Source organism: Scomber scombrus, chromosome 2 (assembly GCF_963691925.1).
Source record: "Scomber scombrus chromosome 2, fScoSco1.1, whole genome shotgun sequence".
Classification (NCBI taxonomy): Eukaryota; Metazoa; Chordata; class Actinopteri; order Scombriformes; family Scombridae; genus Scomber; species Scomber scombrus.
This window is the reverse complement of record NC_084971.1, coordinates 21,236,868-21,304,809: the sequence shown is the minus strand read 5'-3', so window position 1 is coordinate 21,304,809 and position 67,942 is coordinate 21,236,868. Positions and strand designations below refer to the sequence as shown.

The 67,942-nt window shown below is 38.0% G+C and overlaps 8 protein-coding genes and 1 pseudogene across 9 annotated transcripts in view; 6 read left to right on the top strand and 3 right to left on the bottom strand.

Annotated features, from left to right (window-relative positions):
* Positions 1 to 2,221: 2,221 nt before the first annotated feature.
* LOC133997077 (solute carrier family 22 member 7-like) lies at positions 2,222 to 6,138 on the top strand. Its single transcript, XM_062436636.1, has 9 exons — positions 2,222 to 2,602; positions 2,923 to 3,026; positions 3,827 to 3,981; positions 4,134 to 4,302; positions 4,391 to 4,514; positions 4,625 to 4,734; positions 5,386 to 5,600; positions 5,708 to 5,813; positions 5,928 to 6,138. The coding sequence occupies exons 1-9, from the start codon at positions 2,222 to 2,224 to the stop codon at positions 6,136 to 6,138; spliced, it is 1,575 nt and encodes a 524-aa protein (XP_062292620.1).
* Positions 6,139 to 9,088: 2,950 nt separating this feature from the next.
* LOC133986202 (solute carrier family 22 member 7-like) lies at positions 9,089 to 13,413 on the top strand. Its single transcript, XM_062426010.1, has 10 exons — positions 9,089 to 9,475; positions 9,572 to 9,675; positions 10,266 to 10,420; positions 10,732 to 10,900; positions 11,132 to 11,255; positions 11,344 to 11,453; positions 11,877 to 12,091; positions 12,314 to 12,422; positions 12,636 to 12,849; positions 13,339 to 13,413. The coding sequence occupies exons 1-10, from the start codon at positions 9,089 to 9,091 to the stop codon at positions 13,411 to 13,413; spliced, it is 1,662 nt and encodes a 553-aa protein (XP_062281994.1).
* A 3,133-nt stretch (positions 13,414 to 16,546) lies between these two features.
* Positions 16,547 to 19,874, top strand: LOC133992024 (solute carrier family 22 member 7-like). Its single transcript, XM_062430676.1, has 9 exons — positions 16,547 to 16,927; positions 17,066 to 17,169; positions 17,263 to 17,417; positions 17,596 to 17,764; positions 18,195 to 18,318; positions 18,451 to 18,557; positions 18,650 to 18,864; positions 18,982 to 19,090; positions 19,610 to 19,874. Exons 1-9 carry the CDS (start codon positions 16,547 to 16,549, stop codon positions 19,824 to 19,826), a joined length of 1,581 nt encoding a protein of 526 aa, XP_062286660.1. The 3' UTR covers positions 19,827 to 19,874.
* Positions 19,875 to 20,708: 834 nt separating this feature from the next.
* LOC133992016 (ATP-dependent RNA helicase DHX15) lies at positions 20,709 to 28,714 on the bottom strand. The gene is made up of 14 exons (XM_062430664.1): positions 28,557 to 28,714; positions 26,761 to 27,103; positions 26,446 to 26,639; positions 26,167 to 26,326; positions 25,588 to 25,806; positions 25,323 to 25,490; positions 25,107 to 25,193; positions 24,277 to 24,426; positions 24,013 to 24,121; positions 23,733 to 23,924; positions 22,191 to 22,313; positions 21,541 to 21,731; positions 21,266 to 21,435; positions 20,709 to 21,174 (listed from the first exon to the last, which is right to left on the bottom strand). The coding sequence occupies exons 1-14, from the start codon at positions 28,619 to 28,621 to the stop codon at positions 21,057 to 21,059; spliced, it is 2,289 nt and encodes a 762-aa protein (XP_062286648.1). The 5' UTR covers positions 28,622 to 28,714; the 3' UTR covers positions 20,709 to 21,056.
* A 737-nt stretch (positions 28,715 to 29,451) lies between these two features.
* LOC134001109 (uncharacterized) lies at positions 29,452 to 31,470 on the top strand (annotated as a pseudogene).
* Positions 31,471 to 35,847: 4,377 nt separating this feature from the next.
* LOC133993903 (extracellular superoxide dismutase [Cu-Zn]-like) lies at positions 35,848 to 39,972 on the top strand. Its single transcript, XM_062433039.1, has 2 exons — positions 35,848 to 35,934; positions 39,122 to 39,972. The coding sequence occupies exons 1-2, from the start codon at positions 35,921 to 35,923 to the stop codon at positions 39,753 to 39,755; spliced, it is 648 nt and encodes a 215-aa protein (XP_062289023.1). The 5' UTR covers positions 35,848 to 35,920; the 3' UTR covers positions 39,756 to 39,972.
* A 2,505-nt stretch (positions 39,973 to 42,477) lies between these two features.
* On the bottom strand, positions 42,478 to 50,828 carry LOC133991499 (coiled-coil domain-containing protein 149-like). Of its 2 annotated transcripts, none has more exons than XM_062429934.1 (12): positions 50,638 to 50,828; positions 49,475 to 49,636; positions 49,301 to 49,339; positions 46,671 to 46,778; positions 46,249 to 46,365; positions 45,553 to 45,725; positions 45,161 to 45,233; positions 44,563 to 44,647; positions 44,289 to 44,436; positions 43,983 to 44,059; positions 43,128 to 43,193; positions 42,478 to 43,036 (listed from the first exon to the last, which is right to left on the bottom strand). In XM_062429934.1, exons 1-12 carry the CDS (start codon positions 50,686 to 50,688, stop codon positions 42,498 to 42,500), a joined length of 1,638 nt encoding a protein of 545 aa, XP_062285918.1. In that variant the 5' UTR covers positions 50,689 to 50,828; the 3' UTR covers positions 42,478 to 42,497. The 2 variants fall into 2 exon arrangements, with proteins under 2 accessions (XP_062285918.1, XP_062285927.1); XM_062429943.1 differs by having other exon boundaries at positions 44,289 to 44,412.
* Positions 50,829 to 53,642: 2,814 nt separating this feature from the next.
* Positions 53,643 to 58,120, bottom strand: LOC133996456 (leucine-rich repeat LGI family member 2-like). The gene is made up of 8 exons (XM_062436042.1): positions 57,945 to 58,120; positions 57,685 to 57,756; positions 57,415 to 57,486; positions 57,099 to 57,170; positions 56,884 to 56,955; positions 56,505 to 56,674; positions 55,657 to 55,821; positions 53,643 to 54,478 (listed from the first exon to the last, which is right to left on the bottom strand). The coding sequence occupies exons 1-8, from the start codon at positions 58,118 to 58,120 to the stop codon at positions 53,643 to 53,645; spliced, it is 1,635 nt and encodes a 544-aa protein (XP_062292026.1).
* An 8,253-nt stretch (positions 58,121 to 66,373) lies between these two features.
* LOC133986193 (uncharacterized protein C4orf54-like) overlaps positions 66,374 to 67,942 on the top strand; it is a 4,368-nt gene continuing 2,799 nt past the window's right edge. Inside the window, exon 1 of the mRNA XM_062425999.1 lies at positions 66,374 to 67,942. This exon is cut by the window's right edge and continues 2,799 nt beyond it. Within this exon, the coding sequence (XP_062281983.1) occupies positions 66,374 to 67,942 (1,569 nt within the window).

Here is a 67,942-nt window from a genome sequence, read left to right as displayed (position 1 = left end):
AATACTTTCACTTTTATTATCTACTGAGAGAAATACAAAAAACAAACTTTAATACAGATTAACTGTATGTTGTTTTTCAGCCTCTACAGAAGTTGCATAAGTAATTACATGCTCATTGCTGTCAAAATGGATTATTAAATAGGGTTAAACCAATTTTGGGTGAAATTAGATAAAGCTGCTGTACAGTAAATAGATGAGGTAAGACTCTTGTTCTCGTTGACAGGATGCCCGTACATGGAACTAAATCTGAGCTTGAAACCCTAGGTTGCAAAAGCAATATGGAGACGGACATTGATATTCACACAATTACTTCGTCCAAGACTTTAATTCACGGCTTAATAATGTATTCTTTTAACAGTTATTATTTTCTCTCTGCTAAATTATCCTTGGGGTTGAAGTATTTTTCTTTAATGAAAATATAAAATGTTTCTGTTGCTCCATCCTTGCATAAACTTTGTGTTTCAATCCTTTTTGCTAGTAAGGCTGCTACAAATATCAGTATCACATATGGCAACAACATAAAAGTGTTGGATTAAATCATACATGTTTAGTCTCAGTCCATTCACCACTTTGGGACTTAACTGTCTCAGTGTCGTACTGAACACAAACGACAAAATTACATTTCTTTAAAATTTTGTTTAAACACTATTTGCTGAGATTTGAGTAGATAAAAAAGTGTTGTATGTATTGTTGTCAGGTAATGCACAAAGCTCTTACACTCCAGAAAACAATTACAAAAACCTGACAAAATAAAGATACATGGTCAATAAAGCGAGTACAAGTGATCGATAGAGTACAGGTTTTTTTGGTCCTGTATTAAGATTGAAATCAGTCAGGTGTCACTTTAATCCCAGCTTTTTCTGGATAAGTTAGGATGGTTAGAAATATATGGCAACTCCATAATATATTTTGAAAATAAATGCTATTTTTGTAAGGTACTGTAAAGAGATGTATTAACATTCATGCCTGATAGGTTTGGTCCAGTTTATATTCTTTTCATTTTATTATTTCTAGTTTGTGATATTGTGAAGTAGGCTGACCAAAGTGGATTGGTGTTTAGTAGGAGGCAGACACAGAATTCTTGATCAGATGTCAAAAGGTGGTTTATTTACAAGAAAAAGGGCCACCATGTTACATGTGTAACCAAACATATGTACAAAACAAAAAGAAAGGAAAATTAAACAGTTAACTGGACTCACTAATCATAACTCATGCATGACTATGATTCAATTAAGTTAAAGTAACGTGAACACAGCTTCACTCTGATAACAGACTGACTGCTTTATAACAGACTCAACAATCTGGCGATAAGGTGTAGGCAGAACCAGTTTTGTATGCAGGACTACTGATGATGTATGGCAGCTGGTGGCTTGACTCCTGGACACCTGTCTTCGCTCCAGTAACTAAGCACATACACAAAGAAGGAAGGAGAGAGAGAAAGAAAGAGAGACAAAGGCTGCAAGTGGAGGGGCAAGCCAGCATACATTGCCAGCTACAGCGAACTCCATTTAATAAGTGGCCTTCTACAATATACGTGATTTGTTGCATAGCCTATTGTTATTATGACTATAAGCATTGTGCTGAAGTAATTGTGTGTGTGTGTGTGTGTGTGTGTGTGTGTGTGTGTGTGTGTGTGTGTGTGTGTGTGTGTGTGTGTGTGTGTGTGTGTGTGTGTGTGTGTGTGTGTGTGCGTGCAAGGATGCGTGTGTGAGTATGTTGGCTCATTTGCAAAAGTGAAATGCACATAGTTAATGGTACATACATTGGTACATACAATGGTACAAGTAAATGGTACAGACCCAAAGATGACCTTGTATTGAGTTTTTTTGGGCAAAATAGTGTGTCAACCACTTAGGGTTGGGGGGCTTATAAAGTCCTGTAGCGGGGTCGGGGGGCTCATAAAGTTCTGTAGCCCAGGGGCCTCCATTGATGTTAATGCGCCCCTGATCACCATACCCCTGTGAATATATATTTCTTCTCACCTGTGCTAATTTGGATGAAAAATGCAGGAAGTACTTGATGACCTTGTGCACGTTATGTATCAATGTGGGCCGTTTATCACAATAGAGCCACTTTACATAGACAAAGCATCAATTGGGTGCAACTAAAATGTAATGATTAACTTGGTGTGAGTAAATGTGTCTCTCTCAGTATTCTGTCACCTTACTACTCTTCACTGTTTCAACATTTAGCTTCCTGTCGACTCTGGAGTCACAGCAAAATGAAATTTGACGACATACTTTCAGAAATTAATGGATTTGGAAAATTCCAAATCCAGTTAGTTTTGATTCAGATGCTCTCTCGAATGACCTTGCCATGTCATTTCCTACTGAATAACTTCATGGCAGCAGTTCCCTCTCATCACTGCAACATCAGTGCTCTGGACGACGGAGGTGTCTTTGGGAATTTAACTCTGGAGCAGAAACTAGCTGTTGGTATTCCAGCAGAGCAGGATGGGACTCCAAGCTCCTGCCTGATGTTTTCTGAGCCACAATATCAATATCTGTCAGCCTCAAACAGTAGTGATGATCCATTCATTGTTCAGTGTCAGAATGGATGGGTGTATGACAACAGCACCTTTAAATCTACTTTGGCGACAGAGGTAAGAGTCATTCAATACATTTATCACATTTTATGTTCATCAGAGACATTTGGTCATCTGCATCTGCATTTTGTTAAAGAATAAATAATATTTTAATAATATAATTATTGTTATCAAACATTGCTTGCCATTCTTTGATCTTTAATTGTGACAAAAGTACATTTTATTTATGTATTTGTAAGGCACCATATACAATATTAAACATAAATGTTGCCATTTGATGTATTAGCTTAATACTGTAATTTTCATCTGCAGTAAATATGTGTGCAAAAGTAAGACATTTGTAAAATGTTATAATGTTTTCAACGTTTTCTTCACAGTGGGATCTCGTGTGCAGCAGGAAAGCGATGAACAAAGCAACAGTCACTGTCTTCTTTATTGGTATTATGCTTGGGGCCCCTTTATTTGGGTTTCTAAGTGACAGGTAGGAGAAGAAAATACATGTCCTCCATATTTCCAAAATGCCTGAAAATATTTGTATCAAATATTATGTAATATAGTCTGAATGTCTGTTTTTGTAACAGCACATACGTAACAGGATACAGCAGATATTATGTTTAGCAGGGATAATGTTTACAATGTTTAACATCCTGTAGTTTAGCAAGCATGCTAATTGGCTAATTAGCACTAAATGAACAGAAATTGTACAGACAGTGTTGAGACATTTCACTCAAGCTGAAACAATTAGTCAATTGTTTGGTCAATCAACAGAAAATAAATAGCCAACTATTTTGATAATTAAGTATTTAAGTCACGTTTTACATAAAAAATTTATTCCAGCCTCTCCAATATGAAAAGACTATTTGTATTTTTAGTCATCTATATCTGAATATGTATATGACAGTCATTAGGATTCATTATACATCATCTGGGAATGTTGCCAATCCAGAAAGCAGATGTTTGTCGACCTGGTGGTGATTCTGGGAGGGATGGTAAGGGGATCACAAACTCCAATTTTCACCCTATGGGAGCCAAGTATGTCATGTACAAAATTTTATAAAAACTCATGCAATAGCAGTTGAGATATTTTGGTCTGGACCAAAGTAGTAGACTCACCATCTGAAACAACAATGGCATCCCTGTTGGCATTCCCCATAAAATATTATACGTAAAATACATTTACAATATATGTCCAATGCTGTAATTTTTGAATATACATGCAGGATATATTACCCAAAGTTTTGAACACAAAAAAAGGCTAATTCGTATTCTTTTCCTGACCAGGTATGGTAGACGGCCGCTGCTGTTGGTGTCTTATCTGTCATCCCTGATATTTGCAGTCTTCAGTGCATTCTCCACATCCTATGTTATGTTTACTATCATGAGATTTTTTACTGGGATGACACTTGCAGGAATAAGTATCATCTCTATTGTTTTAAGTAAGTAGACTGATAATACAAAAATTGCTGACCTTTGATTGAGAGGGCATAAATATAATATTTTCGGGCTTTGTTCATATTAGTCTTACAGAAAAAAATTTAGTTTTACATTTTTTTAACTGACTTTTCATCTGTGCTGAACTTTTCTACAGATGTTGAATGGTTTAGCATTGAACACAGGACCTTCTCTGGTGTAATCATAAGCCTGGATTGGACACTTGGGAACTGGCTTCTCGTTGGATTTGCGTACTGGGTAAAAGACTGGAGGATGCTCATTGTGGTAGTGACCTCACCACTGATACTGTCTGTCTTCGCTTGGAGGTATTCACATTTCATATTTTACACTTTGTTACGTAAAATGGTGAATCCTGTGGGGTGTTGATGAGATGCTGAATGTTTGTGACTCCAGGTGGCTTCCAGAGTCTGCTCGGTGGCTTTTGGCAAACGGGAAGGCCGACGCTGCTCATCATTACATCATGAAATGTGCTGAGATGAACAACAGATCAAAGCATATGGCGACTATCACACCAGCGGTACATTTCAACATTATTTTTATATTGGATAACTGACAATCTCACAGCAATATAAAGAAGAAAATACTGTACAGTAAATACAGATATTAAACAGTTTGTTTCCTTTGCAGACGATATTTGAATTTACTGAAACTAAAACTGAAGGCAGGAAGTACACTATTTTAGATCTTTTCAGGACCCCAAATATGAGGACACTTGCCATAAACTCTGGGATAGTTTGGTAAGTGTCAATTTCATGGGATGCATCACAAGTCATATGCTTTTAATTTTGGAGGAATGGAATACAATTAACCTTACTCATTTGAATTAAAAAATACGCCTGCCCTCTCAACTCCCTCTCAAACCAAAATTGGATGGGTTTTTTTGGTTTGTTTATTGATTACATAAACCAGATACAATGTGTTAATTAGTAAGCTTCAGAAGTGTTGGTGGGTGGATTTTTGGACTTTAAACAGAGCCAGATGAGCGGATTTCACCTGTGTCCAGTCTTTTTGCTAAGATAATAATTACCTGACTTAGCATACAGACATGTGTGTTACACATCTGCTCATTTAACTCTCAGAAGAAAGATAATACTGTATGTGTATTTGTCAAACTGTTTAACTATTTCTCGAACATGCTGTAAATGATATCAATCAAGCACTAGGAAATACTGACTGTTTACAGAAAATATCTTTCTTTCTACAACACAATATGAATAAGTACATTTTAATACAATATTATAGTTTCATAAAATGCAGTTTATATTATATAAATTGATGCTACAAAATAGCTTTCAGTAACATTGCAGTATACTGCTGATGCTCACTCTTATTTATTATCAGTAATATCTTCATGTCATATTTTATGTATGTCCCCCCCAATTTTCTAGGTTTGGAGTTGCATTTACATATTATGGGATAAGTCTGAATATCACAGGGTTTGGACTAAACCCATACCTCACACAATTTATATTTGCATCCATTGAAATGCCAATGAAGATTGGTGTTTATTTCTTCCTGGTGAAAGTTGGCAGAAAGCCCGGCCAGGCAGGGACCTTGGTGTTGACGGGGGTCTGTCTCTTCATCAACATGTTTATTGCTAAAGGTAATTTTTGGTTTCTATTGAATATAATTGTGATTGTGTTTGACTTCATTTAATTTTGCTGCATTTTCAGTTGCTGAAAATGTTCTTGATCAAATATTTCCCCTTAGGTAACGTCATTCGTACTGTTGTGGCGGTCCTTGGAAAAGCCTTGTCAGAAGCATCATTCACCATTATATACCTCTTCACAACTGAACTCTATCCTACAGTCATACGGTTAGTCAGCAACAAATTGACAGTAACTGGTTTGCCTGCAGACAATGATCTTCTATTCTGTTCTGACTACATGTACAACAGGTTTTCATTAACCTCAGCGCTTTGATTTTTCAGGCAGAATGGGTTAGGCTACACATCATTTCTGGCACGGCTGGGAGTGTCCATATCGCCGCTCATCATGTTATTGGAGGACGTGTGGCATCTCCTCCCTGCACTGATTTACTGTGCAGTGGCAGTTGGATCTGGTTTAGTGGGTTTACTCCTGCCTGAAACGTCAAATGCCCAATTGCCAGAGCTCATTGAGGATATTGAGAAACCAAGGTGAGAGAACACTGGAAGATTAAATGAAATTTCACTATTAAGCAAGAGTAAATGATTAGCTACCTTACTAAACACCAAGAATAAAGAATAATCCAGTCAGCCCTAGGAAGGCTATTGAGTCATGTCTAACTACAATTGATACAGTTCACATGCCATCTTCATAAATACTTAACATGTTTTAGTCATTTGCCTAAAAAATAAAAATTGTTGTGTTTGTCTTTTACTGAACTCAGTAATCCATGCATGATAGAAGAACTAAAGTTTTGTCTATATTGCAGGGTACAATCAACAAGGAGAAAGGAGATCCAACAAAAAAATAACACTTATTGATGATGAGTGTGATACTGAGCCTGTCCACTGTTTGTACTGTGCATAAGAGGACAGAAGAAGCCAAGAAAAGTGTAACTGCAAATTTAACTGTAGTTGGCAATAAAGCACCAAATGAGAACTTGACTATTGTTTTTTATTGGAATTAAACATTTCATTGTGAAATGTTTATTAAAAGACAAGTGTGTAAGATTTTAGGGGGATCTATTGTCAGAAACTGAATACATTTTTGCATGTTTTGCAGCCCCCCTAGGTTCCCCCACACATTTGAAAGGGGATGGGGAGGGGGAGGGTGAGGGACAGGGACAGGGGAATGGCAAGGGCAAGGGGTTTCCAGTTGGTTGCAATCTGAAACCTCACCACTAAATATCACTAAAGCATACATACTGGGCCTTTAAAGTGTCAGCGTTTATTGTTTATTATGTCCTGCTGTCATGGTACAGGGTATATCAAGTGTCAGCCCAGTGACAAAAGTACAAAGGAAATTACTTGGGTGATGGTTGGCATTTACCTGCCTGTCTGTTTGTTGGTGTTGACACATTTTTCTCAATACAATAACTCGAGAGAAATACATGACAGGAAATGTATGGTCTGACAACATATACATATTCATTCTGACTGAATAATGAGATCAAAGCTACAGTATGTCAGTTTTTTGTATGTTTTTTGTTGATATATGCTCCAAAATATCTTTGGATCATATTTTAAAGGGGACATACTCTGAACATTTAGAGGTCTTTTTAGCCCCCCCCATGCCCTTACTCTAACCAATCAGAGGTGGTCAGTCAGGAGTGGGAGTCAATACATTAATGCACTTCAGGCCTACTACTCCTTGGGAGACTCTTGATGGACAACTCTGAAACGGTGATGGGAACAACACAAAACATTTATAAACAATGAAGACCAAACTAAACACATGTATCAGCTAATAGACCTTCTTACGAATTATGACAAATTATGAATACTCATGCAAACATGACACTGCAACTGACATGACGTGAGAACATTTTGAAAACCACATTTAACAATCCTTCCGTTTACTTTCCTGTTTCTGTATCATAGTTCAACAGAGTTTTAATTGGTGGATCTGTTTCACAGCAAAAGATTTCCATCAGAATGTCTGTTCATAGAAATATCAGGTACTAACAAGGACATACTGTAGCTCAATGCCAGGGAAGTAATAACACAACACACATTTTTAATGATGAATTCCTACTAAAATGATTCTGTTGTAACATTTTCCATTATAGTAGTATGTATCTTGGCAACACGTCTTCGAGCATGTGATCCTCTCCTTGCAGGTTCAAGTCTTGGGTAAATCCTATCTTATTTCAGCTACTCTATCATTGCTGTGATGTCCTTATGAATGAATAGATGGAGCAATCAGTCTCTGTCTTGAAAATAAATCTCAATTCACACACTATCCACATGGTCCTTATTTTAGATCAATGTTTGGAAAATAATAGAACGACAAAACGTACTTATGAGGAATTTATTTATTGAAACCAGATCAAGTTAACATTGTGTTTCCTAATAGGCAAACTGTCACTGTAAATGTTGTATTTGAAACTGTAGTCAAAGATATGCCAATTATTTTACAGCAGGTTAAAATCTTTTAATAGGCAAGGCAAGGCAAGGCAAATGTATTTGTATAGCACATTTCAGCAACAGGGCAACTCAAAGTGCTTTACATATAGTGCAAAAGGAGAACATAAAAAAACAGATTCAAACATACAATATTATTATTTATTTTTTTATTTTATTTTTTTAAACAAACCATCACCTGACACATGGGCTGCTTTTTTTCTTTCCTCCTTTATGGATGGGTTTACAATCCAAATCTGTCTTAAAACATTACTCAGGTGCCCAAATCATCAATCAACCAATCAATCAATCAATCAATCAATCAATCTTTATTTGTTTAGCGCCAAATCACAACAAAGTCATCTCAAGGCACTTTACACATAGAGCAGGTCTAAACCGTACTTCATGTTTAATTTTCAAGAGACCCAACATTCCCAAATGAACACAGAATTTTGCTGTATTCATGCCCCCTTTTCATAAAGGGCATTAAAATATTCCATCCAAATGTGCTATTAATGTAAGCAATAGGGGACAAAATCCCATAGTCCTCATTTTGTGCAAAAATTTATATACAAGTGCATATGAGTCGTCTGAGTCAAATCAAGTGAATATCTTCTAAAGTTAAGTCTTTTTAAAATAAAGTTCCTCCTTTGTATTTCTGGACAGCCTTCCCATGTTGAGTAGTGCTGGATACTAACAAAAATAGGAAATTTTGTATCTAAAAACTGACCATTTAATGGTGCTCCATCTAATAGCTAAGTGGAGTATTGCAATGAATACAGATATATCAGCTAACATGTATTTTTGTGTTATGAGGTAGTTAATGATTTATTCTTAAAAAATATGTTACTTGTCAGACTACTTTTATTCAACTGAGTGAGCACAGTGTGCCTGCTTGAATTATCTTTGGCACATTGACACATTGTCATACGGTAGCTGACCATTAACCAACAGCATTCAATATCAATAAGCACAAGGCTAGTGGCTCACTTTGAAGCTATCATCCAGTGTGCTTTGGGATAGAAACTTGGGCTTGTTTGAAGATGAAGTTTGAAAATGTGCTGGCAGAATTGGACGGCTTTGGGAGATACCAGTTAAGAATGATCTTGTTGGTGGTAATTCCTCGTATAACTTTGCCTTTTCACTTTCTGCTGAATAATTTTATTGCAGTTATTCCCTCTCACCACTGCGACATCAGCTCTTTGGATGATGGGGGTCTATTTAGAAATTTATCCCTGTCGGAGAGGCTTGCTATTAGTATCCCAGTCCAGGAGGATGGGACTCTGAGATCCTGTGAGATGTTTGCAGAGCCTCAGTATCAACTGTTGTCCAACTCCTCCAATGTTGCTGACCTAGCCTGGCCTACAGTGTCATGCCAGACTGGATGGGTGTATGATAATAGCACCTTCAAGTCTACTCTGGCCACAGAGGTGAGTTATATATCTATTCACAAAGCATCAAACATATACAAATACCAAATGAGCTACAACATCCTTCATTTATTGTCTCTGTTTTTTGCTCCATAGTGGGATCTGGTCTGTGAGAAGAGAAGAGTGAACAGAGCGACAGCCACTATCTTTTTCATGGGGGTTATGCTTGGAGCAGCAGTATTTGGCTATATTAGTGACAGGTGTTTAGCCCTTTAGCTCTGAAATTTGTGTTTAAATGACAGAGCTTTATCATGATTGTTCTTAGAACAAAAGAGAAATTCACTCATTGAATTTTCTTTTTCTTTTTCTGCTGTATAACTATTATTATAATTTTAGGTTGCATTAGCCTCTGTGCTGTTTTGTAAACAAAAGTCCAAACATAGTCATCATGCAACATTATGCATAAGATGGTCAGAAATATAGACAATGCAGCTGACCTTTGGCCCATGATCTGATGAGTCAACTCTCAAAAAAATGAATTAACAATGCAGACAGGGTGTTTATGGACAGTCTCCTCAAGACATAGATGCATCAAAGAAATAAGCAAATCTCATACTTCGTAATTAATACTTCACTATCAGCTAACAAAAAGTTGATGTACAGCATGTTGTCACTAAGTGCATCTCTACAGAGTAAAAATATTATTATTGTTATTAACGACACAATAAACATCTGTATTCAATTTTACACACTTTAGCCCCTTTATACGATGTTTAATACAACTTCTTCTGCACATACTAAGGTTTTTACATGACAACCCTGAGTTAATATTTATTATTTTGTCTCCCAGATTTGGCAGGAAAAATGGGCTGCTGGTGTCTTATGTGACAACCACCCTCTTTGGACTTGCAAGCGCTTTCTCATATAATTTTCCCATGTTCGCTGTCATGAGGTTCTTTACAGGATTTGGAATTTCTGGAATAAGTATAATCACCATTGTCCTTTGTGAGTTTTGTCTTATAATCTGTGTGTTTTATGCAATTAAAAAAAACAAAACATGCAAAGGTTATGATAGATTTTTTTCTATTGTTAGCACAGGCTCATACTTAACTTGCTTGTAAGCTTGAAAACCATGTTCTTTTTTTCAGAATGAGAAAAAAAAGTTACTTTGGCATTTAAAGTTTTAAAATAATAAAACTGTAAACTGTAAAATAAAATAATTTTTAAAAAAAATTTAAATGACATGTTGCATCTGACTAGTCATTTATTCAACCATAGTTATATTTCTTTTAACAGATTTCATCATGTCATCGTAGGTATTGAGTGGGTGGACATCAAGCATCGGACTGCGGTGGGTGTTTTAATGAGTATGGACTGGAGCGTTTCTACAGCTCTGCTACCTATTGTTGCCTATTTTGTGAATGACTGGAGGTACCTGACTGCTACAGCAACCTCCCCGCTCTTTCTGGCAATGATCTGTTGGCGGTGAGGAAACATCACTCAGTAACTGAGATTTCAGCCATAATCAGCTATTTCCTGCCTATCATTTTTTACAGTATGAAGACACCATAACACCAGCATGTCATGTGCAATTGAGTGAATCACAAGCACAAGCATTTCTTTTTACAGTGTTTAAAGATCCTTACTCTCATTTTTCTAGTATTGAAGTGGCAGATATGGGACTTAAATCCTTTTTCAAATCAAACATTGTCACAGGTGGCTCCCAGAGTCTGCTAGGTGGCTGATAAGCAATGGAAAGGTCAACACTGCTCATTTTTACCTGAGCAACTGTGCAAAGGTGAACGGCAGAGAGCAGTTCATGGCTGACATAAAGCCTGAGGTACTACATTTTATATCATCATCTAGTCAGAAATTGATACATAAATGTGACTCCTTTATCTGACCAAAGTTAAATTCTCACTCTCCAGGTTTTGTCCAAAGTTATAGTTGTACAAACTCAAAACAGAAAATATTCTTGTGTGGACCTTGTGAGGACTCCCAGAATGAGGACACGATCTCTACTTATTGGCACTGTGTGGTACTGTATATACTTACCTTTTGCCTTTAAACATTCACCTTCTAAATACTGCAAAAATGTATAATGTGTTTACTCTACTGTCCATATAGCACTGCCTAAACTGAGAACAACAAACTTTGTTTAAAAATGTATGAACATTTTGAGCACAGCGTGTCTGTAAACCAGTGATAAGTGACTTACGGGGACACTGAGTCTGTTTCACTGTGTAGTGAATGCTGACTTATAATATATCACAAAGCAGAAGTACTGTTACTATGGTTACCATGCACACTGATTTAAATCAATGGTTGGATTTTGTACTGTTGAGGTGCCCTCTTATATGATTTTAACAAATACCTACCAGCTGATCAGAAATTAATATTACATTTAAAGTTGAAAGCACATATGAATATACACTAATAATATTTGTTCTTCTTTTTACAGGTTTGGGGTTGCCTGTACTTATTACGGAATAAGCTTGAATGTCACTGGATTTGGTGTGAACATATATCTCACACAGTTCATCTATGGTGCAATTGAAATTCCAGCCAAAGCATTCATCCTTTACAGTCTGAACAGAATCGGCCGAAGATTGAGTCAGACTGGAACACTTGTTCTGACTGGACTGTGTATAATCTGCAGCATGCTTATTCCTGAAGGTAAATGGTAAATAAATTATCAAGTGTGCGGTCTCTTTCAAAATGTTAGGTTCTGGCTAGACTCTTGTATATGCTGCAACAATAACAGATTTTGAAAAATTGCATTTTTGACTTTCTGAAGGAAGAGTATATAAGAAAAAACAACCACCGGGGACGCCAGAGTCATGAATGACTAAATTCTACACACACTTTAAATGTTCTTCCCCAACCTTTTCTTTTCAGCTAACGGGGTGTTTCGGACAGCTGTGGGTGCTTTGGGCAAGATGTTTGCAGAAGCAGCTTTTACCACTGTATTTCTGTACACAACAGAGCTCTACCCAACAGTATTGAGGTAAGCGAAATATACAGAGTTTATATTTTACACATTTACATTTACACAGTATTTATATCTAGAGGGAATGTCTAATATTTACTGAGACATCTTTAAAACTGATCAACATCCTGATTTGGTCTTTATGCAGGAGTCAGTGTTTGAGATTTGAGGGAGTTGTGCCTGAAACAGGCTTTTGATTGTTACAAGCTTGTTGTAATTTTGGTTTCACAGGCAAAACGGATTGGGCTACTGCTCCTTCATGGCCCGCATAGGCGTGTCTGTATCCCCCCTCATCATGCTTGCTGAGGAAGTGTGGGTCCCTTTCCCACATACTGTTTTCTCCCTGGTGGCCTTTAGTGCAGCCCTGTCAGCTTATTTTCTCCCTGAAACACAAAACGTCCGCCTACCAGAGACCATTGAGGATGTGGAGCAGACAAGGTATAGGGCTTTTTTTTTGGCTGCAACATTCACCATGGGAGTTACATGTTATTAAATAAACAATTCTTTTGTTTTTCAGAAGAAGATCAATCTCCACACCTGATGGGAAATCTCCAACTTAAATTTATTTTTCATTGCAACCAACAGGCCATGAAACTAACTTCATTGATGTGAATGAGTTGCAGTGAATGTCAGTGGTGGTAGCATGTTTGAATAATAAAAGAACAAAGATTTAAGTTTTTGTTAAACCTGGACACTCAATAGCAGTGACAAGCATTGATACATTATCATGTTATAAAGTTGTTATGGCAGACTTAGTTGCCTTTTAGTAAAATTAGCATTCATTTGGATTTATGTTGGTGGCAAATTGAAGTCACTAGATTTTAAGCAAAAATGTTGGTCTGCATAAACTCCTGAAGGCTCGTTAGCAGATAAATGATCTACTATGCTCACCAGCTATTTTCTAACTTTGTTTCTTCTGGTGTTTGCTGCTCAGCTGCTCAGCTGCTCAGCTGCTCAGCTGCTCACTGCGTCCGGAAACAATCCTGATGAGACCAGTGAGAGCCATTGAGAGGGCTGTGAAACAGAAAGGATGAGCTGAAAAGATGCTGAAATACTCTGTAGGACTGAGGGGATCACTACAAGCAACATATACGTAGTCATGTGATCTATTCTTCACATAAAATAATGAGTATAGCTGCTTTAGTTTAATAACTTTGGTCAAATCTATTACAGAACCACAAACTGATTCATTACATTTTCTGTTACACTTTGCTAAAAAGAGGAAAATGCATTTTGAGGGTCATGCTTTTTGTTAAGATACTAGATTGATAAATATTTAACATAGCAGACATCCAAAGAACAGTGGCTTCACTTGTGCATTATGCACCTGACAGCCAGAGTTCATCAAGGATTATGAGCTTTCCAGAAGGACAGAAAAGACAACAGTATGAGGAATTATCTGGAAGTCAAAATCACAAATGTGTACATATACAGAAAAGCTCAAAACGAGACCATCATTGAAATAAGGCAGACTACAAAGGCAGGGCCATACATGTTTTGTAGGGTTTTCTAACACAGATTCCTCCAGGCAAGAGAAAACCATGCAGGAGCAGAAATGACCAGGAGGATGAGCTAGCCAAGATGAACGCAGGCTGAGACTCAATATTTCAACAAGGATAGGGAATGATGGAGGGAGCTCATTGTGGTGTTATGTCACACAGGAGACAAAGAGGATGAAGTAAACTATTAGCCACTGTACCCCACTGCCAAAGAAAAATCCAACAATCCCTGCAAAGGCTAAATTACTTGCCAATGTAACCAAGTATTAATGGTATGCTGTATTCATGACATAGTGGATTAAATTGTATTTTGCTCTAAACAAGCAATGTGAATCACATGTGGATTACCCTCTTGATTGATTTCACAATAATAATGTGTTCTGTAAATGAATTTTAAAATGTGCAGATTCTAATAAACGCTTGAACCAACAGTTAACCAACATTTTGTGCATAATTCAGACAGTAAAGAGACACATAGTCTAAGCTGTTACATTCAGTTGAGAATAAAACTACAGTAGGTCTATTCAGTATAGTCAGTTCAAGATTCTGTGTCAAGGATTTGTTTGCACATGTACTGAACAACTCTGTGGTCTGTCATGGGCTACTATTGGGGACAAATTTCAGACTTAGGACCAGTTGTGTTGTAGTAGTGGGAATGGTTAGGATAAGGGTAAGTCTCCAGGAAATGAATGTCAGTCTATGTTATGTCCCCAAAAGTGACTATCATTTGATGTGTGTGTGTGTGTGTGTGTGTGTGTGTGTGTGTGTGTGTGTGTGTGTGTGTGTGTGTGTGTGTGTGTGTGTGTGTGTGTGTGTGTGTGTGTGTGTGTGTGTGCGCGTGCGTGTGCGCATGCATGTGCGTGTGCGTGTGTTTGCGTGCGTGCGTGTGTGCATGTGTGCATGAAAGCGTTCGTGTGAGTTAAATGACATGCATCCAAACCTGAGCATCGTAATTTTCCTGTTTTGGTTTAATTAACTTGGCTGCCTGTATACACATATCCACATTACAGAGATACAGTATGTGTATGTTTGTGTGCACCCCTGTGTGAGTGTAAAATGTGTACAATGTCATTAAATGCACATTTACAGCAACCTCTTTTTGTATAGTGTGTGTTTGTATGATTATGGAAAATTATTATAAATTACAAAACCGATGTTACAAATTAAAAATTACACACCATACATTACTTAATATAAAAGCAGGGCATTGACACAGGAAATAACCCACTGTACGGGTCATTTTTAACCCAGCAGTAGAGTGAATTTCACTCACTAAATAGGATCAAATGAACAACCCAGCATTATGGGTGAAATTTGGGTTATGTGGGTTAAAGCTTGATTATTTTTGAGTGGGTGTTTGTCACAAAACAAATTAAGATAATTGTCATTGTGATAACTTTCCTGAGCAGAAACATTATTATCATTATAATATTAGAAATCACTTTGTGTTTTGGTATCTGATATTACTCAAACTTGACTTCCTGGGTCATATTTCATTGTCTCACTCGCAACCTGAAACAACAAGCCTCCACTAATGCAGCCTACAGGCCTACACAATGAAGGGATCTTCTAATGGCAAGTATGAACAGGAGGAATGTTTCAGTGTTCAGTGTTGGACACCTGACTGTTGTTTCAAGACATGAAAACGGACCTTTAAGGACAGCACCTGGCCTGGAATTAATTAGTTGCATATTGTATAACATTTCCATGAAAATTACTCTGACAGTTAGAACAAGTACCATTAGCATAGGAAATCATTTACAGTGAAGTACTGTATCTCTGTGAGAATGTGTGGCTGCATAAATACACTGTGAATATTAATGTTGACATTATTTTAACTCTTCAGGGCTCGAAGACATGGTGTTCATAATGTGTAATGATACACATGTTGACATATTTGCTGTTTAAGGCGGTGAATGACCTACACATCATTTTTTTGGCCTGAATCTTTTCACATTTATGTATTTAGGTGTATAGGGGGGAGTTACACAGGACAAGTCTTCCACTGTTAGACATGACAAAGCTTTGTTCAAAAAGTCAAAGTTTTTCTAATGGTATGCCAGTGAGAGTTGTGTTTGGGGATTCAGCTGACTCTTTAACCCCTGAGCAAGCACTGTCTGTTTTGTGTCATTGTTGACCATTAAGCAACTGCATTTAACAATATGCACAAAGTTAGCTGCTTACTTTCAAACCAACATTGTGTGTGTTTCGTGTTTGGGATAAATTCCTCTCCTCTCCTGAAAAAATGTTTTTGATTGTAACAATGCTGAATTTTGCATCTGAAGTACAGATTTGTGGCTACTTATATGCCATATAATGCAATAAAGAAAGAATATTTAGGAAGTAAATGGAAATAAAATAAAATGATGACTCATACTGAGAATACCACATACTGAGAATCCTGCTCTAACTATTACCATGAATGCATAGTTCCCAGTTACATAGACAAGAGTTATTTTAGTGGTTAAGTGAGGTAAAATATTTACTTATTTCAGCTGTAATCCAGAAGCCCTTGGGATAATCAAATGCCAAAGGTTGCCTTGTCTGGTGGTGAGTTGTCCATCTACTTGTCGTGTGCTGTCATTTGCACATAAAGATTTTTTCCAGTTTTAAAGGAAGATATTTTACACATATTGGGCCACAATGAAGTTTGAGAATATTTTTTCTGATATTAATGGATTTGGAAGATTTCAGAAAATGATCATTGTAATCAACTTTATTGGCCGCTTCACTTTGCCCTGCCACTTCCTGCTAAACAACTTCATAGCAGCTGTTCCCTCTCACCACTGCGACATCAGCTCTCTGGATGATGGAGGTATTTTTAGCAATTTATCCCTGCCAGAAAGGCTCGCTGTTAGCATCCCAGTCCAGGGGGATGGGACTCTGAGCTCCTGTAAGATGTTTGCAGTGCCTCAGTATCAACTGCTGTCCAACTACTCCGACATTACTGACCTACCTACAGTGTCCTGCCAAAATGGATGGGTGTACGATAACAGCACTTTCAAGTCTACTCTGACCTCACAGGTGACTTAAATTTCTTTCATTTGTACAATATTAAACAAACTTAAAAGCACTTCTTCACCATCATGAGCACATTTTGAGGAAAAGAGCATTTTGAACTTTTCTGATCCTTTTTTCTTTCTTTTTTTATTTTTGTACAAGTGGGACCTGGTGTGTGATCAAAGAGGGAAAAACAAAGCAACTGCTACTATCTTCTTTGTTGGAGTGATGTTCGGAGCCATGTCCTTTGGGAGTCTGAGTGACAGGTATTGCAGCTTGGCTGTCAACCTAAATATTTAATTACCAAGTGTTTCTACCCATCGATTCATTACATTTGGAGATTTCCTGACTTTCCATAGGTTTGGCCGAAGGATCATGCTGCTGGTGTCATATGTGTCAGGAATGCTGTTTGCTGTTGCGAGTGCTTTTTCTTCATCCTACGTGATGTTCACAGTACTGAGGTTCTTCACTGGGTTTTGTATCACTGGCATTGTGATTGTCTCAGCAGTCCTCAGTAATTATATATATTTTAATTTCTTGGTTAAACTGTAAATTCTGAAAAAAAACATATCCTATATCATGTTGATTTCAGAATTCAGGGTTACCAAATGCATGCCTATAAACTCTAAAAAGTGTTTTAATAAAGCTTTTCTCTGATCCTTGCAAAGTGACAAGCTCCTTGTTTTTTACAGGCGTGGAGTGGGTAGACATCGAGCACAGGAAGCTGGTGGGAGTGATTGACAGCTTATCCTGGTCGTTTGGGTATACGGGATTTGCAGCTATTGCTTACTTTGTGACTGATTGGCGGTGGCTGACTGTTAGTGTCACCTCACCTGTAATCTTGGCTATCATCACCTGGAGGTACGACTAAAAATATCAAAACTTTTAGTCCAACAGAAGCACTTGCAATAAGTCTTTATTTTGAGGGTTTGTACTTTGAGTACCAAGATTTAAGATTAATATATAAGAAAAAGAGATAGTTTGCATGCTAATTTTGCAAAATTTGAGTAGTTTCAACCATCAAGGCATTTCTCTACAAGCATTGATGGGAAAGCAGGTGATACAATAAATACAGATATAAATACAGATTAACACAGAAATACAGACAAATACATATTTTGATGATAGAAATGTTGCCTCATTAACCTTTTGGGATCTTGCAGAATTCAGTGTCGACAACAACTCTGTTTTTCTTTTGTATTCTTCGTTGTTTTGTTGTTATGCACAAAATCTACCCCATTTGTTGGTGATGTAACCCAAGTACAAAAACCATCTTTGCCTTTAACATCAGGTGGATTCCAGAGTCAGCCAGGTGGCTCATTGCCAACGGAAAGCTGGAACAAGCTCAGATCTATTTGAAAAAATGTGCCAAGATAAATCTAACAGAGGGGTTAACTGACAACCTTAGTACAGAGGTTAGGATATTCCAGATGTTGAAGTCAGCAAATAAGAGTCAATGACATAATCTTGTGCCTGTAAATTATTCTTTACATGTTTTTAAATATCAAATGTTTTAAAAAAAATAATGTTGCTTTGCATTCTTTCAGAAATTGTCCACGATTGTGACAGAGAAAAGAGATCGGGTTTATTCCTACCTCGATCTGATACGAACACCAAAAATGAGGAAACTGGCCCTGCGTACTGGCACACTTTGGTTTGTTTTACGATTTTAAGTTACAAAATGTTTGTGTTCATTTTTTTGGATTAGGGTCATTTAAAAAAGGTTTGCAATTTCTCTTTCTTTAGGTTCTGTGTGGCAACAGCATTTTATGGTATCAGTTTCAACATCACAGGTTTTGGGCTCAATATCTACCTCACTCAGTTTACCTACTCTATAATCGAGCTCCCAGCCAAAGTATCAGTTTACTTCTTACTGGATAAGATAGGCAGGAGATGTACCGAGGTGGGAGCTCTACTGTTGGCTGGAGTCTGTCTAGGAATCAACATTATCGTACCTAAAGGTGGATATTCATTTATTTCCAGACTTACATTTAAGCCGTTGGTCATTTTGTTGTTTAAGATTATACAAACTCTAACAAAGCATTTATTTTTTTGTTCTCTCAAATATCTTCTCTCAGATATGTCAGTTGTAAGAACAGTGGTAGCAGTTATTGGCAAAGGTTTTTCCTCTGCATCGTTTGCAACTGTTGTACTCTATAGCTCAGAGCTATATCCCACTGTAGTGAGGTAACTGTGCATGTTTTTCATTGAATCATTCTTCTGTCAGCCTAAAAACTTTTCATGGATTTGTAACCTAAAATGCATGTACTATATCATACTGTTATTGTTGTACATACTGTTATCTTTCTTGTTAACAGCCTTTTCTCTCGTCTTAATCAAGATAGGCCTACTAAGATAACAACTACAGACTGTACAGAAATCAGCTGCCAGGCTTTTAACCAGAATTAAAAGGCACAATCACATCTCACCTGATTTAGCCTCTGATTTTACCTGAACTGCCTGCCCATTTTACTTAATTTATTATTTTTAGTTGTATGTTGTACTCCAATTGTGTTACATAATTTGCATAATGTGGATTTTTGTGGCTTTTAGTTCATTTTAATTTGTTATGTTTTGAAAGGTTCTATATAAATAATGTTTATCATTTATTATATACAGTATAACAACATTTCCACATGAATTAAAACCGTGTCACAAGAGTAGCAGCTGAAGTCACAATTTCCTTTGTGTATAAATGTGTTTTAGGCAGAATGGTATGGGCTTCAACTCCTTCATGGGTCGATTTGGTGTAGCAGTGGCTCCTCTGATCCTTCTTCTGGATGAGGTGTGGAAGCACCTCCCGCAGCTTGTCCTGTGCTCTGCAGCTGTACTGGGGGCAATTGTAGCAGGAACACTACCAGAGACACGTAACAGGTGCCTGCCGGAGACCATACAGGATATTGAAGAGCAGTCACAGGCATGAGTGCATATTCAGCAAAGTTTTTAATAAACAAAAACAGTGATAACAATATGTAGCCCACAGTCGGTTTTGTGTGACTTAATGTGCAATTTAAAGTTCAGTAGGTTGAAAGGGTGTTTAAGAGGTGGAAGGGGAAACTTAATCTGCTGATTTAACACTCTTTAAGCCCTTTAAGCAACACATAAGTCATCTTTTAAAACCAACTAATTTGCAAGTCTTCTAAATGGTTTTATTTTGTGGTGTAAGATGAACTGTATACAAGAGTTTCATTTGTGATAAGATTAAGTACTTTAAATTACAAGTGCCGTTGACCTGATTTTGTTACCTGAACACACTGTAACAGTCAATTTTATCTTTATAGTAGATTGTCTTAAACTGAGCTTCTTAGGTAATACATAAAAGTTGAGTTTATCTGTAACGAATTGACTGCTGAGAACTTTTGAAGAATTCAAAAGAACAAATGTGTTATGTATTAACACAATATTACGAAGGAAAAAAAGGAGGGAGACCTTAAATGCAGAAAAGTGTGAAAGTTTAATATGCTAAAGATGTGCATAAATAATCTTGGAACAATGTTTGGTACGTTGCAACCCAGAGGAGCTGCTGGTCCAGTCCTTCTTTTCTCAAGGATCTTTTTTTCTTTGTGACCCACTTGGGGCGTCTTTTGCCAATGTTTTTGTGGATTTGGCAAGATAGCACACATACTGAAAGTATTTTCATTGGCCGTATTAACCTGTGAATTCATTCATTATAAATTTACAAATTTGCTAATTCTGCCAAATTAGCAAATGCTTAGTCAGCATATCAACACAGAAACAAAAACTCCACTGGTGACCAAACTACTTTTGCAAATACAGGGTTTACTAATTAATATGTACACAGAAACTAAGTCAAAGCTCCTTTATTAAAGAAACAAAGCAAGCACAAATCTTTTTATGACTCAATCCCCTAAAAGGAAAGTCAACCACATCTAAATGACATGTTACTGATATTCCTTTTGAAAATATTTATAGCCAGGTGTAATATTTGCCGCTGATATTTCATTTGACATTACATTTAGTTACAGAATTAACATTGATGGGAGAAAGAAAAAAACAAAAAAAACAATCAAAAAGCAAAACAAAATAAAATATAAAATCTAAATGCCAAATTTTAAACATTAAGATACAATGATACAGAAAGATCTAAAACTATAATACGCGGCTGTTGTCCAGGACACTTCTTGGCTGTTGTTCAGTACTGGGAATACTCCTTGCTCTCTAGTTTGGCAATGATTCGCTCCAGCTGTCTTTTAGCTTCACATTGTGGGAAGTTACCCATTTCATAGTACTGGGGTGCAATCTTCACCAACCTGAAACACAAGAGAGAGACATTAAATTAAAGCTCATCCACACGGATATATCTGCCCCTGAATTTCTCAAATTTTAACTCTGCACACATACCACTCTGGTTTGATGTCTGTGCAAGTGCGTATGTAGTTCTTGGTGGTGAGGACAAATTCATTGTACAGCACCCATTCAGGTTTGTGGTCCAGGACTGTAGACGGGTGCAGTTGGACCACTTGGTTGTCTTTGACTGTGAGGTAATGACCCGTGCGCTCCAAATGAGCCACCTGCAGAATGGAAAATAATACAAAAAAATTAACTATAACGAGGCTCAGATGGAAACTATGTTACATGATGGAGGAAGGAAGAAGTGAGTGTGTGTGGGTGTTTACCTGCATGAAGAAGCCGGTGCAGAGCGCTCTGCGGATGTTGATGTAGTAATCTCTGCTGGTAAACTCAGTGCTTCGGCGGGGCAGGTTGAAGCGGTCCATGATCCTGGACAGCTGCTGCCGCACGTTGTCGGCAGACATCAGTGACCGGTAGTTGACAAAGTTGTCATAGCACCACTGGTTAGACTCGTGGTCTGCAACAAGGATGACAAGGATGAATTTGGTACATTTGAGGTCTCTAGACTCTTAACTGGCATGAGTAAACACTTATTTTACATTTATAACAAATTTAACGCTACACTATTCAATAACATTGGATCAGGGTGTCGGAGATGCATGTAATAATGAAGGCCAGAACATTTTAGGCCTAGCATCAAATGTAAGGCACATAAAGTTAATGACTAGCTGGTGAATACAGTGGAATATATATATGAAGGTGAAGACTTGGCCTCAAGTGGCCAGAAACACACTAATGTGGCTCAAAATCTGCAAACTGTTCATCAGCAACTGTTTTCAGCAACACATTTCCCACAACTGTGCAATGTGATACGTCAGTACCCCCTGAATTAATCCAGCTTCCACATTCGCAATGCAAGTATTTTAATATGATGTTGAGGAAAAATAAGGGGAACGGTGCAGAAATTGATGCTCACTTTGTTTGAAGGCGTGGTAGACGTTGAGCAGCGTCAAGTGGTCTCCGTCGATGTGAGCAAACCTCATCTTGGACTCGTCTGCTGCCTTCTTAGCCTCCGTGGGGCGGACAAAACACTGTGGGACTAAACAAGGTTGGTATGGGCCCCAACAAAGCCGCCCATAGGGATGAGTCAAACATTCACAGAAAAATGGAGCAAAGCCTATGATGCTAGGGCACTCGACAGCGTTGGGAGAGGGCAGGACCACAAGCTCTATCAAAGGGGGCTGCAGTCTTTTCTCATGGTCAATCCCAACTGTTTTGGTTATTAGCTCGTAGAGTGGGGGTCATTTAACCACATCTGTAAAACAAGAGTTTTCACACAACTACAGAGCATTAGGGACACCAGCAATATTTAACTAAGATTCAGTAATAACTGTTAGGACTTAAAGAGATCAGATACTTAAAAACAGACTAACCATGATAATAGTTTTAACTCAAAGCCTAATTTAAATGAAAAGAAAATTCTGGTAAATGTGACGTACATGAAAAAATGTATACGTGGTGCCTGCCCTATCCACTTGCTAGGTGATGAAACACTTGTGATAAAGCTCACTCGCTAATAATTAAACATCTAATGCTTAGATGAATTTAAATCCAAAAAGAGATTTAAGACTGTCCAGGGTGAACCAAAACTGAATTTGTAGACTAATGATGTTTTTGGTTATTTGAATATTTGTGCATACGGAGTATTCTTTGTACAGCATTACCTTAAAATGTGCAGTGCGGAAGTTGTACATATAAATTAATGTCAGATACATTCAAACCCTTGCCAAATGAGTTCATACAATGCTGATTAAATCATCACCAATTTCTACCACCACTCTATGTGCCTGTCATTCAGGGTTACATGAGAGCGTGCTGCATGCCTGTCAGGCAATCACAACAGAGTGCCTCTATTCCTCTCTCTGCCAGAAGAGGGAGACAAGAGTCTCACACTCCAGCTTTAAATAGCAAGACTTTCTGTTAATAACAACACTGTCTTACTACTTTGGTCCTTCATTGATGTAACTCATATTTCCCACTTTGTGACTTATGGGTGTGACTACAGTTCTGAGGGGGACTTCATATATGATCTGTACTTGTTTGTCGATATTTGCGCTGAACAAAACTAACATTTTTCTTATAACACTGAGCCAATACTTTACTAAATATCTAATAAAGATGAGGTTATAAAGGGTTTTATGGAGGCATCCGCTTCTCCATCTTTAAGTCTGTAAATGTCCTATTATCTTTGACTGCCCACACTTGAAATACATCAAAACTTTCAAGGAAAATAACAAATATTGAACAAATTTAAAATAATTTAAATGAAATGTGAATTTATCTATGATGATTAAAAGTGACACAGTAATTCTACTTCGTAACAAGATGTTGTCTTTAAAAGGTGGATTTCATGCAGGATGCTTTTTTCCAACATCATCAATGAAATGTGGTGTTTTTAACCAGCGGAGACTTGGCCTACTGAAGGCAAGAAAGATGTCAGCCCAGTCCTGGGCATTACCTGACAACATGGCAGTAATGGAAAGGATCTCGTTAGAGCAGTTGTACTCGCAGCTAGCAATAACCATCTTCGCCAGCTGGGGGTCCAAAGGAAATTCAGCCATCATGGAGCCCAGCTCCGTCAGGTCACCATCATCGTTGAGAGCTGCCAGGTAGTTCAGCAGCTCGAGGGCCCTCATCAAAGTCTCAGGAGCTGCAATGGGAAGGAGACAAACAAAAAAGTCAGAGGGTGTTGCCTAACAAGAGAGCAACAGTTGTTTTACTACTAATATAATACTCACCTGGTGGATCCATGAAGTCAAAGTGCACAAGGTCATCGATACCCAGTTTTTTCAACTGCAGCACAACAGATCCCAAGTTGGACCGCAGAATCTCAGGGTATGTGTTATCCTGGAGAAAGAGTGTTTAGAATGTTAAATCGATCACATAATATAATTTTGAAAGGAAAATTACAATGCACCAAAGAATAAAAACAAGATACAAGAATGAGTTTTTGAGTCTGTCTCCACATCAAGTGAGGAGGACAGGTGGTTCATGTCACTTACCTGCATCTCTGTTTTGTATGCTTTCTCTGTGTAGAGACGGAAACATTTCCCTGGACGTGTTCTGCCAGCTCGCCCTGCCCTCTGCTGGGCAGAAGCTTTACTGATGGCCGTGACGAGCAATGACTCAACTCTGATACGAGGATTGTACACCTGAACACACATTGAAAAGAACATTTAAGCCACAGTAGTGCATTATTACATTAATAGTGGTGCAATAATTACAGTTATCTGGTGCAATAAGTACACTTATTCTAGGGAAAAAGCACCGTATTCCTTTTTATTTATTTATTTATTTTACTCATTGTTTTAGAATGTGTGGTTGGCTGTTGCTGTTTTGTTTTGCTGAGGTTATTTAATTTTTTCTTTGTTTGAGAAGTGTGTTTCACTTTGTGAAACACACTTCTCAATATTATCTTATGTAATATGTGCAGTAAGAAGTGCTTTATCTTTAAAGGATAGCTTACTTTAACCAGGGAGAAAGGAGCAGGCATGGCACCTCAACCCAGAGGTGCCAGATTTGTGCCTTTTCACCTTCATCAATAACAATTAACAAATCTTTCCAAATGTCTGACTTGCCCAACTTTTCTTTTGTATTGTAATGACCTGCTCTGATCTACTTTTGAACTTTATTTGTTGACTCCATCTTTCTGGTTAGCGCTAGCTAAATCATACGTTTATTTTTTGGCTGCTTGCTCCCACCCACAGCCAGATTCGCGTTGGGTCACAATCCCAATACAGTCTTCTACACTGGACCATAATGAATTGTGTGCATTTGTAATACCGACAATGATTTTACAGGATTACCCAAGATTTGACTGAACTTTGCCCACCTTTTGTTTAGCGAATCCAGGATCGATGACAAACACCACACCATCAATTGTCAGAGAGGTCTCGGCAATGTTTGTCGACACGACAACCTAAAGAAGAAGCAACAAGCCATCAGACATCTATAATCAAAATCTTATTACTGGGTGCAGTTGCATAACTCAATTTGTTGTTTGACTCATATCTATTAAATGTAATCTGACGAGTTATTTAAATTGTACCTTTCTTCCTATTGCACCATTGGGTTTCCTTGGAGGAGGAGGCTCAAAGATCCTTTGCTGCTGCTGTGGTGGCAATGTTGAATACAGTGGAATGATTTTAATGTCTCCAACTTCAGGTCCAAGGTCATCAACCTCACGCTTGATCCGTTTGCAGGCCTCATCAATTTCCTGACACAAAAATAATTAGATTTAATTTTGTGTGTTGAGAAAAAAAAAAACATAAAAATTTCCACTTCACAAGCAATACAGGCACTATGATTCTCACCTCTTGACCAGTGAGAAAGAGAAGGCAGTCACCTTCATCTTCCTCACACATATGGATCTGGATGACTGTGCGGATTGCTGCTTCAAGGTAGTCTCGCTCTGGCTCAGGAGTGTAGAAGATCTCCACAGGATGCGTACGTCCAGGAATAGTCAGCAGAGGACAGTTGTCAAAGTACACCTGAAACTTCCCGGCATCTAGCGTGGCACTCATGACAATCACCTGTGCAGGAGGGAAATGTTGCTCAACATGTTTTCTTTGAATTCATATCTGTTCATATTTAACTTATAACTCTGTGTAAGTATCAGTATAACTAACTAGCTTCCAAGCCCTCTAATTCTGAACATCAAATGAAAAAATCTTGGTAAATGATTTGCGAAGGGAACAAACATTCGCTCAGGAGTTTATTTAGGTGTAAACACATTATCATCTATCGACTTTTTCTAAATAAGCGTTTTTTAAAGTTTTTTAATTTTCTACGTTTTCTTATCATAAAGAAATCAGTTGTAGCAAAACTTAAGATAAACCAAAATTATCACAAGCTAATTCTTTGTCACTGTTATTCCCAAGATGAACAAATACCTTCAGATCTGGTCTTTGTCGCACCACCTCCTTCAGTACTCCCATCAGGATGTCTGTGGCCAGTGTTCGCTCGTGGGCCTCGTCCAGAATTATCACACCATATCGTTCCAGCAGCGGGTCGTTCATAGCCTCTCTAAGCAACATACCGTCTGTCATGTACCTGAAGGAACAGCAGTTACACTTTGTTAGACTGAGATGTTCCCGATTCAGGCAAACAAGACTGGCTGCTCTGTGCATTTATACAGCATTTTTGAACATTAGCAGACCTCAGTTACTTACTTCAGTATAGTCTTGGCAGAGCTACAGTCCTCAAATCGAATGGAATAGCCGACTTCCTGACCAAGCATGACGTCCATTTCGTCTGCCACTCTTTGAGCGACACTCATAGCTGCCACTCTCCTGGGCTGAGTACAAGCCACTGCCCGCTTAGGACCAGGCAAGCCCCTCACCAATTCCACACACCACTGTGGGATCTGAAGATTGAAGCAAAGGATGCAGTTAATTCAGATAAAAGTCAAGAGTATCAAATCACTGTGGTTATTTGAAAAGGCTTGCATCTTATATATCACATAAGAGACTTATTGTATTTCATACCTGTGTTGTCTTCCCAGAGCCAGTCTCTCCGACGAGGACAAAGCTCTGTTGACGTGTGATGATATCATTGAAGCTTTCCTTGTATTCCCAAACTGGTAGCTGTAACCTCTTCTTCAGGATCTCATAGAAGCGCGGCGTGTGCGGCAGGTTGGTGAATGGGTTGATCTGCTGCTGCGCCGCCATCTGCTTGAGGGGCGGTAAGCCCACCACAACTGGTGTGCTGTTAGATGGCACGCTAGATGACTTTGGGTCTCTGTCCCGGTCTCTGTCTCTGTCCCGATCGCGATCTCGGTCTCTGTCCCGGGAGCGATCCTCACGGTCTCTGTCACGGTCCCTATCTCTCCTGTCAACATCAGGACAATACATTGTTACAGACATATACATTGTTAAGAATGTTTATGAAGCAGTTTGGCAATTTTTTTACTTTAGGTACTGTCATAAAAAACAAAGGGTAAGTAACAGCAATGCTTCATCATAAGACAATTTATCATGATTGTGTGACTGCAGAGTTGGTTGTGGAAGGGTTAATAATTCTGTGTTGATGTAATAACAGTACATTCTAAGGACAAACTTGGGCTGACACGAGGCACTCATGTTTGTTTTTCAGGCACTTTGATGCTGCTATGTGCAGGGTCAGATATATTAAAGTGTTTAGAAAAATCTGAGTTTCTTAGTCATAACTTAGATTAGGATATTTGGAAGATATGACAGCATTAACGTGCTCTGAAGTACACTCAGTTATCCATTCATTTGGCACACTTAATGAAAAACAAATGTAGTCTAATACAAACATCCCTGCAGTAAGTCCTACCTACATGACGATTATAACGGTGTGTTTATACTGAAACTGTCTGAGAGGTGCTCATTCACCTTCATCCCGTTGTTGCTGTTGAATTGAATGTTGTCATATTGAGGTGTTTGTAATGTGTTTACACTGTATTGCACTTTAGTAAGAGTGCAAAATTTAGGTTTACACCACAGTATCCATTATTGTAGCACTATATTGGCATATTTACAATTAATGAGAAAGGCAGAGATTATAAATAATAAAAAGAAGATAAATAAGATATACACAGTTAAGAGTTAATTGGGGTTCTAGACTGTTGGCCAGATAACATGTTGTGCTGCTTCCGATAAACACCATCTTTGGTGAATTTACACAATATGAAGCAATACAAATGAACGGCATCTAACACATTGCACCATTAAAACTTTAAAACTGAAGAAAGCTGAATATTACTTAATTATGGCCGTCTTAAAAGCGGAGTTTGTTGCGAGCCTGTTGTACCAGACAGGAAAACATGTCTCTTAAAGTTTGTCAATGAACGTGCATGAAAACATGTCCTGAAAGTTTGTTAGCAAACATGATAGCACACTGCTTTTTGTTAGATGCCCTTAACGCGAGGACTGGTGGCTATGTTACATAACCGCATCATAATGTTTTAATTGTAGCTTGTGTTAGCCAGCTAGTCGCCTGCTAGCAACACGCTAACTCAGCTAAGCTACACACACACGTGCCTCAGACGTAAAGGTAGCGACTAGTTAGCTGCAGCTATCTTCAGCAGCTGGTCTAAGTTACTTAATTCACAGCTGGACACAATTCATTTAATAATTTAAATCAGTGGAGCATCTGCCAGAAACAGAAGCCCAAAGCTACGAGGATAGCGTTATTATCTTGATAGTCACGTTACATCCATGGTGGCTATTAGCCAAGTTAACTAAGGTTAGCATTAGCTAGCAGCTAGCTCCGAGCTAAGTGCTTCAATCAGACATGTTGACTGGGGAGCTTCTCTTACCCTTCAGACCTCTTCTTAGTCGAGGAGTAGTCATCGCCCAAATCCAGACGATGTCTTTTGGACATCTTTAGGAGAGAGTGTAGCTTATCTATTAATCAATTAACACTGACACAATTGCACCGGGTTGAATGTAAGTAACTCGGTTTCCTGCTTCACTGTTTTCTTCTTTTCAAATGTGTTTCACAGCGTTATTTTCTTCACAGCCGCATTCTGTGAAGACCCGCCCCTACTCTGCATCTGATTGGCTGTTGCATACATGTTCATACTCTGATCCAATCATCTCACTCTTCGTGCCTAAACCTAACCAATATAACCAACGAAGACACTGAGTACTAGCCAATCAGATGCATGGTAGGGCGGGACTTCTCGGAATGCGGGTGGGGAAAAAATAAGGTTGTTTCACAGCAGCTGTGCAGAGTTTTGTTTTTTATTACCGCCGTCTGCTGGTCTGGAGTGGCGTCTACAAGATAAGATTAGATATTCCTCTATTAGTCCCACGATGGGGAAATTTATATTATTGCAGCAGCACAGTGTACAGTGAAAAAAAGAATAGCGTCAATAAAAAAGAATAAAAGAACAAAAAATAATAAGAAGTACAAAAGCAGAAAAAACAATAGTAGTAAAACTATAGTATAATAATAGTAACATTATACAAGAGTAAAATTGTTGTTGAGTGATATACCTGAGTTTTATATTGTTATTGCACAGATTTAAAGTTAAACATATATACATACAACACTTACAGATGGCTGGATGATACACTCTGTTTTATTTGACAATTTCATGAATCTGGATTTTGGGATGTTTAAAATTAATCTGTAACTGTTTAAAATCATATTTGATCACTGGCCTCTTCATTGGGTACTCCTGTGCAATCTAATTCAAATACCACCATGTTCCCAGTAAGATTAAGGATCTGATCCTGGATTACTACAATCATTTCAGGCTGAGGGTCACTTCTGGGTCAGAAACATCAGACTGGCATCGTTTGGGGAAAGGAATAATAACAGGCTGTACCATCTCTGTTGTTCTTTTCGCCCTTGCCATGAACATGGTGGTCAAGTCAGCCGAGGTGGAATGCAGAGGGCCCCTGACCAAGTCTGGTGTACGACAGCCCCCGATAAGAGCATACATGGAGGACCTCACCATCACGACAACATCGGTCCCAGGTAGCAGGTGGATCCTACTTGAGAAACTCATCACCTGGGCAAGGATGAGTTTTAAGCCCTCTAAGTCAAGGTCCATGGTGTTGAAGAAGGGTAAGGTGACTGACAAGTTCCGGTTCTCAATCTCAGGAACGGTCATACCATCCATCACAGAGCAGCCGGTCAAGAGTTTGGGGAAGCTCTTTGACTCGAGCCTGAAAGACACCGTCGCCATCCAGAAGTCCACGCAACAGCTCGGCACTTGGCTCACCAAGGTTGACAAGTCTGGCCTACCTGGCAGATTTAAAGCCTGGATCTACCAGCATTCCATCCTGCCCCGAGTCCTGTGGCCACTCCTGATCTATGCAGTCCCTATGACAACCGTGGAGTCCCTTGAAAGGAAGATCAGTGGCTTTCTTCGGAAGTGGCTGGGTCTTCCACGCAGCCTCTCCAGCGCAGCACTGTATGGGACGAGTAACACACTGCAGCTACCATTCAGTGGCCTCACTGAAGAATTCAAGGTAGCACGCACAAGAGAAGCCCTACAGTACAGGGACTCCAGGGACTACAAATTGTCAACAGCCGACAGAGGTCAGGACAGGAAGGAAATGGAGGGAGGACAAGGCAGTGGAAGTCGCAGAATCACGCCTTAGACAAAAGGCACTGGTTGGCACCTTGGCGTCTGGTAGAGCAGGCTTGGGTTACTTCCCAAAGACCCAAGTTAGCAAGACCCAGGGCAAGGAGAGACACCATCTACTCCAGGAAGAGGTTCGAGCTGGTGTGGAGGAAGAGCGAGTGAGCAGAGCGGTAGGACTTCGGCAGCAGGGAGCCTGGACTAAGTGGGAAAGTCCGCTGCAGCGCGGGATCACCTGGTCAAACATCATGCAGGCAGATTTCCATCGGGTCCGGTTCCTGGTGCAAGCAGTCTATGATGCCCTGCCAAGCCCAGCAAACCTCCACGTTTGGGGGAAGAGCGAGACACCTTCTTGCCTTCTCTGCTCTGGAAGAGGCTCCTTGGAACATCTCCTCAGCCGCTGCCCAAAGGCCCTGGCAGATGGCCACTATCGTTGGCGCCATGACCAGGTGCTTAAGGCAGTTGCCGAAAGTGTAGCCTCAGCCATCAGCACCAGGAAGCACTATCAACCTCTGAAGAGGGCAATCCCCTTCGTGAAGGCTGGAGAGAAGCCCAGCGCTCGGCCACAGACAACAACAGGCCTCCTCCACACAGCCTCTGACTGGCAGCTGCAGGTCGACCTGGGAAAGCAGCTGAAGTTCCCAGCACACATTGCAGCAAAATCGTTCCGGCCAGACATGATCATTACCTCTGAAGCTTCAAGACACCTGATCATGCTGGAACTTACAGTGCCCTGCGAAGAGTGCATAGAGGAAGCTAATGAGAGGAAACGCGCCAAGTACCAGGAACTAGTGGAGGACTAGGGGCAGAGGCTGGAGAACATTCTATGAGCCCATAGAGGTCGGCTGCAGAGGCTTTGCAGGACGTTCACTCTGCAAAGTCCTCTCTCAATTGGGCGTGACAGGAGCAGCGAAGAAGAGGGCCATTAAATCCGCAAGCGAAGCCGCAGAGAAAGCTAGAATGTGGCTTTGGATGAAGAGGGCTGATCCGTGGGTCGCTGCTGGGACGCAGGTTGGGGCTTGATCAACCCCGGCCGGGTCACCTGGGCGAGGGTGTATGTTGTGAGACCCGAAACACCTGTTGACCCCAGGTTACAACACTGATGATGCGTCCCAGCGCATCCAGGTGATGTTTCTTGTAAACAAAATCCAATACAACAGCTCTGCTATAAATAATAATAATAAGTAATAAACATAAAGTAAAATATCACCTTTCTGACAATGTCAAGAAAAACTGCAAATGTTAAAACTTTATAAATGTAGAATTTAAAGCAGAACTGTTGTATTGGATTGAATGAGATTGCACAGGTGTAGGGGAGACCGTGGCTTGTTGACCAAAGTCTCAGGTATATATTTTTTATTCATGTCATTTTCATATCTTGTGTCAGTGCAGAGTTATAGGCAATCAAATAGAGAGTGTGAACATGTGACATGTTGCCCTACCATCGGGTAAGTTGTCTCACTCTACAGGTATCGGTAACATGTCACACTGGATTTTGCAACTAATAAAACAAGGACAAAATGATTGTGTTTTTTTTTTACTCGAAAGTTAACATTGAAGTCAGGCACAGACAATCGAGTTTGAAAAAGTAATTGAACATGGCCATTGAACAAACGTTAACACAAAATATTATGCAACATGCACTGGATTAAAGTCCTTAGAAACTGCTGGCATGTAGGCTATGGCTCTCAGCCTCAAATGCCTGTTTTACCTTTCTTAAACTCAAAATTCCAGATTGAATTGAACTACAAAAATTATTAAATTTAAACCAGTCCTGAAATGTGGCCATAGTTCCAACAACAACTGGAAGATCCATTCATAAAAACTAAAACCAAACCTGACAAACGAATTTCCTCACTAAGTCACATGTGACAACTAACCCCAAAATGACTGAGACATGTTGCCCCAAACTGCCATGTTTGCTAAAGCTAGCTCTAGTTTAAAGTTAGCTTAAAACAAAACAATGATTGAGGTATGACAGGATGCCTTAATCTCTCATCTAACAAGTCCACATTTATCACTGTTAGGATTTTTACCTGAAAGAAGCTTATTTTGAAATATATCAAGTTGATATTGTTTACTTTGGGTTGTGCAAAATGGTTAATTGGTGCTCATCTCAGCTCACAATGTGCTATTCTCTTCTCAGACAGGACATGACACCTGATCATGTAAAGGAAGAAAACTAGTATTCCACTTTTTAGTTGTGCCCTCTGGTGGAGAAGATAATTGCAATGTGACAACGTACCCGTGTGACAACAAGCCCGGGTCTCCCCTACCTAATGAAGTGGCCAGTGACTGTATACTATGTATGTAATAATTGCACAATGGATATAATATTAAATAATTATTTTTAGTCTATGTCACCACTCTCATTTCATTATATATATTATGTAAATCATTACTATTTTACTATTTTACTATCTTATTTTATTATATTGTTGTGTGTGATGTGTGCTGGGCAGTGCTATTATGATACTTACATTTCTATGGGATTGATGAAGTAATTATTTTTCTTATTAAAGTGAAAACTGCCACAGTGCAGCTTGTTGAAAATTAGCTGGATCACATTTTAGGGTGAAACCAAACATGACCTCAGATCAGGATCAGAATCTGCAAGTATATGAAGAATGTGTCTTTGCATTTGCTCCCACAAAAGCAACATAGAAGAATAAAAATAGAACAACAGTAAGGTAATAATAATAATGAGACGAACAAAGTAGCACTGAAATGTGTGAAAGATTTGAAAATGTAACATCTATTTACAGAATGGAATAGTAGAGAGGGATGTGAAATGTAAACTCAAGTTTGATAACAATACAGTTGAGCTACTTAGTAGAGCAACAGCTTCTGGAAAGTGCTTGCTGGTTGAGTTTTTTATGGATCTCAGTCTTTTCCCCTAGGGAACAAGTTCAAAGAGTCTGTATCCATGGTGGGATGTGTTGGAGATGCATGCTGCCTGGCTCTGGAGGAGTGCATAGATATTCCAGATACAAATGTCTCACTTTCTCAGACTTATAATGAAATAATGCTGATATGGTTATGATTTTAAAATAGAACTTATTGATAAATTATTAGGATTAATTGGTGTAATCATCTTAAAGGATTTTTTTTTAATAGTTAACTTTACTTATACATGATCTAATTTACAACTAAATGACAGTTTGTAGACTAAAAAGGAATCAATCCAAATTTAGTTAGGGATACTCTGAGCAAAAAGACATAAAATCACCCTAAAGATTTAGACTTTTAAGAGGAATATAGCCAAAACACAATGACATTAAACTTAACATTTGGACACTGAAATGTATTCAACAATTAATGGCAGAAATCACACTTTTTGCAATTAAAGCCTTTCTATTAGTTAAGTTTTTAGTAAGGTTTATTTCCTGTTGTAGGCTTGTAATTATCATTTGGTAATGTTTGATGCTTTCAATGAGGAGAAGGTAACCAGGCATGAATCCAACATGACTTGTAGTCTAACCACATTCACTGCTAACATCTAATTGTTTAACAGCAATTAAAGTGTGGAAACAGAAGAAACAATGTGGAGCACAATGTTTATCAAAATAACAGAAATAACAATGCAGGAATACAATGAGACTTATGTCCATTAATCTATTACCCCAGTGCATGTTGGGAAGGTAGTTACACACTGACCTCATTTAATTTAATCCCATGATCAACACTGAACCAGTCATATGATTGTTAATCATGGTTTCAACTGTCAACTCATTTTACCTTTTTTATTTAAGATAATGTCATCCATGATTAACAAATCAATCCTCAAACTGCCTTCAAAGAACCAAATTATCTGGATGAGAATGTTAGCCTGAATTAGTCAAGCTACACTTAAAGAACAGTGCCCTGGTTTGTGATCATTTAATTGTTTATGCACTTTTAAATCACAATATACTCTGAGGTTATAATGACAATCTAATAATAATAATAATCTTTCTTTATGCAAAACTTTCCATCAAGAAAATGCTACAAAGTACTTCAAACAGCATCAACAATAGCACAGATTAAATAAAAGTAGAGATAGTAAAATAACTATTAAGAGAACAGCACTAAGAATATTACAGATAAAACAAGGTAATCAAAAAAATGTGCACACATGAATACATACCCCCCCAAGAATGTCAATATGTGTATATACACACAAGCACAAAACATTGGTACATTATAAGAATGTACAACATTTTTAAATGTTGACACAGATGTCAACCATCTCATCTCTGTAGGAAGTGCATTCCAGAGATTGGAGGTCCTGATAGCTAAAGCCAAATACCCTCTGCTCACAAAAATGGGACCTGGGAACAGTCAGAAATAACTGGCTAGATGATCTAAGACCACAATCAGGCTGATCGGATGTTAAAATGTCTATGTTGTATTCTGGGGTCCAACTTGAACTCTTTATCAAGCCCTTGACAAGCTGTGACTGCCTGATAAAGAGTTCATTAATAGCATCAGGTGTGTTAGAGTGGGGAGATACCTAAAACATGCAGGGCAGTAGCTCTCCAGGAGCAGGGTTGGAGACCACTGATCTACTGTATAACATTTAATCTCTCCTCACACATGAATGCATTTATATCATAATCCAGTAATGTAACAATATAACAATATTACTACTACAAGGCTTTTGTGTGTGTGTGTGTTTGTGTGTGTGTGTGTGTGTGTGTGTGTGTGTGTGTGTGTGTGTGTGTGTGTGTGTGTGTGTGTGTGTGTGTGTGTGTGTGTGTGTGTGTGTTTGGATAATCTACCCTCATTATCTCACTCTGTGATCTACTGTCAATACAGTGCAATGTCAAGTCACAGAATTTTAACTTGCATGTTCGAAATGGTTTTGAAAACTGATCTTTAGAAATTAATGAATTGCAAAACCATTTAAGTGTCTTCTTATTACCTATATTCAAAGACTTCTTTTTTTTTTCTTGCATATATGCAGCTCTCTCTGGAAAAATAATTATTGGTCTTAATTAGACTTCTTTGATACTTTTGGTGGCATACATTTTGCTGAAAATATTTTTTAATTAAATAGAATTTTTTTATGCAATACTTTTGGCGCCAGTGGCAGTAATAAGCTACTCACATAAACATTACAGTTCTTTGCTGGACAGTTGTGGTGCACACATGCAACATTTGTCTTTCTACTTTTTTTTCTACAATGAGAACGCATTTTAAGCTTTAAATTGCACTAAACAAAACTGATTCATTACCACGTATTAAAATAATCTCCAATATTATCAATTGTTCACGTGTCAAAAAATTGTTTTGCTGAGAGAGGGCAAAAGGCTGTAACAGGATGTCCGTGAAAACACGGATTATACCACCAGGATCTTCACAGGAGCAAATATTGAGAAATGACTAAATGTGTTATCTAAAAACACAACAACCATGACAATTACAATAGTGGTGTCATATGAGGACCAGTGCTCCACCCTCGGCGAGCAACGCCCACCGACACACTTATACAAGGCTGTTTTATGAAACAATCATTTTGTGTGCTGAGAGGATTGAACGGCAGGAGACGCTCAGGAGAGAAAACTGTGAGCTTTTAGGGTCTGCTGCGGTTTGTTTTGTCGACCATGCGTCAATACGGGTAGGTGGACTTCGCTCATACAGATGTGTCTGAAGCCTGTGAGTTTGTTTCTGCTGATTAAAACTGTATCTGCAGGGTAACACTGCGACATCACGTTTGGTATGTGATGGCAATAGAGGACTAGTTCATTTCTGAGCCTAAAGGCAAACACTCAGCATGTTGCATTCATCAACTGTAGATTTGTGAGGAGTTTATTCACAGTAAGGGCTCATTTTAACCATTGGCAGGTTTCAAGATGAAGAGTAGATTTGAAAAGTTAAAAAAAATCACTTTAAACTTACGGGAGTAAAAAGTGCATTTAGGCAAGAAGCTACTGTATAAATTTTAACTTTGAGGAATTAACTCGGGTATTTAAGCTGAGCATAAATCTTTTTTCTATTCTCTAAAGCAACAGTTGAAATATAACAACACAACATATTTATAGATACAAGTTCACTTTCACATATAACTTCCACACTGCTCATTTCTGCATGGCATTCAAAAGTACAGTATGTCTTTAAAAAGCTACTCAAAACTCCCTGAAAGCAAAAAAAAAATGAAAAAGTTCTAATAAGCTGTTATAAGACCTATTGCAACTACTGCACAATCACACATAGTTGCTTAGATGACGACTACTAACTAATGTAAATTTGGGACACTCCCAAGTCACGCTGTCTATATGTTTTATTAAATCCAGGCAAACAAAGCATAATATATATATACAATAAATATTCAACACAATATAATGAAGTGGGAGTAAAAGGTGGATGCATGTAAATTAAAACTCCCCACCACTAGTTCAACTTGACCCTCTTTTTCTTCCCTTTTACAGGTCAAGATTCATAGAGAGTTAACTCCTATTACATTTCAGTTTGTAGTTTTTCATCAGCATTCAAGATCCCAACTCAGTGACTGGGAACAGCATGGAAACTAATATCATTACAGTGTTTCTCCTAGGTTGACTGCTGGTTTGTGATCATTTAATTGTTTATGCACTGTTAAATCACAATATACTCTGAGGTTATAATGACAATCTAATAATAATAATAATCTTTCTTTATGCAACACTTTCCATCAAGAAAATGCTACAAAGTACTTCAAACAGCATCAAAAATAGCACAGATTAAATAAAAGTAAAGATAGTAAAATAACTATTAAGAGAACAGCACTAAGAATATTACAGATAAAACAAGGTAATCAAAAAAATGTGCACACATGAATACACACCCCCCCGAAGAATGTCAATATGTGTGTATAGGTCAAGATTCATAGAGAGTTAACTCCTATTACATTTCAGTTTGTAGTTTTTCATCAGCATTCAAGATCCCAACTCAGTGACTGGGAACAGCATGGAAACTAATATCATTACAGTGTTTCTCCTAGGTTGACTGCTGGTTTGTGATCATTTAACTGTTTATGCACTGTTAAATCACAATATACTCTGAGGTTATAATGACAATCTAATAATAATAATAATCTTTCTTTATGCAAAACTTTCCATCAAGAAAATGCTACAAAGTACTTCAAACAGCATCAAAAATAGCACAGATTAAATAAAAGTAGAGATAGTAAAATAACTATTAAGAGAACAGCACTAAGAATATTACAGATAAAACAAGGTAATCAAAAAAATGTGCACACATGAATACACACCCCCCCAAGAATGTCAATATGTGTGTATAGGTCAAGATTCATAGAGAGTTAACTCCTATTACATTTCAGTTTGTAGTTTTTCATCAGCATTCAAGATCCCAACTCAGTGACTGGGAACAGCATGGAAACTAATATCATTACAGTGTTTCTCCTAGGTTGACTGCTCTGGGGCGGCGGGCGGTGAGCAAAACTCAGAAGAGACTCAGCAGGAACAAATTTTATGAAATATTATAAAATGATGCATCATAATGAAGTACCCAACAGTATAGCTAAAAGTAACTAAACTTAATCTCCACCTGCCATAACATTAAAAGCTTATTAAATGCTATAACATTGTCCTATAATAATAATAATCCCATTATATAATAACACACTTCCTTTTAATTGAACTTCAGTGCACTTTAGGTACACATTGTTGCTAATATTTCTGTAGCTACTGTGTATTTATGAATTTGGAACCTTTATACCTTGTAATCTCTTTAAATCCATTCTGTTTTTTTTCTTGTCCATGACTTTATTTATATTGTACATGATAGTGGAAAAATGTAATCGGGTGTCATGACATGGCTTAACAGTTCCTATTTACCAGGAATAGTATTAATCAAACAGGTTTTGTTAGTTCTCGTTATTGCTTTTCTTGGCAAGACACAGCCTACTCTGCCTCTGATTGACCCTGATATTCTTACCCTGACCCAAACCAATCTCACTCCTCATGCCTAAACCTAACTATCTCAGCCAATGAAAGCATCGGACACTAGCCAATCATGGGCAGAGTATGAAGTTTCTTGCCAAAAAAACCCTGTGAGATCCTTAATAAAACATCAAACAAAGTTATGGTTAACCAAAGTTTACACAGGATCATCGCATCCGTTAGTGCCCTCGAGATCATTGTCAGTTCAAGCAGCAGTGTGTAAGATTTAGTGGCATCTAGCCGTGAGTTTGCACATTGCTACCAAATGAGTACACTTCCCCATGCAACATGACGGCCTTCGCAGAAAGGACCCACTCCTGTAGCTATAAATGCTCAATCTAAGGATAGTCGGTGACATGTCCATTCTCAGTCTCAATATTAAGATAAGAACATATAACTTACAGGTTGGTTTAACTGCTTGACACAAGTTGTCTCCTACTTCACTGAAAAGTCCATTCTCAGTGTTTGTGCATTGAGGCTTCAACATCACACTTGTGGAAGTTGAATGTTGGACCAGGACTTGCTCCAAACTATTTGTGATGTCACAAATCATGTTTAGAGGTCGGCCTCATAAAATCAGATTATCATTGAGCACAAAGAAACTTTTCACTTTCAGCAGATGAATGTGAAAACAGCCTTCTGGTGTCAAACTCTGCACATACCTCATTCTGCACAGTGAAGATCAAACATTTAACTTTACGAACGAGAATAAATAACATTTTTGACTGGAGGGTATTTTTAAGTAAATAATCTGATAACTTCTTTCACCTTAACAATTATTTATATAGCCTACATTAATATTGTACATAAAAAGTATATGACATTATGAATATGATTAATTGTCCTATTATTTCTATCTTCCAGGTCAATAAGTATGTGGGTCACAACACTGGTGGTGGTTCTGCTGGCAGGCTGTCAGCCATGTGTATCAGCTGACTGTGACACCATGGGTCCACCGGAGATCTCGCAGCAGAATGACACTCTGTATGCAGCCTGTAAAATGAGGCCCAGCACATCACTAGCTGAGGGTCTGCCCAAAGTGTATGGTCAAGTGCTGTTTAAGCAGGATTATCCTGAGGGAAAGCTCAAAGTCCTTCTCCGCTTCAGTGGGTTCCCCAGAGGGAGCAATCCAGAGCCCAGAGCGATACATATTCATCAGTATGGAGACCTGAGTCGGGGGTGTGACTCCACCGGTGGCCACTACAATCCAGACAGCGTAGATCACCCCAACCACCCTGGAGACTTTGGTAACTTTGAATCCCAACAAGGAAAAATCAATACAGTGATTGAATCTGAGGCAACATTGTTCGGAAGCCAGTCTGTGATTGGAAGAGCTGTGGTAATCCATGAAAAGATAGATGACTTAGGCCGTGGTGGGGATGCTGGGAGCCTGCTGCATGGAAATGCAGGCCGGAGGCTTGGCTGCTGCATTATTGGGATAAGCTCCCCCAATCTCTGGAATATGTACGCTAATAATATGCGGCTGAGGAGAAATTAATCCCACAGTAATGGCATACACGTAAAGATTTTGCCTTTTTATTCATTCAGTGTATTCCTTGTCTGACACTCAAAAAAAATCAATGACCAAATCAACTCATTCTCTAAAGATTAAACATCACAGCTTGTCGTGGTCTGTTCTAGCAACTTGTGACCACACCCAGCTGTGATGCAGCTGTGTGGTTTAGTGCAATGCCACATCACTGCTGTGCAGGGTGTGGAAAAAGCATGTTTTCACCACTAAATGACAGGGTAGGCAGGAGACTGCCTAACCCTGTGCATGGGACTGGGTGCAGTTACTCTTTAAATGCCTTGAAAATGTATCTTCTTAATCAGGTTTTACAAAAAATTACTAAGGGAGAGATTTTTTGTTTTTGTTTTGCTTGGCTTTTCTCATTGAAATCAACTAATGATCTGTTTTCTTTTAAATTACTGCTTATTTAATCATGAATATTTAATATGTTTGAGGAATGCTTAAGAATAGAAACCATGTTCTCTGGGGCTTTAAAATGAGGCTCATCAAACAAGAATTGGTTTAAAAGTAGTCTGCCTACTTCAAATAAAACATTTTTTCTTAACTATATTGTAATATGACAAGCTGATGCTAAGCAGGTGTGATATTTACCACAAATACTAAGTTATGCATCTTTCAACATTACATAATTAACATTAGACATAACACACAGATTATGCTGATGGGCATGTCATTGGACAAATCCTGTTCATCCTGTTTGAACATAGATATATTCCAAATTTGGTAAAATGGCAATCCATCTTATAGTTGTCAAGACACTTCACTTAAAACCACAAATGGTTTTGGTGTTGGATACTAGAGGAAATGTCAGGTGATCATCAAAGTCATTCTCTGGGTACCATGGATATCTAAACAATATTTAATGACAATCAGTTTAATAGCTGCTGAGATATTTGAGACTAGACCAAAGTCTCATTAGCATGGATAAACATATAGAAACGGTGCATTATGAGGTAAATATAGTCTCATTCATGTAAAGGGTAACGATGGGGGCTTGGTGATGGACATGGTCTATTTTATTTCAGATCTTATACCCAAAACAGTCACAACACACCAATTCATGAAAATGTATTTATTTTGCATAAATAAATCAATTTGATACACATTCAACATTTACAGTGCACATACATGGCTCTATTGAATTTTACATATCTGGTAAATAAATATTTTTCACTATAAAAAGAAAATTAGACATGAACACACAAATCACAAATAAAGACATCAGTGCTGGTAGTCTAGATACTGCGGCTTCACTGTTTTACAGACTAAGTTCAGTAAATATATTCTTTAAAGGTGTGATGAGATCTTTTTGTCCAGTGTCAATTGGCTTGTAAACCATGATGTGCTGTGTGACTGAAGATGTCTGTTAAAGTTGGATTAAATAAAAGCATGGATTTGAAAATGCAGTTATATTCATGTAGCATTTGTGTGTAGCTCTTGATAATACTTGTTTTTATGGCTGGAAGAGTAAATGACCTCCAGTATATCTTAAAACTACGGGAAGAAGTGAAACTGTTTGAAAGTATTTATATTGTGGTTTCAAGAACAACATAAATGTGCTCAATTAGTTCAAACTCTGTTCACAATCATGGGATGTCTCTTTGTTGATGTAATGATCAATAAGTAACTGTTGGTTTTCTTTAATGCTGATATATAGGACTGTGGACAGAGGTAGAAAGGTGAAGGAGAAACCTTCTGACAAGCATTTCATTTCTAAGCAACACCAACCCGTCAACTGACAGCAGAGCTAAATGAGCTTACGGTTTGAACTGTGCTTTGTCCCTTTTTAGCTTTTCATCTGTTTTCCATGTGAGACAAAATCTGAATCGTTGTCAACTCCAGAGTTAACAGCGTGAATGTAATGCAAAATACATTTTCCACCAGCAACGTCAAATCACTGGATTCACACGACTACAGTCAATTTGTGATTCATAGCAGGAAAATAAGATTTATCACATGCACTGTCTGTGATACTATTATTCACATAGCTGAAGGTCCCTTTCCATAGACCTTGTTTGCTACTTTTTATATTGTTTGATACTTTTTACATTATTGGCCTTTACCCACTTAGTCACAACTGATGACTATTTATTGAAGTGTTAATATTTTGTAAAAAGCACCAATAATCATCTCTACAATATTGTCGTAGTATCATTATCGAAGTATTTGGTTTGGTATGTTTGATTTTTGCTATATTTACCAGCCCTAGATTTGGCTGGGTGGTAGCAAGACAGGCCTTCTTGCTCAACATCAGTGCCCAAAACCTGGTGAAAAGCAATAATAGCAGCATGTTATCCTCCATGGTTTTTGGAATCAGATGTTCAACAATCATATTTGGTTGCAATGTTCAGGTGTCCAGATGTTTGTTTTTTTTTATTCGTCAATCAAAAAAGCGGGAACAAGTAAAAGTTAAATGATCGGTTATTGTTTTTAACTATGAGAGGTAACACTAAGATGTATTTAGGTTTGCTATCATTCTTACTACTTTCTCAGGCCTGTATTTATTAAAAAATTACCAAACTGACTGGCACAAATTTTTAAAATACTTTTGGGGATTTTCAGACAGCGGTGTGTAATCATGTTGTCATATTGTGATCATTATAATACAATAACACACTATTTCGCAAGTGTAACAGATAAATGGTATCACTCTCCTGATATTTCTTCATTATTCATAAAAAAAACTCTGAATGAGGCTACTGGAAGACTTCATATTTCCTGACTAACCCCAACATCTTTCCCGTCAGAAAGCTCCGTCTCCTGGTGAGACTGGAAGTCCTCCTGCTCCTCAGTAGTGGGAGTGGAGGTGGGTGATGTACTATCGATGGTTTCCTCTATTATAATGCACTCAGTTTCAATACCAATGGTGTGTTTATCATCCTCTCTTCCTTCCATTGGGTTGGAGTTCTCTGAAGCTTGCTCTGAGTGGCAGGTGTTTGATGGACAGACTGTGTTAACATCGATCTCTGCGAGAGGGGATTCGCTCCGACATTCCTCATCTGTTGACTGGTGACTCGTTAGGGCCGTTAAAACCATTGTTATCAGTGACTCCTCGCTGTTATGATACTCTTCACCGTTTTGCGTTTCTGTCTGAGGCTGGGATGTGGAGATCTGCTGGTTCTCACTGGATGGCGACTCCTGGTGAAGTTCCTCTTGACCAGCCGACACAACTGATGTTTCACTGTCTTGGTTTACAACGTCTGGTGAGCTCTGCTGATCAGCAGGTATATTTTTGAAGCCCTCTTCCCCTGCAAGGAGATTCAAAAAACATTTACAGAGCATCACAAAAAATAGTACATAACAAAAATTGACAGCAGTAGAGTCAAACTGAGGATTCACCTTCCTGTGTATCAGAACCTGGCGACTCAGCCTCCTGAGAGCTCAGAATGATGGCGTCTTTTCCTCCTATTATGACAAAATATTACTCAAAGTAAGCTGTTTATAAAAGTGGTAAAAAATCAGTTACTGTATCTGTATGCCATTACTTGATACTGTTGGATTGGATAGAGAAGGGTAAATGTAATGTGGGGAGATGTTAGAAGAAGAAAATGATGAGTTCAGAGTTTGAAAGCAGTAGAAGAACATACTTCCATATATTCCCAAAGACACATTATAAGTCAGGCCTCCAGGAAGCAAGAAGGAAAGGGCAGAAGAAAGGATAAGAAAGGTAAATTATTGTAAACAGTGTGTTGAATACAGGTTACAATGATTACACTTGCGTCTTAATGTAATATATTAGGGCCGCAACTAAGGATGATAATACATTTTATTTATAGAACGCTTCTCAAGATAGTCAAAGACGCTGTACATAAGTTAAAACTACAAAAACATACTAAAAGAAAAAGAGGCACAGGCCATTAATCACACAAAAAAACTGTTTTAAAAAGGTGAGTTTTATTTTCATCATTAATTAATCTAATGATTATTTTCTCAATTAATTGTTTTAGTCCGAGGTAACTTCTTCAAATGTCTTATATTGTCCAACCCACAGTCCAAAACCAATAGATATTCAATTTACAATGATAAAGAACAGATACAAACAGCAAACCCTCAAATCTGAGAACCTGGAACCAACACTATTTTGTTTTTATTTGAAAAATGACTGACACCATTAATTGAGTCTGGAAAAGCGGATTAATTTTCTTTTAATCAACTAATTGTAGATGTCTAACCAATTCAAATACTCATAGGCACCTGGAAGGCTCCATAATCCAGAAATTTCTAGTGTTTTTAGTTTCTTCTCCAGTTCTGCTACTCGATTTCCAAGAATCCTAAAGACAAAAGACAAACGTTTTGCAAACAATGTGTGTGCATGAAACATTTTCAGCTGAAGAGAAAGGAGCTGGGGGAGGTGTGTGTCTCAATTTAACAAGAAATCATGGCATATGAGTCCTACTGGAGACGTCTATCTGAAGTTTGACTGTATCTTTGTGAAACTGGCCACAGGACTTGACAGAGAGTGAACACAGTTCAGACAGTGTGAAGAATGAGATTCATTACTTGTTGATTTGGCGTTGGTGCTGAATCACCATGTTCTTCTCATGGATGGTTTCCAGCAGGGCAGTGGCGAGAGACTTGAGGTCGGAGATGGACTGAGGAGTCACCGGCAAGCTGCAGCCATTTTCTTCAGACAATAACAGTTCCTTCACTGCACACACATCAGTGGTCACTTACAGACACCATATCTTCAATTAAATGGTTTACAGAAATACTACCATGCCTGTTCTTCACCATCACCATCTTAAGAGTGTTTTAAAAATATGATTCCTCTAACCTTGTTTGGCGGAGAGCACTCCGGTGAGTGCACTGCTGTTGGGTTTCCCACAGATTTTAGAGTTCTTTTTGCAGTCCAGGGCACTCTGAAATCAATTAAAAGCATTAGTGACGATTAAACTTGTTGTCTTTTTAATAAATACATGCTCTTTTACATGGATCTGATATCATTAATTTGCCCTGTTTTCACAGTATTAACAAAATAAACAATCAAAAAATATTGACGACTACTGGCACAGAAGGGGATTGTGTGCCAGTAGTCCACAGGCTGATGGTCCGGGCTGGTCCGTGCCAATACATTCCTTGGTATGAAACAGGTTTCTGGTATTTACTTTCAGACATCTTATAGACCACTAACTGGGTATTTTTTACAATTACATCAGGCATTTTAGTTTTAACACAAACCATGATCGTTCCCTAACCCTTGTGCCTAAACCTAACCATTTTAACCAAAAACCATGGGAACGATTGGCTTATCACCAGTCAGCAAAAATGTTTCTCCATTTTGAAACCAAGTTTGAATACCAATACCATTAGAAATACTATTGACATGGAGGAATCCATACCAAAAGCCTGTTGCTTAAAAAAAGTGTAGTTACCTTGTACTTCAACAGATTTGTTTTGAGCAAGTTGACCTCTTCTTGAAGTTGACGGAGCCGTTCATGCAAATACCTGAAAAACATTTTTTGATCGAAAGCTTCAATTCAAAAAGTCATCAATCTTTTTATGTGGAGAAGAAACCTTCATCTTATAACTAAGTAAAATCCAAAGTCAATATGTTACAATCTCTTATTCTATAATTAAATACACATTAATACATTAATAATGAAATGATACTTTCTTTCACTGAACTAGCTGAGTAGTAGGTGGATAACAGTGTTTCAACAGGATGCTAAGCTTAGAGATTCTTCCGTTACCTTTGGAAATTGCTGCAGATATTCTAATATTCATAACAGTGAGGCACAGAAGCACCAACAAAGAAAACACAAACCTGTTCTCCATGCAGAGTGCATCTATGTCTAAAATCCGAATCTCATCATTCCCCACAATGTGGTTCATTTCTATGTTAAGACGATGAGCTTTCTGCTGAAACACGTCCCGCTCTGCTTGTACATCCTGAAGCTCGTCTGTGAGAGATTTTACGCTGTGTTCCAGCACCTCGTTCTGCAGCGACACAAAAACATAAGTACATAAACTGTGGCATAATATTTAATCTGTTCTTATTTCTTTATAATTTTGACTATTTAAAGAAAGCAGCAGTTCCAAAAAACTATGTGCCGCCTGTTTTATTCCTTCAGGCCATATTTGACATATTTTTCTATTATTAAGACATCTTATCCTGAATTATCACAGCCACAAATCTGTCATATATACATGACATGACGACCTTGTTTGTCTGAAATTAAAATAACAGAAGAAATAATTAATGTCATTGCTCTCTTTATAATTTGGTAGCACATGTTTTTGTTATTAGGAGGAAGTGGGAGCTCTTATTGTAAAGACAAATGATGTTTGTTGTTGTTGTTGTTGTTGTGCATGAAGTTTGTTGTGAAATTTCAGGCAGTGTTTAATTACTGTGATCCTAATCTAACTTTCAGTTAAGCCGCTTACTGAAAGTGATTTACTGAATGTCACCTGAATAGCCTGAATTACTGCATTTAAAGACAGAAACATCTACAGTCCTCACCTGTTCTCCTGCTCTTTCTAACTGTTTGACCAGATCCTCTCGCTCGTGTGCTGGAAAGTGTCGAGCGCCAACCTCCTCATCTCCCAGCCTCTGTTTGGTGATGGTCATTCGTAGGAGCTGTGGGAACACAGATCCACTAGTAGTAAGGTAACTTCACAGATAATTTGTCCATAGGTCATACAATATGTATAATCCTGATTTATTGAATTTCATGATCTCAATTTTGTGTATTCCAATCAACCTGATCACAACTTATTTTTACTGGTTCAACCCTGACAAACATTTTATGTGTTGGAGACATACTAAGTAAAATAAACTTTATATATATTATAATATATATTATATATTATATATATTTAAAATTATAATCTTATGTGTTACTAACCGAACATTCAATAAGGCAGAAAAAAATGACCTGGTACCTTGTTATCACCCTGAGCTTCTACCAATCGCTGTTTCAGCTCCTTCACCTCTTCAGAAAGTTGGTTACTTTTTTCTCTGGAGTCCCTCTGTAGCTGGGCTAAATTCACCTGAATAAGACATGAACGTGGGGTTATATGAGCCATATCATGTCAGTTTGAGTCAGCATTTAGGGCTGTGCAGAACAACATGGGTTTCATATAACATCAGCATGCTAACGTTGTCACACATTAAGTTGCCATTGTGAATGAAATGCGCTATATACAGTTGCAAGAAAAAGCATGTGAACCCTTTGGGATTACTTGGATTTCTGCATAAATTGGGCATAAAATGGTTTTTAAACTTCATCTAAGTCAAAACAATAGACAAACACAGTCTGCTTAAACTAATACTGCACAGAAAATTATGTTTTAATTTTTTTATTGAACACAACATGTAAATATTCACAGTGCAGGGTGGAAAAAGTATGTGAACCTTTGGATTTAATAACTGGTTGACCCTCCTTTGGCAGCAATAACCTCAACCAAACGTTTCCTGTAGTTGCAGATCAGACCTGCACAACGGTCAGGAGGAATTTTGGACCATTCCTCTTTACAAAACTGTTTCAGTTCAGCAATATTCTTGTGATGTCTGGTGTGAATTGCTCTCTTGAGGTCATGCCACAGCATCTCAATCGGGTTGAGGTCAGGACTCTGACTGGGCCACTCCAGAAGGCGGATTTTCTTCTGTTTAAGCCATTCTGTTGTTGATTTACTTTTATGCTTTGGGTCGTTGTCCTGTTGCATCACCCATCCTCTGTTTAGCTTCAGTTGGCGGACAGATGGTCTTAAGTTTGATACAATGTCTTAATGTTTTGATACAATTGGGAATTAATTTTTCCATTGATGACAGCAATCCGTCCAGGCCCTGAGGCAGCCCCAAACCATGATGCCCCCTCCACCATATTTCACAGTTGGGATAAGGTTTTGATGTTGGTGTGCTGTGCCTTTTTTTCTCCACACATAGCGTTGTGTGTTCCTTCCAAACAACTCAATTTTGGATTCATCTGTCCACAGAATATTTTGCCAGTAGTGCTGTGGAACATCCAGGTGCTCTTTTGCAAACTTCAAACGTGCAGCAATGTTTTTCTTTGACAGAAGTGGCTTCCTCCGTGGTGTCCTCGCATGAACTCCATTCTTGTTTAATGTTTTCCTTATTGTAGATTTGTCAACAGAAATATTAGCATGTGCCAGAGATCTTTTGGAAGTCTTTAGCTGACACTCTAGGATTCTTTTTCACCTCATTGAGCATTCTGCGCTGTGCTCTTGCGGTCATCTTTACAGGACGACCACGCCTAGGGAGAGTAGCAACAGTGCTGAACTTTCTCCATTTGTAGACAATCTGTCTTACCGTAGACACATGAACATCAAGGCTTTTAGAGATACTTTTGTAACCCTTTCCAGCTTCATGTAAGTCAACAATTCTTGATCGTAGGTGTTCTGAGAGCTCTTTTGTGCGAGGCAGGGTTCACATCAGGCAATGCTTCTTGAGAACAGCTAACTCAAAACTGGTGTGTGTTTTTATAGGGCAGGGCAGCTTTAACCAACACCTGCAATCTCATCACATTGATTGGACTCAAGGTTGGCTGACTCCTGGCTCCAATTACCTCTTGGAGAAGTCATTAGCCTAGGGGTTCACATACTTTTTCCACCCTGCACTGTGAATGTTTACATGTTGTGTTCAATAAAAAAATTAAAACATATAATTTTTTGTGCAGTATTAGTTTAAGCAGACTGTGTTTGTCTATTGTTGTGACTTAGATGAAGATCAGAACACATTTTATGCCCAATTTATGCAGAAATCCAAGTAATCCCAAAGGGTTCACATACTTTTTCTTGCAACTGTAAATAAAGCTGCCTTGCCTTGCCTTGCCTCACAACTATGCCAACATGATGCTACTCAGCAGATATAATGTTGACCTTGTTCACCATTTTAGATTAGTATGTTAGCTAATTAGCACTAAACGCAAAGGTTAGCTAAGGCTGATGGGAATGTCATTAATTCAGCAGACATTTGGTTATAAACCAAAGTATATGATGCTGCTGATGGTGCTAGAGGAAAGGACAGAGGATCCCCACATTATTATAATTAATTCTGAGGGGTCATGAATGTTTTCTACTAATTTTTAAGGCAATCCATGTAATAGTTAAAATAAAAAAAATAGTGAAACAATTATCCTAAAAAACAAAGCCCACAAATGTCAGCCTAACAGCGGTGATGTCTGTTGTGGAGATGTTTCTGTCAGGACCAAAGTGACAGTTGGTCCAACTGACATTGTCTGGCAACAAATTTCCCTCATCTTTTAAAATAAAATCATTACAGAGGTCACAGTGCTGAGGAGCATCCCATCAGCCGTGATGAACTGTTACCGTTTGCCCAATGAAATGTTGTTACAGACACTGGCGGTACACTGTCCTCTGCCCACCGGCAGTGATCAATTAAAACTGATTGTGTTATGAAACTGCACCCAAAAAAGAAAATCAGTTGGTGCACAGCGCAGACACAGCTGGATTCACTGGTACAAGAATGATGTCTTGTTTCATGATTTCTGGGTATTAGAGTAAAAGAGCATCAGCAAGTCAAAATCACTCACTTGATTTCGTTTCTCAGGAGGCAGCGACAGATCTCCATCCTATTGATTGTTAAATGAAAACAATGGAAATCACCATTAAACACAATATCCACAATATCTAATACCACATGTTTATTCTACAATTTATGTTGTATTTTCAGATCTGTACTTGTTCAGCACACACTGAGGTCTTACAATGAGCTCCCTGTACTTCTTCTTGAGTCCTTGGTGCCGCTCACGAAGCTGGTTGGCCATCAGTTTGTACTGATCCCGCTCTTGCTGGCAGGTGTCCAGCTCTTTAGACAGAATCAGAAGAGCTTCTTTCTTGCTCTCCAACTTCCGCTTACAAATTACAAACTGCATGCAGGAAGGAAATAAATGATTTTTTAAAACTAGAATATTATGAATATGAAAATATGAAAAACAAAAACATATCACAATACACAGATGAGGCCTCTTCTGATGTTAAATATTAATATATGACATCACCATTTTTCAGTGAGTTCCCTTAAATTTAATATAATAATATAATTGTTTTAATTTTATTTGTTACAGTTACTCACCTATTTAATTTTGTGTTAAAAAAAAAATGTTACCCTACACAGTTGGAAGGGGAGGTGTATTCAGTTAGTTGCAATCTGCAACCTCACCACTAGATGCCACCAAATCCTACACACAGGTCCTTTAATCTCTGCATTACTTTCTTGATTAATCATTAGTTGTTGTCCATAAAATGTCAGAAAATTGTGAAAATTGGCAACCTATGTTTCCCAAAGCACAATGTGACGCTCTTAAATGTCTTGTTTTTGTCCACAAACCAAAGATATTCAGTTTATTCTGACAGAAGACGAAGTTCCAGTTTCTCAATTGTGAATATTTTCTGGATCCTTAAAACAATTAAAAAAAAAAAAATTAAAGCAATGAATACATTATCAAAGTAGGTGCAACCAACAGATTAATCACCTTATTGTTGCAGCTCTTGGTAACATGGAAATGGGGGTGATGACAGACCTTGAAGTCTCATCTACAAATATTGATTGTGAGATTATCTATAATAACTAGTGACAATTTAAAACACCTGCTGTGTGCTGCATGCTGTTTTACATGTTAGTTACTTTGTAAAATGACGGACTCTGCAGGTACAAGGAAACACACAGAAATAAATCCACTTCCTCATGTACGACCGCCGCAGGCTCTTAGAGAACACACTGAGAGATTTAATCCTGTTTACTCTCTTTAATCTGTCTGTGCGTCCAAAGGCGACAAACTGAATTCAGACACATTTTACTATCGACATTATAGTGCAGTAGTTACTCCAGCATCAGTACAGGTTAGTGTGCATATCCACGGTGTCTCACCTCGCTGATCATCCCCTGCCAGTCACTCTCGCTCCTCCTGCTCACGTCCATCTCTCTCTGCGGACTTAATGACACCTACTGAGGTTCAAACAAGCACCACCGGGCTGTGGTTGCTCCTGCTGGCCAGATTTAGAGACATTTTGACATTTTGCATCGTCAAAACGGATTAGCTGATCGGGAAACACGGACTGCATCATTTCCGCTCGTCATACGTCAGAGCTTCGTCACGACGCTTTTGGAGGTCCGCGTAAAACCAAGGACACCACAACTACTAGTTTGCTTGCGTAAAACTCAGAAAATAGACAGTTATTTCTTCCTATGAACAGAAGCTTTGCTTTAGTTATAGAAATACTTCAACTGATGGTTCAGCTGCACATACACTTGACAACAGACTGTTCTTTGGAGATATAAATGTTATAAAGGGGCTCTAATATATATTATACATGGGGTGTCTCATTTTCCTGGCCACCCCTGTGTGAACAATTGAACTGGCATAAAATAAACTTAACTGGTGATAAATATTGTATTAATAACATTTTAAATGAGGCATTTTGCATCCAAGTAAAACACGTGTTGGAGAGGTTAAGATTGGCTATTGAATATATTTGTGATGTTTGTAGATTAGAAAAAAATAACAAAGATTTTGATTACTTTGTACTTTTCATTTTATTAATTGGGAAACTTCACATACATACAATAAAAATAAGAAATGTTTTTGTTTAAAATGTTCTTATCTTGAAAGCCAATTAATATCCATAGATGTAAACTTCTCAAAGAAAAAGATAAATACATTATAGATCAGACAGCCATCAGGAGTTAAGGCTGAAATAAACAATAACCACATTTAACACTAGGGGTTTTGCAGCCCTTTTAAAGCGCTAAACAGTCACATTATGTTCATCCTCTTATGTACTGAAAGATAGTACATATGAAAAGCTGAACAGTTGAAATGAGCATGTTTGGCCTCATGTATGTAATTTAAGGCATTTTTAGGCTTGTTCAGAGGCCAAAATATGGGACGAGAAACATGTAAATCTATACAAATACCCTCAGCACCTGATTTATAACCCCAAAGTGCAGACTGACTACTGGGGCAGGCTTGTCTCTATCTTACTTCTTAAAGAGCATAAGACGGAAAATTGAGACCTTAGTTGAGGTGATTTAAGTTATAAGACAAAACTCCTTAATATTAATATTTTCTGCATACTGTAAATTAAAAATGTTTTGGAACTACAAACTGTATCATCCCATAAAAGATGATCAAATGTTGATAAAGTAGTTTATCTGTTTGTGCATGACAGGACTGAGGTCAGGCATATAGACCTCTTGGTGTTCTTTGGTGATGTTATGGTGACTACGTCCATATTTCTTACAGTCTACAGTCTCTGAAACAAACCAAATGATGTCATCATTTGTCATCTGCAGCAATTGAAACAAAATTCCATCTCAGTTGCTGACAGCACGATCAGTTTCAAACATGTTGTCTGGTGAACTTTGTCTTTGCTACATGGTCACATTTCACCGTTTATACTTCTGTCACAGAGTGAAAAACTAGACCATTCATATGGGTAAATGTTCTTTAATGCAATTCGACAAACTCATCCTTACATAAGACTTCAGATTGTAGATGTGAAGGTGTGTAAAAGATCAGTTTTTAACCAGCAGTGGAAAAAAATATTTATATAATTGTAATTATCAGTTGTAATAGGGATTAATAAAAAGGTAATTGATTTACTTAATTGATTTTTAAAGAAATCTCAAAATGCTAACAAAACATATTGCTAATAGATCTTGTTAGTTTTTTGTGATTTTAATTTAATTAATTTCACAGTTTAACACAGATTTTAACATTTAAAGACCATGGCCTAATTGACACACCATTATTATGCATGTGAACAAGATTTCTGCTCTAAATCCAATAGACTTTAATTAAATCTGTACAATACATGAAACATATCAAAAAATCAGTAAAGAAAAGATCACACATTTGTGTCTACCACAAAACATTTTAAGTCAAATAGCAGCACATAGTTATCCTTGTGATTGTAATTCAGAGCAACATTTAGTATTATACATTTTGCATAGGTATCAGGATTAAATTACATAATATGTTGTTTTTATATTAATCAGGCACTCTTTTAGCTTGCTATAAATGTTGTGCAGTTAGTCTAAGCTTGTGATATCAAGGGAATACATTCAGCTGTGTTTTTGGTAAGTAAGGAAACCTCAGCGTCGTGCACATTAGAAATCAGCAGACATGACAGATTCTGGGAAGAGACGGTGTCAGACTTTCTAATTGGCTGCTCAGAGGAACAAAGTTGCTGTTGTCCCAAGAAAACCACATCAAGTAGAAGTAGGCTTTAGGGTAACTTCTGGCAATTCCTGTATGGTTGGACAGATTGAGTTTTCATTCTGGGCAGTCACAGAAATCAGTGTCTGGTTCAGTTTTGGTCTCAGCAGCAACAGACGTTATTTCAGGTCTCTGCTGAATGATCATCAGGTTCAAAGTATGTGTAGGATTTTTTAAAAGTCTGTCTTAAAACAATATGTACTGAAATGATTTCTGCTTGGTATTAGCATTCTTCCTGTTCATAACCTGCTACCATGGTCAATAATCTAACACCATGCTGTAGTCCTCAGGACCATGGCCAACCTTTGGCTCAGCCATTTTTTGCTTGTTAGAATTATAGTAAAGTGCCAACACCTTTTTTGATCATATCTAGAATCCCAATAAATTCTGTTCATGCTGTTTACATATTAAGTTCATAAGTTGCCATTGTTTTATATTTATGCCAGCGTTCTGGTCAGTCATTAATCATACCTCAACAGCTGTTAGAAATGCATGAGTTGCATAAACTTGCCAGACAAAAAATGTCTCAAGCTAGGAAAGATTAATCTAATTGCATAAGGAAGCCATACATCATTTGAGACTCATTTGTAGTGAATACACAATATTGCATTGAGAGACCAACACGCAATGTGATTAATAGTTATTTTGCTTAGCATTATAAGCTTAAATCAACAATAATATGCTCAAAAACCATTGATTTGCCCTTAAAGCTAGATGAAAAGATGAAATTCCTCCTGTCAGTGGTCACTGCAGTAAATGATCGTGGTGACTGCACATAAATGTCCTTGAACTTGTGAAAGGTTTTGGTTTCTGCATCCCAGAGGTAGATTTGTGTGAAAGAGTAATCGCTGCCAAGGGCAAGGTAGTGTCTGTTTGTGAAGGTGAAAGGCTGGAGGATCATTGCTCCTCGAGAGGGTAGAGGTTGCACCTCAGTGAACTGCTTGTTGGTCCACTTGAGGACTTTGGAGTCACCAATGTAGCAGGTCATGGCCAGATACAACTCGCCTTCCAGCCGGAAAGCTTTCACTGCCACCACATCATCAAAGTTTGGGATTTCCCCATGAAGTATGAACTTCTGAGTGCTCTTGTTCCAGAGGTAAATGACAGGTGACTGAGAGCGACTTGCTAAGATGAGGTAGGACTTCCCGTCTTCCTCGACAAACTCAGCATCTGTATCACGGAACCATTCGTGGAGAAACTGATATGAGAAGAATCCAGTTTCGTTGCGGTCAGGTTGGTCGGTCCACTTGTACATAGTAGACATTCCCGCTTTGGAGCTGTCCACAATTATAAAGTACCACCCACTGTCCATTTGAAAGACCTCAATATCATTTGGCTTTGAGATGTTGAACACTTCAATAGTTTGAAATTTGATGAACTTGTTTTGTTGATTGTCAAACCTGTAGATGTGGGAGCCACCAAATAGCTGGGTAACAATTATCAAGACGTGGTTGTCAACCAGAACTGACCTGCAACCAACAACAGATTTCCCTGTGAAGAAAATAAATTGTCAGTAGTAATAAAACACAGAAAATTACATCAAAGGATAGGCATGGCGATTTTCTGTATTTTTCTTGTTGTCAACAAATCACATGACAAGAGCCAAACTAACGATGATCTGATCTGTCCTGTAACACCTACATGAACAACACCATTGAACTGGGTGTTCCCTTATCATGAAGATTATGGGCATGGTAGTTAGTTTAGAAATGGCTCCAAAGACTATTAACAGTGATCATGAGAGTAGTTCTGTGTAAGGCGGACACCAAATAGAAACATGGTTCCCATCACAGCGCTTCACAAGTTTGTTGTGCTACATATCACAACTGCTTGATTGTGTGTATGTTGTGATATGTAGCACAACAAGCTTGTGAAGCTATCGCGGTCATACTGACTGAGTTAAAGGAACATGTCACCCACTACAGCGGTGTGGCTCAATTATGTCTTTTTAATGTTTTTTGGACAACAATGGAGGTCTATGGCCCAGTGGATTACGATATATCACACACAGTACTGTAAGTAGGATCAGTTCATTGTTGGTTTGACTCTGCACATGAGATTTGTTCATAATTTGAAAAATACAGAAAATGTCCTTCTTCATCCTTTAAGTGGATCAAAAACTAACACTAAAAATAATATTTTTATTAGTTATATAAAAGGCTAGATACAAATGTAACTTTAAATACTCACTTTTTTATTGTCAACATATCCTATGAAAAAAAGCATCAATGCATTGGTCTGTCTAAATGTAGAAACCTTTATAAACAAGTCACAAACATAAAATTTAATTTTTCAAAAAGTCCAAAGAAAAAATTAACAGTTACTCACACAAGTGAATAGTATATTTGTTGGGGACTGTTTTCTGCTGCTGATTTGGTACTCTACACTGAGTACTTATGTAAGATTGACTCAGAATAAACAATGCTCTTGTTCATTGTGTTGACAGAGCATGTCACCCTGTGCAACAGTGTGGCTAACTGATGTGATTGTTGTTGTTTTTGGAAAACAATTGAGCTCTATGGCACAGTGGAATAAGATATAAATGGCTTTGGCAACACAGACAATACTTGTTAGTAGGGCTTGGTTCTGGTCTTCTTGTGAGATTTGTTGACAATAAAAATGTCACAGACTTATCCTTTAAAACATGTTTTGTGTGGGTGTCATCAAACCTGTTATATTATCAAATTTTCTGAAGTTCATTTCAATGTGATCCCACTCCATGACCACACAGCTGTTGGAGTTGGGTGCTGCCATCGCCACATAGATGTCCTCTTTAAAGGAGAAGATGTCCGATGACATGGACTGAATGGGAATGGACTGATGACGCACAAAATCTGTGAGATGCAGGAAAAAAACTGATAGATTGCTGACACATTGAGAGGGTCAATATTTAGATCCTTGCTGATTAAATCACTTTTTTCCCTACCTATTCCTGTAATATTTGAATGTGAAGGCAACAACCACTGTTCAAAGAAATGACAGATGCTTATAAAAGCAGTAAAAGTTACTCCTTGGCTAATGAACTATTACTATGACAGACAGTAAACCTCCGCTAAGTAAAGTGCTTCGATAAGGACTGAAGCCAAAAACAACACTATGAGAACTATGAGAGTCAAACAAAACAGTGAAGATTACGGCAGTAAAGGCAAAAGAGGTTTTTTTCTTTTTACATTGTTAATATAAAATATTGATTTGTGCAGCTTCAAATAAGGCAGTGTAGATTTTTCTTTTCATTTTTCTATTTGTTTATGTTTTGGATTGTATGAGGATGTGTGTGCATTGATGCTAGTGTGTTTGTGTGCATACATACTGTATGTGTGGCACACATGTTAGCAAACCTGGAGTCTATATGTTTTTTAGTACAGAATAGTGCATGGTTGTTTCCTGTTGAATTTTTAAACAGTTTTATTGATTTGTTTCTCTAGTTCTATTTTTTCCTTTTCGCTTTCAACATTACATCTTTAGCTAAGCCTGTAACTATTCATAACAGCTTTTGATATTGTACTCATCTATTCACCTGTAGAGATGCACTCCCCCGGTGGAATAGGAAGGTCATTGAGCCGCTTGCCCTTCATTTCATTGGGGCCTGCGCAGAAGACATCTGAGACTGTGGCGTTTGTGTTTTTCAGCCATGTCATCAGCCACTTGTTCTCACAGTTGCACTGGAAAGAGTTGCCTCGCAGATCCCTAACGTATAACAAGGGAACACTAACTGAGTCAGCTTCACTTAAGAACATGGTGTAGAAAAAGACGACAGCACACACACACACCCACACACGCACACACGCACGCACGCACGCACGCACGCACACACACACACACACACACACACACGCACACACACACACGCACACAAGCACACAAACACACTGCTGACACCACAAGTGCTTACTCACAGTTCCAGCAAAGAGTCCAAGTCAAAAAAGAGATCTCTTGGCAGAAACCTCATCTTGTTATTGGCAAGTGATCTGAACCAAAGCCGCAGGGAGACAAGAGAAAAATTGCACTGATAAGTCTTATGTTTGAGCTCTAACATCAGCTTTTCACTAAAATATCAAGATATGCTGCATATAGTAGGTCAGAAGTGGAACTCTTGTCTGGTTTGACTTACAGATGAGTCAAACCTCGCAGACCACGTACGGAATTTTTGGTGATGGATTCAATTTTGTTTCCTTCAATGAATCTGTTCAACAAATGACATATTAGAGACATGTCAGTGTGGACAGCTGGTGGTTGGAGTAGAAATGATCTGCAGTTGTATTTATGGCATTATGTATGCGTGTATCCTCCAATTATGATTATGAGATACATTCAAGTTAATTGTTGAATCAACCTGTAAACAAACTCATGCAAAAATGCATTTAAAAGCTTGAAGTGATGTAACATGTCACACAGATAAAGCAGTAGATAAGTTGAATAATACTTACAAATATTCCAGATGTGGAAGACCTGAGAAAGCATCATCTTTGATTGTGGTCAAAGAATTTGCATTCAGAAGCCTGTTAAAGGAAAAGAAAACAAGACACATCAGTGAAGTGAAAATCAAAAGTCTCGCTTTTGCTTCTTTTCTGACTCCAGGTTATAAGAACAGACAGACATTCATTATTGAATTATTGATACTACATTTTGTCTTGCGCATGCTGTATTGTCTGTACAAGTAAGCACTTAAAATGTCAATAATCAATAGGTGCACTTACAGCAGCTGAAGAGAAGGCATGAGTGAAAACATTCCCTCTGTGATTTCAGCAATGGATCCATTCACGATGCTCCTGTTTGGGGGAAAAATTAAGTCAAACTCGGTTTGGGACATTTTAACACTCTGTACCAGACACATCAAGTGCCAACTCTGCAGGGAAGCTCCGAATAACAAATTGCCTCATTGAATGCAGTATCGATTGTCCTCGAGGAAATAATCCCTCTCTTGTTATAGGCTTAAGAAATACAATGTGTTACTTACAACGAGTTAAATTCAGCCGGTATAGTCCGTGGGATCTGTGAGGTGCCAACGCAGATGATTGTCTCCTTGGAGCAGGAGCATCCTGAAGGGCATTTGAAATTCCTTTTAGATTCAGCTGATCCATAAATGCACAGTAGCGCAAAACCGGCCAGCATCCACCGCTTAGTAGACGTCATGTCGCTTGTCTTGAGCATTAATGGTAATAATAATAAAAATAATAATCAATGAGACCGAGGTCAGTGCTAGCAGCAGTTTTTATCCGCCTGGGCGACATCAAAGTGCTGCACTAGTGTGAAGCCCTGACACAGGCTGATACTGCTGCAGCTGCGTCCCGGAAGGCTGCCTCGGTTTCAGACAGGGCAGGAAAAAAAACGTCATCTGACCAGCAATCGCATCACAATGGTAGTTTGTTGTGGGAAAAATACACTAAATAGTGTTCATATGTGTTTAAGAATTATTTTAATTTCTATGACAAAAAGTAAAGTGGTATTCAAGGTGAGGAAATCAACACCGGTATACCCCAAAAGTTTTAAGTTCAGCACCATGGAGAGCGTTAGCATGTGTCAGGCACGTTTTGGTAATGAAAATTTATCACGTGACAGCACATTTTGACTTCATTAGCACATAAACAAAAAAATATACTAACATGAAACACAGTAAACAGACTGCAGGTCATAGAGTATATTATCTCTATGCTGCATGTACCACAAACACTTATAGGCTACAGCTACATGACTACTGCTCACTTCAGTCTGGTTGGGATAGATGGAAGTGGTGTTTGGATTTCTCTATAGGGGAATAGACATCAAATATCTGCATTCAAGTACTGAATCAAATGAAGAACACTATGGAAATGCTTTTACATGAATAAACCAGTAGGGGGAAGCAAACTGCTGATGAAGAAAGAGAATAACAAAATCCACAGTTTCAACTCATCAGGTAATTTTGCTGCTCTGAGGGGTTAAAAAACATTTCTGTGAATATTTTCACAACTATGTGTTTGTACATCACTCAAATTTGAGTTCAAGTTTGTGGAAAAATGACAAATTTGCAAACAATGATTAAATCGTTTAAAATTATTATGTTTTGTTTGTAGAAAGATACTCAAAACTCTACTTCTAATTCTTATAGAAAAATGGAAGTAATTACTAAATAATAAAAAATTATTCTTAAGTATTGTTTGTAGAGATATACATATAAATTGTATAGAAATATATTAAATAATTCAAAGAAAACATTAGAAAGTTTATTGAATAAAATAAAATATAATTTAAAAATATTTTATAATAGAAATAAGAAAATCCTAGGAAAACAGCTGCAGAGCATGTGGCCACATTTCCCACTGCTCTCATCCAGAGTCCAAAATCCTTCACATGGAGGCTGTAAACATGTAATTTGGAAATATTATATGTTGAGGAGTTGTTTTTGAGAACAACACAGCACACACACGATTTTCCCTCAAAGGAAACTTTTCTTTCTTTCACTTTTTGTATTTTACTGTATTACTATTAAAATTGGCACTTCTACTGTAAAAAGACAATGCAATGTGGGGGTTATGAAACTAGCAATTAAATGCTTAGTTATCTAGAAAATGAATGATTACGGGGTTTTTTTAATGATCAAAAAATTCATAATAAAAGTTTCATATTGAAAACTAAAAACAACATAGAAACAGAATATGGAGAGTATTCTGGAGAGTTCAGGATGAGTTTTTATATTTTATTAAAAAATGTCATTTTTCATTTATTTGGTGGATAATTTTGTTTTTCATGTTTTTCCCACATAAACACAGGGGAAACTTTAGTGCTTGAAGAAAATTAGACATGTGAATAAGATGAGCTGTGATTTGAGCTACTAATGGCTTTAACACCTGAATTGAGCCCCAGAGTCGCTAAAATGATCTGTATTTTATCTAAACCATCATCATTTGTCTGTTAACAACATCTGTGTTATATTGGTCATAAACTGTAAATCAGGTTTCCAGTCTGGTTAACAGCTCTCACAGTTACACTTGTTTCATTTAATTCTTTCCATTTCTAAATCACAATCATGCTCTGCAAAATGAACTTATTTACTTTGCTTTAAATGCAACATATATCCTTATTCATAGAAAGACACATTATCCAAACAATAGGGTTGTTAGTTGTCCCAACAGGCCCTAACAAGGTGCTGACCTTTGCTGGAGGACCAGTAGTCTATGAGCATGAGTGAAACCAAATACCCATTGCCAGAAGGGAGCAACCGTACATGTCTGCCATTGCTGGCATAATTCATGACAGCTCTGCATCTAGCATTGCTGTTTTTAGGCTAGAGTATCCCTGAAACACTCAGGACACGTGCAAGCTGAAACCAGATGACGCCACAGCAAACATCTCTTTGCTATTTCTTTCTAGACAAACATCAAGATGAGATTGAGGAACTGAAAATACCTGCGCGGAAAAGCAATTACATTTGTCCTCTGTAAAATTATGTCAAGTTCTTTCATGAATATGAAGAGATGTCTGTCACTTGTGACCTTTGACACAGTAAATGTCATATCATTACATTTTGCTCATGTCTTGGATGTCTACACCACTTTATGAACACAATAAAGAAGTTGACTTGTTTACTTTTCACATCAACTCAAAATGCAACTTCTGACAGTGATGGGCTGTAAATGGTGATATTCAAAAAACAAATAAAAAACTTTTGAAAACATTGAAAACTGTGGAATGAATTCACAAAAAGAGTCACTTATTTTTGCAGAAGTAATACATTTAATGTGTTTTAGTAGAAAAACTGACAGAAGCTTCTTCTATTCACTCATGTGTAATAAAATAAAATGAAACAAACCCAGAGGAACATATAATAATTGCAAGATCATTATAATTAGTATATTTATATTATACACTAAGCAAACTAAATTCATCATGAAGCATTTCTGAACAAAACATAACTGGAATTGAATTAAACTTTAACACAATCATATTCTCTTAAAGCAACATGTTTTTTGTTTTGTTAGTTTGCTTTTGTTAAGTAAAGGATCTAGCAAAAAAATAGCTTGTTAATGATCTAAAAAGCATAGTTTTTTAGATATATGCATGTTCAATAAACTCCTTCCTTGATGTATTAACCATGAACTATTACAATGACTCTAATGCAAACACAGTTTGAAACTGAGAGATAACTTATCACACTTTTGACAACTGGAGTAACTCAAAAAACAGTCAGGTGTGTTATGCAGAGTTTAAAGCTCTTTGAGGCACATGTGTAAATTTAGATGTATTATATTCCATATACATGGTAAAACAAAAACAGATCTCAGCTGGGCACACAGAGATCTTTGTTTTTTGACAAATTATCCATGACATCATTCTCATATTTATTTTTAATCATCCTAAATACACACAGATTCAGTATATTATCAGCTGAATGCCCTTGAGTCTGAGTAAACAGATTCTCTGAACAAACATATGATGAGCTTTTAATGCATGTTATTTTAAGAAAGAATCACCAAACCCAGAGTTGTAGAACAATGTGCACATATCTTTTGACCAAGAGCCAAATATTTGTTTATCCCATGTATATATCTGTCTTGTCAGCCTGCTTTCTTCCATATCAAGTAATCAATTCCATAACTGAGCTATACATATCTTCCAACAAGCCTCACATGGTTCCCATTGAATGTATTAATAAACATGACTTTATTTAACATGAAACAATATAGTAGCTTTTCCTCAATCATGAAAACCAATATTTCTGCTACATTCACTATGAATGTGTTGCATCTTCACATCTGTGATATTTAAAACTTGATAAACCTACTGAACCTTTCAGCAGGAGGTCAGTAAAAGTGACCTAAATACTCACAGAGATCATTTATCCTCCTTAAGTGAATTGTCATTATCAGAGGTTTAGGGTAACGCTCTAATCCCTTACATCTACTAAACTAGTTCACATACACTTTCAAATCCAAAGATGACCTTTTAGCCTTTGAACCATGAAGCCTTGAAGGTTTGAGGTTTGGTGATTGGGGGGGGTGGGGGCTAACCTGGAGAAGTGCAGCGTCTGGCTGCTGGTGACTGCTCCACAGCAGGTGTTCAAGCACTCAAACATCTCCAGTTCCCACTCAGGAGTTGCAGAAAGATCAGCAGTTAGTATCAAGAAACTCACCGGTGCTGCTAGATGGCACGATCTCACAAAAAACATGAACATATTATATAGGAACTGTATGCTGCTTTAAATGAACCCGTCTGTACGTTCAACTTCTCACAACTGAAACAGTATTTTTTCCCTCTCTATCGTACAGTAATACAGTAAAATTGAATTGAAATTGCCTTTTTTCCACTTAAGATTAGACAAATCTGACAGTATGAGCTATATCCTTTACCAGCTTGTTGAAGCTCTAATTGAAGTTAAACATCGACTGAAGGAAATGTTGATACAATTTGTGTATTTCGTTCTGTGATAGGTGTAATGACTTCGGTTTTTGACACTAAGTCATTATTTTGTGCCTTTTAAGTACAAAATAATAACTATTGTCAGTCTCAAACTATAATTCATTATTTTAACTTAAAGACCAAAATAAAACAAAAGTATAATAATATTACAGATTTTTTGTAGCTGCAATATTACATCATATGTAAATATTTTATATTCTTAGACATTCTTTATCAAAATATTCATCAACATTTTATCAAACATATTTTGTATCTTTAGAAACTTTAGGATCTCTATAGAATTTAAAATAAAGTTTTATGGGGTTGAACAATTTCTAGTTGTACAGAAAGGTTGTAAGTATACAAAGAGTTTGTATTGACTGACCAACCAACAGGTCAGTGAGTTTGAAAAAAAATATATAAATGATTAAAGAATATTAGTAATTGAAAAATATATATTTATGTTAAATGCATCAAAAACATAGAAGATAAATTGCTTTTTTGGTGCCACTTTATACTGCCACTCCACTACATCTCAGAGGGAAATATTGTTCCTGCTACTCCGCTACATTTATCTGACAGCTATATTCACCATTCAGATCAATATTTTAAATGTAACACAGATTTCGTATTTTATAAGTTTTACATTTGTTATTAATTTTGATCACTTTAAAGTGTATTTTTCTGTTGATCAGTGTAAAAACAAAATACACTTTAAATCATTTTTGACTCAATGTTTTAAGATAACAAAACATTACAAGACTGGTAAATACTTTTTACAGCTACTTTATATCTTTATACAGTATATATAATAAATATCACACTGAGTGGGGGCATTTTGCATAATGAGTCTCATGATTTCATAACTTAAAGAAAAACTACTAGAAAACTGTGCGATAATTTTACACATTTATTTAAGCAATAAATTCAGGACTTGAAACGCCCATTTTTACGCTGTACAATTGCTACTTTTACTAAAGAAAGTGATCGACAATACTCTAAACTAAACTGATATTTAATTACAACTGTAATCTTGAAACAAATATAATTTTATTGTAAGTAATAAGTAAGTATTAAATGGTTTCAGGAAATCAGAATGTTTTTTTGCATTTTCCTTGTCTGCTATTTTCATTCATACATCATGGTATGTATAATGTATTACATCACATCACACTTATATATAGTGGTTATACATTTACACTCCTCCAAGTAAAGTTTTCTTTTTACTCATAATAATAATAATGGTACGTGCGTTTGTGTGTGTGTGTGTGTGTGTGTGTGTGTGTGTGTGTGTGTGTGTGTGTGTGTGTGTGTGTGTGTGTGTGTGTGTGTGTGTGTGTGTGTTTACTGTACACAGCTATCAGGGTTAATCAACTGCTTCTCGAGTCGACCCTCGTCAACTCTGTGAGCAAACAACTGTCTGACCAACACACATGTCAGATCTGAAAATCAACACTTGTTAAAGCTGTAAGATTTGTTGTGTTACTGTTCGGCTCGTGCCTCACTCTCTTAGAGTTATTTTTAGAGCAGGTACATATTGTGTATCAATTCACAGCAGTGATCCTGTTCTGTATCAACATCAGATGTGCGAGCAAGGGTTGAAAAGGTCTTCACGTGGACCGTCTGTGGCGTTGATTAATGGTGCTCATGATTTAACACCTGCTGTTTTAATGTAGCCACTGTAAGAAACTGATCTCAACATGCTTGCGTGAGTGGTGTCCCCATTTTAAATAGCTACCTAAATTTATCATCTTTGTGGAGGTCAGTCCAACCTGTGCGTGTTCACATTGGGGCACAGATTGAGAAAATCAAGACTTTACCCACCCAGCACTTGAGAAAAGACAATATTTGACAATATTATCATCTGTATGAAGTAGAATGGAGGTGTTTCTGCAATTATTTCATTTTTATTTTAAAGTTTATTTTTTGTTTTATCACAATTAACTGAGAAGTGTAACTGCAAACTGAAAGAGAGATTTTTACAGTATTTAAACATTATTATGTCATTCAATAGCAATTATAGACTTGAGTCAATACTGCTGTTTGTCTTAACAAGACAGTAGAGGAACGCATACATGGCAGATATCAGGCGTCATCATTTCAATAAATACTTCAAAAACAGCTTTAAGAGGCAACACCACATTAATGACACTGAGGGTGGAAGAGGGATTTGAGGGTGACAAAAGGCTTTATACTGGTGGCCTCTGTCCTTGATATTGCTATCAATGTGCCCTCCACATGGAGCAACTGTTGGCCCAGCCCCTCCCTGCTGCATACCACCAATCTGGGGCCCTGTCCAGAAACCACACTTGTGTCTTCAACACTTAGACATGCATAGCTTTAATAACTGGATCATTATTATGAGAGAAAGAGCAGACATCATTATCAAACACAAACCCCTTCATTTTCTATTGTCCAGTCTTTGAATTAGTGGTTCGGGGAATGAGGTTGAAATGAACTGTGGACAGAAAAGAAAAAATGTGTTCTACATCTGTTGATGAACAGATGAACTTATAGTAAATTCTTTTAGCTGACTGCTACCAGCTGCTGTTGAGTATTTTTCTCCATAAAGGGAAGGCAGCTGTTTCAATGAGAGGGCAGAGCACTGATGGCATTCTCATATCCGCAAATATTATCAGTGCCAATATCATACGTGCCACTGTTCAATAAATATTTTTCAGCTGTCTAGTTGTGGAGTTTCACAGATGATACCGTCACATTTCAAGCGCTACACTCACTGAGAACAGAAATGGAATTTACTCAAGTTCTGTAAATTAAAATTAATTTTGAATACTTGTACTTATATATTTCCATTTGATGCCACTTCTACTCTACTATATTGTTGTACAATCTTGTTACATTTCAGGTGTTTGCACTTTAAACTTCTCAGTTGTTTTTTTAATTTTTATAACTGTTTGAGGCGTTGTTAATCATCCACAGACCCCTCAGATTTATTCTGTGACCTTTAGAAAGGGGCCAGACCTCTTGGTTGGGAACCAATGGACCAAACTACCAAACTTTATTACGCAGCTATTAACGTTATATAAAGTAGTTCAAACTGGCTCCACCTCATCCAGCTACATCAGTTAAATCCTACTCACACATTGGTGCATCAGTATTAAAATCTATTAACATTATATTTAATGATTTATAAGTCACAGGGGCTATTTGTGAAGATGTTTATTGTTAAAAGTACATTATAACTATTTGGATCCAGGACTTTAACTTGTATTTTTGTTATCAATTAAATGTCAGAATATAGTGAAAAACAGCAAAACATATCCAGTTTATTGTATGACAAAGTAAAGTAGGTGATTATTAATCGACCATCTAAATAGTTGCATTTATTGTCTGTCAATCGATTAATTGACTAATCAACTGATCATTTCAGCTCTAGTCTGAGTAGCCTACATCTTGTCTAACAAAGTATAGTTTAAGTATTGTCAACATTGGCAGCTGGATAACTTTATTTACTTTTACATGCAGTATTGAGTAACTTCTGCTCAGATCACATGTTAAATGTGCCACTTTTTAACTTTTACTCAAGTAGTTTGTAGAAACATTTGAAGTAATGTAACGGCTCACACTACTTAACAAGATATTAGCCTAGCTTTTATCCACCACTGCTTTTGAGTATAAATCATTTTAATGGAATCTTGGAGAGGAGCTGTTCTTCCAAGAAAGGTGCTGAATCTCGGCACTTTTAGAGGTTTCATAAGATCACGTGCTTCTCAGCAAAAAGTTAGAAAAAGTTTAGTTGTAAAACTTGGATAGACTGAGACTCGTATTAGGGAGAAATCATTATTCTCTGGGACCCCAGAGAATAATGATCCCCCCCCCCCTGCCTCTATCCTCTATCCTCTCTCCCTCCCTCTCTCCCTCTCACCCACTCTCCTACCTCTCTCTCCCTCCTCTCTCTGCGTCCTCCCGTCTCTCCAGCCTGCAGAGTTTTCCGTCCAGTGTCAGGATAACATCGTAAACGAGGACCACCTGACGGTAAGCCCGGACTAAATGGAAGCAGCGGAGGAAACTCTCACTTACCGAGATGACACCGGACTTCACAGGAAGCTGCTCCGAGAGGACAAACATAAGGACAACACAGACAGTAAGGGGCACTCCGAGACAAAAAGCAAGGAGTCTAACTATGTGGATCTGGACATGAAACCGGACGGCGCAAAAACAGTGAAAGTAACGTTCACTGGCGAGGGAAACCAACTGTCTGTCATCAAATGTGACAGTGTGAGGCAGGGAGAGCATGGCACCGAGGGTAAAATCATTTCAGAGGACTTTGTTGAAGAACAATCGGAGGACAAGTGGGCCACCGACTGCGGCCCTGTTTCGGGTGAGCCTCTCTTGGAAACTCTGACCAAACTTCCCAACACTGACACAGAGGCTGACAAGCAGCGCCAGCAGGCCGAGCTCGACCCGAGTGACTGCAGTGAACATGTGTGCAGTGAGAGTGATGAGCTCCAGTACACGGACATGTATCTGAACAGCAAAACTGAGTCGGATGACGGTGCCAGCGCGGTGTTGTCCGACCACTGCGGCTCCGACACCTTGGAGGACGAGTCTCACTATATCACGACGCACGAAATCCAGTTGACCGAGCTCGACCACGATGTAGATTACGACCTGGGGCGTGGGACCTGTTGGGATTTTGAAGACGATAACTTGGTTTATTCCTTTGTGGATTACGCCTCGTTTGAAAGCGATGAAACACAGGAGGGGACTTTGATACTGGAGGGCATGAGCCAAGCGAAAGTGCAGTCTAATCTTTGTGGAGCACTTGTCAGCACCGAACAGGAGGAGAGTGATCTTTGTGACTCGGACAAAGGCGCCAGTTCAGATGAGAGCGTATGCAAAAACGAAAGCAGAGACGTCAATACGGGAAAAATTCATTTATCTATAAAAACCTCCTCCAGGGCGGTGAACGAACCGGCCAATATCTTTGATAACAACACGTGTGGATACGCGAAAGACTTTGGAGACAGGAGCCACTTCTCTTTTGTGAGCTCTGGCGCCAGAGCAGGGCCCTTGTGCGATAGAGCCCAGTATTTCATCCCTGCACCGGGCCGTCAGCACCTTGCAACCAAACTAAGACGGAAAGATATTAATGAGTATTCCAGCGGAGCGTCCAGCTCTATTAGCGAGCTGGATGACGCTGATAAAGAAGTGCGTAATTTAACCGCCAAGTCTTTCCGGAGCTTGGCATGTCCATACTTCGATGCCATCAATCTTAGCACATCCAGTGAGTCCTCTATGTCGGAATATGGGCTTAACAAGTGGTCAGCCTATGTGGACTGGAATTATGGAAACATATCGCGGGGGAAAGAGCAAAGCGTAATTGCTTCCAGCGCAACATTGGAAATGAATAAGACTGTAGACAGTAAGAGGCATAGTAAGTCCATCGCCAGTTCGAGATCATCACAAACTAAAATGTACGCGCTGAATAAGAAAACAACTTCTCAACAGGCTTCATCTTCGAGCAAAAAGATTGAACTGAGTGATCCCGTTCATCCAAAGCAACGGGGTGTCACGCTGAATTTCCGCTGCAATGTTGCACCTGAAGGAGCGAAGCGT

What these genes read in the sequence shown, in the direction of transcription:
- LOC133997077 (XM_062436636.1), top strand. Translation starts at nt 2,222, where the DNA reads ATGAAATTTGACGACATACTTTCAGAAATTAATGGATTTGGAAAATTC. An exon ending in TTTGGGTTTCTAAGTGACAG is followed by an intron (nt 3,027 to 3,826) that starts GTAGGAGAAGAA and finishes TTTCCTGACCAG; the next exon opens with GTATGGTAGACGGCCGCTGC. An exon ending in TGGCGACTATCACACCAGCG is followed by an intron (nt 4,515 to 4,624) that starts GTACATTTCAAC and finishes TTTCCTTTGCAG; the next exon opens with ACGATATTTGAATTTACTGA.
- LOC133996456 (XM_062436042.1), bottom strand. Translation starts at nt 58,120, where the DNA reads ATGACGTCTACTAAGCGGTGGATGCTGGCCGGTTTTGCGCTACTGTGC. An exon ending in TTGGACTCTTTGCTGGAACT is followed by an intron (nt 56,675 to 56,883) that starts GTGAGTAAGCAC and finishes GTTATACGTTAG; the next exon opens with GGATCTGCGAGGCAACTCTT. An exon ending in GGGGGAGTGCATCTCTACAG is followed by an intron (nt 55,822 to 56,504) that starts GTGAATAGATGA and finishes TGCATCTCACAG; the next exon opens with ATTTTGTGCGTCATCAGTCC.
- LOC133986202 (XM_062426010.1), top strand. Translation starts at nt 9,089, where the DNA reads ATGAAGTTTGAAAATGTGCTGGCAGAATTGGACGGCTTTGGGAGATAC. An exon ending in CAGCATGCTTATTCCTGAAG is followed by an intron (nt 12,092 to 12,313) that starts GTAAATGGTAAA and finishes TTTTCTTTTCAG; the next exon opens with CTAACGGGGTGTTTCGGACA. An exon ending in CTCTACCCAACAGTATTGAG is followed by an intron (nt 12,423 to 12,635) that starts GTAAGCGAAATA and finishes TTGGTTTCACAG; the next exon opens with GCAAAACGGATTGGGCTACT.
- LOC133991499 (XM_062429934.1), bottom strand. Translation starts at nt 50,688, where the DNA reads ATGGACGTGAGCAGGAGGAGCGAGAGTGACTGGCAGGGGATGATCAGC. An exon ending in GCACTCTGCATGGAGAACAG is followed by an intron (nt 45,234 to 45,552) that starts GTTTGTGTTTTC and finishes AATGTTTTTCAG; the next exon opens with GTATTTGCATGAACGGCTCC. An exon ending in TGGATTATGGAGCCTTCCAG is followed by an intron (nt 43,194 to 43,982) that starts GTGCCTATGAGT and finishes TTGTCATAATAG; the next exon opens with GAGGAAAAGACGCCATCATT.
- LOC133992016 (XM_062430664.1), bottom strand. Translation starts at nt 28,621, where the DNA reads ATGTCCAAAAGACATCGTCTGGATTTGGGCGATGACTACTCCTCGACT. An exon ending in ACTAAGAAGAGGTCTGAAGG is followed by an intron (nt 27,104 to 28,556) that starts GTAAGAGAAGCT and finishes TGATGTTGACAG; the next exon opens with GAGAGATAGGGACCGTGACA. An exon ending in CATACAAAACAGAGATGCAG is followed by an intron (nt 24,122 to 24,276) that starts GTAAGTGACATG and finishes CTCTTTCTCCAG; the next exon opens with GATAACACATACCCTGAGAT.
- LOC133992024 (XM_062430676.1), top strand. Translation starts at nt 16,547, where the DNA reads ATGAAGTTTGAGAATATTTTTTCTGATATTAATGGATTTGGAAGATTT. An exon ending in TTGGCTATCATCACCTGGAG is followed by an intron (nt 17,765 to 18,194) that starts GTACGACTAAAA and finishes CTTTAACATCAG; the next exon opens with GTGGATTCCAGAGTCAGCCA. An exon ending in CTGCGTACTGGCACACTTTG is followed by an intron (nt 18,558 to 18,649) that starts GTTTGTTTTACG and finishes CTCTTTCTTTAG; the next exon opens with GTTCTGTGTGGCAACAGCAT.